General features: G+C 37.3%; 1 protein-coding gene and 2 long non-coding RNA genes across 6 annotated transcripts; 1 reads left to right on the forward strand and 2 right to left on the reverse strand.

The window, feature by feature from the left end:
• Window positions 1-10,909: 10,909 nt before the first annotated feature.
• Window positions 10,910-41,443, reverse strand: LOC111098337. Its single transcript, XR_005367960.1, has 7 exons — window positions 41,289-41,443; window positions 35,854-36,035; window positions 32,181-32,311; window positions 26,905-26,976; window positions 26,717-26,801; window positions 25,752-25,909; window positions 10,910-10,969 (listed from the first exon to the last, which is right to left on the reverse strand). It is a non-coding gene; the product is annotated as an uncharacterized LOC111098337 (long non-coding RNA).
• A 1,625-nt stretch (window positions 41,444-43,068) lies between these two features.
• LOC111098336 lies at window positions 43,069-49,671 on the forward strand. The gene is made up of 2 exons (XR_005367961.1): window positions 43,069-43,204; window positions 49,523-49,671. It is a non-coding gene; the product is annotated as an uncharacterized LOC111098336 (long non-coding RNA).
• Window positions 49,672-51,211: 1,540 nt separating this feature from the next.
• TENT5A (terminal nucleotidyltransferase 5A) lies at window positions 51,212-59,100 on the reverse strand. Of its 4 annotated transcripts, none has more exons than XM_038554613.1 (3): window positions 59,079-59,100; window positions 57,105-57,660; window positions 51,212-55,958 (listed from the first exon to the last, which is right to left on the reverse strand). In XM_038554613.1, the coding sequence occupies exons 2-3, from the start codon at window positions 57,621-57,623 to the stop codon at window positions 55,182-55,184; spliced, it is 1,296 nt and encodes a 431-aa protein (XP_038410541.1). In that variant the 5' UTR covers window positions 57,624-57,660; window positions 59,079-59,100; the 3' UTR covers window positions 51,212-55,181. The 4 variants fall into 4 exon arrangements, with proteins under 4 accessions (XP_038410541.1, XP_038410539.1, XP_038410540.1 ...); XM_038554611.1 differs by lacking the exon at window positions 59,079-59,100 and adding an exon at window positions 58,682-58,820; XM_038554612.1 differs by lacking the exon at window positions 59,079-59,100 and adding an exon at window positions 57,910-58,071.
• Window positions 59,101-72,089: the final 12,989 nt, after the last annotated feature.

The following is a 72,089-nucleotide window of genomic DNA, read 5'->3' on the forward strand; positions in this document are numbered from 1 at the left end:
TGCCATTAATCATCTTTTGAATAAATTAGCAAATGGAATGTATGCATGTACGTACATGTGTAAGTGTAAAATGCTCAAGGACATGTGGCTTGACATTTCACTGGAAAGGGGCCTATGGTGAGCTGAGCACATTTTGTACCTCCACTCTGATTTTCTGAACTGACACTGATGTATCATGAGTAAGCAGATGCACCAATGCTTTCTCAGGCCATAATCCTGACAGTCTTCAGAGGTTATTGATCCATATGTGATAACCGGAAACATTTCTTTAATAATTCAGGCTCTTTTTTTTCCTCCTGCTCATGCTGTTGATTTCAGTGACGTCAGAGTGTCTTGTCCTGGGACTGATAACTTTCCATGAGTCTCTGGTAGGGCTCAGAAAACAAAAGCCCTACTGAGGGGTCCCGGATATAATCAATTAGGCTTTCCTTAATTGTTTTCTAAAGCCCCATGAAGCTTTTTTCCTACAGATTTGTGTGAGATGTTCTTATTTTCTATAAGTCCTCTCACAAGGGAAAAGTGAATATTAATAATTAGGCTTTCCACCTGTATCTTGTTGTCACATCTTTAGTGGCACAGGAACTTAGTCAAAGGCCTTGGTCCAAATGCATATCTTCTCTGTAACAGAGTCATAAATTAATTACCTGTTATTCATTTTTTTAAACATAAATATCTTATTAAATTGAATCTATGGGAAAATTACACATGCATAGAAAAGTGCTCATTTTAAGTATATACAAAATGAACACACTACGTAACCAAACTCCCATTAATCACTATTCCTCCAAGTGTAGCCACCATCCTGATTATGCTAATAGATGAGTTTACATGACCTCTAAATTTTATATAAGTGGACTCATAAATTATGTACCTTAATGTGTCTTGCTTCTTTTGGTTAATATTCCATTTATGAAACATATTCTATGTTGCTGCATATTTGTATTTCTTTCATTCTCACTACTTTACAGTATCTTCTGCATAAATGGATCAGGATAAATGCATTTTTACTCTTTGATGAGCACTTGGGTTGTTTCCAGTTTTGTGTGCTTATAAATAATGCTGCTGTGAATATTCTTGTGCATGCCTTTTGGTGCATACCTTTAGGTTCACATGTGTATGTAGTTCTGTCGGGTATAAATCTGGAAGTAGAACTGCTAGTGATAGGCTATGCATATGATCAGTTTCAATACCAAATGGTTTTCCAACAGCCAGTAGGGCCTGACTGTTGATATTTTCACTGTTTCTCATTATTGCCATTTTTATGTATAGGTGGTAAAATCATATTATAGTTTTAATCTGATTTCCTTATGATTAATAAAGCTGAAACAGCTGTTCATATATAGGTAACATATTGAACATCCTCTTTTTGAAGTTCATATTTATAATTTTTGCCCATTTTTCTGTTGGGGTTTCTGCCTTTTATTAACTTGCAGTAGTTATATATTTCAGTTATAAATCCTTTGTCTATTGTATATTTTACAAATACCCTTTCCCATTCTGTGTCTTGCCTTCTCACTCTCTTCCTGATGTCTTGATGAACAGAAGTCCTTAATTTCAATGAAATATGATTTACCAATTTTTTCCCTTGAAAGTTAGAAATTTTTGCCTACCCCAAGTCACAAAGATATTCTTATATTTTCTTCCAAAATATCTATATTTTCTTTCATAATTATATTGGGTTTTTTTTTGCTGTGAGGTAATATTCAAATTATGACCTGTTATTCTTAACTCAGACTGACACTCTTTTTAAAAAATTTCTTCTGTATACCCTCTGAAATTTAAAAGGGGTCATCCAAGTAAAGTCTCAATACGTCATTGTTTGATAGTATTTCCATTAGAAAAGTGTCTCTCTGTAATATACAAACCATGATTAGTTAACACTTAATTCCAAAAAACTGGGAAAATATCATTATTCAGTTAGAGAACTACATTTTCCTTTCTAGTTCTGCAATATATTTTAAAGAAATGAAACAGAAAAAATTACAATTTTAAGATGGCAGAAAGAAATGCACTGGACAAATAACTTAGAGGTCATCTTGAAATTGTGCTGTCCCAGTGAGCTCTATGTTAGCTGTACTTCCCAAATGCTGCCCCTAGGCACAGCCTATAAAATATTAGCAAATTTCCCTAGAGAATGTTTTACTAGTCCATATAAAAGTTGTCTCATTTTACTATGAACCCACATATGCCACATTACACAAATGTAACTTTATGCCTTTAAAGTAACATTCATTTTATTATTCACTATTTGATTTGCTTACTATGTTAGTTACTTTTCATCATTTGAGAAATCAGGCAAGATGTAGGATTCTAATTAGAAAGGAGATATTTTATAAAATATTTAGTGTTGCTCAGCACTGTCCAACATGGCTCTCTGCCATGATGAAAATACCTTAGCACTCCAGAGTTGCACTGTCTTATACCGTAGCCACTGATTGTTTGTGGCTATTGGTAGCCCTTGAAATATAACTAGTGGGACTAAGCAACTGGATTTTCAATTTTATTTAATTTTAATTCATTTAAATTTAAATATAAATAGACAAGTGGCTACTTTATCGGAATATATCACACAGCATAGCACAGGTCTCACTAATCTCAAAAGTATAAATTTTTCAAAGAATTTTCCCCATAGTAAAATGGAGAATAAATATGGAGGGAAAAGGCAATATTAATCTTCCAAATGGTTAGTCATATTGGGATTTTTGCAACTAAGCAACTATCTCTAACCTGACAATGGGATAAGTAAGATTATATTCTCTGATATAGAAAGCACTGGAATATTTTGTTCAGGATATAAAAATTCAGTGGCAGATTAGGAGATACCTTGCCACCAATTACTATCTTCTTTCTTCTTGCCACCAATTACTATCTTCTTTCTCTACAGTCTATAGCTAGATTTGCAATATGTTTGGCAGTGTTCCTGCCACACATTCCACAGGCTAAAAATCAAATACTACCTTCATCCAAGTTCCATGAGTGAGAACAACCTATTTTTTTAAGAATATTAATCAAAAATCACTTGAAGAAGCTACTACCTGCAATTCCAAAAGAATTCCACAAAAAAAAAAGTGTATTCTGTATCACAGGTTGATTGTTAAAACATTCTATTCAAGTTTTGTAAATATACTTTAATACAGTAAAATTAAATATACTGCATAATTTAATATAATGTAATATATTGATATTCCTTTAGCATTATCATTTAATATTATCCTAAAATTTACTCTTGAAATTATAATCTATTTTCATCAATGTGACTACTTTTATATTGCTTAAAATGTCATATATGACAGATTTTGAGTGAATTTTAAGTATTAATATTTGGTTTAAAAATTACTTTTCTGGGCAGCTTGGGTGGCTCAGCAGTTTAGCGCCACCTTCAGCCCACGGCCTGATCCTGGAGACCCAAGATCGAGTCCCATGTCAGGCTCCCTGCATGGAGCCTGTTTCTCCCTCTGCCTGTGTCTCCGCCTCTCTCTCTCTCTCTCTCTCTCTCTCTCATGAATAAATAAATAAAACCTTTAAAAAAATTTACTTTTCTGATTATAAAATAAGTATTCTAAAACAGCAATGAGCCCAGATTTACACAACATGGATATTTTTTAGTACAAAGAAAATAATTATTACGTACATAAGTATATTCTGTTTAGGAACAGTAATTGGGAAGGGGAGTATTTATTTCACTTTATATTGTTTTATTTAGCAAACAAAAAAGTGAAAGTACTGTTTTTCTTTTCCAAAGAGTAGACTATATCCAATAGAAATTTTTAAATCCTCAAAATCAATAGTTTTAATATTGTAACTCCTCTTATACAATGAAATAATTATGTTTATTCAAGAGCTCAAAGGAAAAAAGACAAGTATAATGATTAAACTTCTCTGATTGGTTCCTTTAGATGTAGGAGATGTAACTTACAGTCACTTGAGTCAATCCCCTTTACCAGCCTAGCTTGCCCCTTTGGACATTATGAAGCGTCCTTCCTTTAAACAGACACCGGAGTCCCAGATAGAGGATTTACTGGGGCAAGGGAAGAAGGCTCCAACTAGCAAGGAGAATCAGTTTTGCAACTCCTTTTTTCTTTTTAATAAAGAAAAGCAATTATGTTTGCCAAGGATGTTATTCATTCATCCAGTCAGGCATCCAGTCAAGCATTATCAGAGTTAGGTATTTTCCCATTAGAGTTTGGCTATTCATTTAAATAGAAAACATCATTTCACTTATACCTTTATTGACCAAATAAGATTGGAGTACTTACTTTGAAATGAATCTTCACATTCCACGCACTTCTGAGTATTGGGGAAAGCAAGGAGAGAATATGAGCAACAAAACCATTCTTTTTCATAAATATATGATTGAAAATTCCTTCAGCTGTAAAAAAATACACTGAAAAACTTTTGATTTAAAAAAAACTGGAGCATGGATAAGTAGTGTCTTTGACTTAGTTCAATAAAAACATGAATGTTTCTTTCCTTTCTTTTTTTTTTTTTGTTTTGTTTCTTTCCTTTCTTAATTCAGCACTGTGTATTATAAAGATTTACTTAAAAATTTATAACATTTGATATCATCTTTATGAATCTCTCCCAAGGAATAGTCCAAAAGATAAAGTTCTTATAAAGTTGTACACTACAAAGTTATTTAAAATAGTGAAGATTTAGGGATCCCTGGGTGGCTCAGCAGTTTGGTGCCTACCTTCAGCCCAGGGCATGGTCCTGGGGTCCTGGGGTCAAGTCCCACATTGGGCTCCTGCATGGAGTCTGCTTCTCCCTCTGCCTATGTCTCTGTCTCTCTCTCTCTCTCTCTCTCATGAATAAATAAAAATAAAATAAAAATCTAAAAAAATAGTGAGGATTTGCAAACAACTTTCATACAACAATAGAGTACCAGGTGGGTACATTTTGGAATGTACTCCACATTTATATAAAGTATGTTTAACTGATGGTTATAAAGACCATGCACAAGCAAATATATTTATTAACACCATCTTCAGACCAAACTATATGAAAACTAAAGCAGTTAAAAGGTCATCAAATAAAAACTAGGAGGTAGAACTCAGGTAGTAAATTTCTAGAGAGATGGAAAGCTAAGCTCAGAGATTATTGATAGATAATAGGAAAAAACATTGATAATTAGATAAATGATAAATCACAGAGACAGAGATACATGTAAATATAGATACTATCATAAGTATTGTAAATGGAAATTGAAAAAGGAAGATGTGATATCATTTATATATTATAGTTATAATTGTATAAAATGAAATCAGCATACTGGGAAAACAGACTATAGGATAATAATGGTTGTAATAGGACAGATGGATTATTTTCATGCCATCAAAGTAATTTTTTTACAAAAGGGAAGAACTCTTTTCTCCCATTTACTTTGTCAGTTCAAGCCTTTTGGTTGCAACCTTTTTCTCATTGGCTATAAGTCCCAATAGAATCATAGGATAGACAAACTTTCCTTTGGAGAGGGGTTACTTACCTCCACTGGGTGATTAGAATCATGATCCTGATTTTTAAAATGAGAAAATGGATCCAGAGAAATTAAGTGCTTGTCTTAATTGCACTGAACCACCCCCCAGCACTTTCCCCATTTGTACCAAAATATTGGTGAGCAATGAAAAATTTTATAGGGGAAACTTGGGAAATTCTTGAAAATCATTTCAAAAATTAATCTAGGTTAGCCCTCCAGCTTTCTCAGTTTTGTTCTCCCCTTGACACCAATCACGGTTCTCTTCATTGCCTCACAAAGGGCCCCAACCCATTCTCGTCTGTTTAGCACAGAAATTCCTCTCTGCCCCTAAACCTCTAACCATAACTCTTTTTGATAAACAATAATCCATGCTCTTTAAATGTAGTTCAGTGACCAAGTACTCTACACAATTCTAGGCCTGCCAGCTAAGTAGCTTAATCAAAGTGCCTTTTTAAAAAATATATAATCCCCTTCCTAAATTGAATGATGATATAGTTCATGTGATTTAAACAAGGCTTAATGACAGCCCCAAAAGTGGGCATATCTGAATCAACAGGTGACTGTTCCAAGATTGCAATTCACCTGAATTGCTCTATTCCTACCCTACCCCTGCTCTATCCTGCCAAGAATCCCTACCCCTGCTCTATCCTGCCAAGAATCACCATGGTAGGCCCCTTAACTATTAAGAATATACTGCAGGTGAATTAAGGCTAAGAAAGAGCTAAGAACTGCTGACTACATTTCAATCACACTGCAGTCATCAGAAATATATCATTTGATGCTTTTCTAAAGATACTGGGACTTGCTTCTTTTGTAACTCCCTAAATATGGATGACCATCCTCCCCCTAAAAAGTATATTCAACAATCTGCTTCATACTAACTTAATTCCTTTCAATGATGAACCCCTTTGAAGCTTCCTCTTTGCTGGGGACATTCTTAATCTAGTAGCCTCCCAATGCTCATCCCCAGCTGTCACCTTCACCCCAATGCCTCTCCTCTTGGAGAGTTGCAACTCCTCTTGGAATTTCTTCTTTTTAAAGTTCCCTTTACAAATCAAATTGTAATGACAATTGAATCCATCATGTTTTTGACAAGAATGTTGAAACAACTTAATTTCGGGAATGTTAGATATAAAATTAAAAAAATCAGAAAAATGTAAAATATATTTCTCCCTCATATAAAAAAATATTATTTGTACTCTAGGGAAAAGCTATTTTTTTGCAACTCAGTGGGATTTCTTCTTCCCAGAATATGTGTTTCTCTCTAAAGATCAGCATGAGATGTGATCTGATGTGAGTTACAGCTAGCTAAAAACTAATTAAAGAAATACTCAGGTAATGAAACTCTGGTCCGTCCTATAAGTACCTTGTGACAATCAAAAAAACTTGTATGATTCTGGACCTCACAGGTCCTCAAGTTTTCACTTGAAAATTCCTTTTCCAGGATGCTTGGGTGGCTCAGTGGTTGAGTGTCTGTCTGCCTTAAGCTCAGGGCATGATCCTGGGGTCCTGGGATCAAGTCCTGAGTTAGGCTCCCCTAGGGAGCCTGCTTCTCCCTCTGCCTATGTCTCTGCCTCTCTCTCTGTGTCTCTCATGAATCAATAAATAAGATCTGTAGTAAAAAAAAAAAAAAAAAAAAAAAGATTTTTCCTGGAACAGCATTGAAGAGACCCCAGGTAAACAGGGTTTGTCAAAATCTACTAACCTCAGGATATTACATGGAGATTGTATTATTATACTTATTTTTAAATTTAAGTCCCTAATATTACCATTTTGTTCTGTCTTCATTCAAGTATTTTATAAGAAAAAAAGAAGTAACAATAAAAGAAAGGCAGGAATGAAGGGAGAGAGTGAGGAAGAAAGGGAAACAAACAGTAGGGAGGGAAATGGGGAATAAAGAAAAGGAAGGTGAGAGGAAGCATGAAATTAAAAGAGAAAGTTAACTGAAGGTTATGTTTATTTGAATTCTGGTTTAATTAAGGATTTTACTACACTGAAGAAGACCTAGTCTTCTGGTCCTTTTTCATATGATAACATCAGATTAATAATTTAATTATAAACTAATAGGATTTGCAGCCTGGGGCTTCCTTGGGCAGTAGAGAAACTTCCAGAATGCTATTATTTCTTTTTTACTTCAAATAATTCAAGTATAACTCATGGGCTCATGAGGACTAAATCCCACATTAAGTTTTACATTCTATTTGTGTATCTAATCATTGTTAAGCTCCCCCTTGTCTGTGAGGAAAGATGACATCAGCCCTGGTCACCAGGAACTACAGCAAGGAGATAATTGAATGTGTCAACTACAGATTTCCTAAGATTTATCTAACCTTCAAGAATGTTGAAAACCCTAATGAAAATTGTGTTTCAATGCAAATATCTGCCTGAATCACCTTATGTAATTGCATGAAAAACACTCTCATGGGGTAGCAGAGCCAGATGTTTAGAGAAAATCTTTAGTATGATTTTATTTTACATTGTTAGAATGGTTTTCATCAAATTAGTGTTCAGAAATAGATGTTTCTGAAGATGAAGTGGCTTAGCCAGAGAGGGCAAGGAATCTAACTTCTAAAGTCAGTGCCTAACAATATTTTTCAGTGGAAGAAAGGTTTTCAAAAATATTGGGGAACTTGTTCAAATGAAGAATATCTTACAAATTTCAGAAAAGGAATAATCTTACATCTTATATTTCAGATTCAATATTTTTCTCACTAATACCGATGGGTGAGGTAGGTATCAGCAGTTATAGAATGTACCACAGAACAGATTTAAATATTTTTAAAGAAAATAGACCTGATTTTTCAGAGACATTCAGGAGAACTTTTAGTAAGTTAGCCCCTCCTCCACCACTCCTATCCTACCTGCCCAGAATATAATTACAGGTTCTGACTGTAGCAGTTAGTGATTCCTTCAATCATTTCATTTACTACAGCAGTTTAACTTTTTGGTGACTTGCTGCTGCCTGCTCTCCTTACTTCAGTCCAGGTCAACCTGCTTATTTCTATAAGATAGCAGTGTCCAGGGTTATATGAACAGATCCAGCTAATTAGATTTGTGTGCTGTTTTGCCATAGTTTATTGGAGGTGGAGCAGGAATGTGGGCAGTTAGTAATAAGTGGACCAGCTGTTTAGATTCTGTGCATCTTGTTCCCTGTACATCACTGGCTGTACTTTTAGACATTTATGCTACTGTGGGCAAATAAACAAAACAAGGAGCATCATATCCCCATTCTGCAAATTTGATTATTTTTATTAGTATCATGGATGTGGTGTGGAGAATAGAAAGGTTCAGCCTTAGTAGCTTGCTGTGTGACTTCGAGAAAGTGAACCTCTTTGTAAAATTCCAGCACCATCCTTCAAAATATTGAAGACTTCTTTATCTACTAACAGTATTATTATTCTGTTTTTCCATTAAAAAATATGGTTTTAGAAGTTAGAACTCCAGAATAATTGTGCTTTTTTTATATCCCAAAACATTTTACAAAAAATTGATTTAATATTAAAATTGAAGGTAGAAATAGAATTCTATTTATAGAAAGTTGTTTTGCAATCAACTTAATAGAAATTACTCCCACATCTGAAGTGAAATATGCTTGAAACAGAAGCATTACAATTTCACTAAGTATTAGAAATTGCTCTCTTAGAATTTCATATAATTTTTAGAAAGAAATATTTAGTAGAAACTAAGTGTATTTTTTATTATATAATCAGCAGGTGTTTCATTATAGAAAACTAGAAAATATAAGTAAGCAGTAAATGTATTTATACCAAACCTCATTTTTATCATTTGTAAACTCAGGATAATAATATGTATAACCCCAGGTTCTTGGGATTAAATAAGATGGATAGCAAGATAGATGGTAGATAGAAAGATAGACAGACAGACATATAAAAAGCCCAGAATCCCACCACTGCTTATCTGGTGAAAGTCTGGAACAGGATCAGTCAATAATGATTTTTTTGATTTTACTAATCCTTTTTCTTTTGATCCAACTGCTTATCCAAGTTTATTTAAACAAGAAAAAAAATCAAGCACCAACTAAGCTTGTGGTTAAATAAATATTAGAGGATTGATTTTTAATTACTATTAATTAGAGGATTCTCTTCAATAAAAAAGGCATTTCTGAAATTCTTCTTCTCTTTATAACTCAAGTAAAAGTTACTTGAGAGCTTAATTAAGTTCAGGATTAAAAAGGACTGTGATTAATTAATGTTTCTTAAATCATAGCACCTCAATTTAAGGAAAGATCTCAATCTCAAAGGCCCTTCCTTTGCATCCCTTCCCTATTAGATCACTTCCTCATCTACCTGTCCTGCCCTACCTTTCCTGTCTGCTTGTCAAATATGAGAGGCAGCAGGTTGTTCAGGCCCTCAAAGTTTACATACTCCTCTGCAGGAGGAATGGGACTGATTTTTAAGGTTAGTTCATACTGTATAGTCCTCTGTTCTTTCTTCCAGAAATGAAGTATATTGTTACTTATAGCAATAAAAAAGAGAAAAGATGGTAGACTTAAGTTTCAAACCTTAATAACTATGAGAGTTGAGGCAATTTATTGATGATCCTAAGCAAGGATTTCTTTATTGCTAAAATGTAAATAAAATATACATTCTGGCTTATGGGAATTAAATTAAAGCATATGTGGAAAGACACACATTACTTTTCATTAATCCAAGAAAATTAGGTTAAAATTTAGTCAACTGCTCATAAGTCTTTTTTTCTTTTTGATATCCAATTTTATTGAGATATAATTTACATATATTTATTTTATATAGATAGACTGATGAGTTTTGATAAATGTATACATCTGTGTAGCAAATATTAACCACAGTCAAGATACAGAACATTTCCACCACATCCTAAAAGTTTCCTGGTGCCTCATTTACTGACAGTTGGTTTTACCAGTTCAAGTGTCAGGTCACCATTGCTCTGCTTCTCTTTAGATTAGGTTTGTTTCTTCTAGATTTTCAAATAAACTGAATATGTGCTCTTTTGTGTTTAGCTTCTTTTGCTTAGCATAATGCCTTTGAAATTCATCCATGATGTGTTTGTTAATCAATAGTTTCTTCCTTTTTATTGACAAATAATCTTCCATCATAGTATATACTGCAATTTCTTTATCCTTTCGCCAGTCTATGAAACATGTATGGGACATAAACGAGACACGTACACACACACACACACACACAATATGGGGATATTATGAGTAAGGGTGCTATTAACATTTATTTAAAGTTTTGTGTGAACATATAATTTCAATTTTCTAAGGGTAAATATGAGTAGCATTAGTGACTCATATGCTAAATGCACATTTTAAACTTATTAAAAACCGGGATCCCTGGGTGGCGCAGCAGTTTAGCGCCTGCCTTTGGCCCTGGGCGCGATCCTGGAGACCCGGGATCGAATCCCACGTCGGGCTCCCGGTGCATGGAGCCTGCTTCTCCCACTGCCTGTGCTCTGCCTCTCTCTCTCTCTTTCTCTCTCTCTCTCACTGTGTGCCTATCATAAATAAAAATAAAAAATAAAAAAAAAACTTATTAAAAACCTGCCAAACCATTTCCCAAAGTGGTTGTTCAATTTTATATTCCCACCAACAATGTATGAAACTTCTACTTGGTCTACACCCTTACCAACAGTTGATGGTGTCAGTCTTTTTGATTTTAGTCTTTTTAACTCTAGTGGGTATATAATGTTATCACAGTGTGATTTTAATTTGCATTTTCCGAATGGCTTTTCCAGTGTTAGTTCCTTTAATTTTTTTAAAGATTTATTTGTTTATTTATTCATGAGAGGCAGAGAGAAAGAGAGAGAGAGGCGCAGAGACACAAGCAGAGGGAGAAGCAGGCTCCACGCAGGGAGCCCAAGGAGGGACTCAATCCCTGGTCTCCAGGATCACACCCTGGACCGAAGGCAGCGTCAAACCGCTGAGCCACCCGGGCTGCCCTGTTAGCTCCTTTAATATATTTTCTTTACTGTAGCGCCTGTTCACATATTTTGCCACTTTTGATTAAGCAATTAGTTTTCTTATTACTGAGTTGTAATAATTCTTTATACATCCTGGATACAAGTTTTTGTCAAATACATATATAGTGAATATTTTCATCTAGTCTGTGATTTGGCCTTCTTATTTTCTTTATAAGAACAGAACTTAACAGTTTTGGTGAAGTCCAATTTATCAATTACTTTACAATTCACTGTTTTAAATGTTTGATGTAGGAAATCCTTACCTGTCCCAATTTTATTAGGACTTTTTCCCCTATGATTTTTTCTAGAAGTGTTATACCTTTAGGTCTATGATTCCCTTTTGGATTGATTTATATATATGATAAATACATATTTATATCAAGTACACGTGTTTTCATGTGGCTATTCAGTTATTCCACCATTTGTTGAATAGACTATTTTTTCCCTATCCTATTACCTTGGCACTTTGTCAAAAACAAATTAATCCTTTGTGTGTAAGTCTATTTCTAGATTCTCCATTCTGTTCTGTTGCCTTATATGCCTATCCTTTTGCCAATACTCATAACAAGGTAGCTTAGTACTAAGTCTTGGAATGAAGTATTGTAAATCCTTGATCTTTGTTCTTCTTCAAAATTGTGTTGGCTGATCCAGATTATTGGCATTCTCATATAAAGTTTAGAATCAGCTTGCCAATTTCTATGCAAGAAAAAGAGAGCCTATTTGAAATTTTAATGGGGACTATACTGAACTTGGAGGAGGAATGAGTCTTCTACTTCCCTATTAATTTTCTATCTTCCTTTTTATTAAAAACCAAGAAAAGTGTGCTGAAATCTCCAACTCTGATTGTGTTTTGTTTATTTTTCCTTTCAAGTTTTGCTCTGAATATCTTGAAGCTCTGTTTTGTGGTTCATAGATATTTATGAATTATATGTCTTGAACTTACTCCTTTATCATTATGAAATTTCCCCCTCTATTTCTGGTAATAGTCTTTGTTCTAAAGTCCATTTGTTGGATATTAATATAGTTATTTCATCTTTCTTAGGAGTAGGGCTTGAGTAGTGCTATCTTTTTCAATCCTTTTACTTTAAATCTATTTGTCTTTATATTTAAGTATATTCCTTATAGAGAAAGTATAGACTTTTGGTTTCAGATCTAACATGTAAAGTGCTTGGAAGCCATCACTTCTGTCCTTAAAATAAGAAAAAAACTGAATTGAAAATCAACAACTTTTCCTGGACCCAACAGAGGTTGCATGACAACTAATTACCACTCCCAAATCTCAAGAATTAGGTGAGTTTAGAGATTCATAGCTAAGATCTGCTTACCTAGAGCATAGCCACTACAGCCATAAACTAGATAAGTGCTTAACTTATAATTTTGAAGAAATGCTGGAAGCTGAATGTGAGTTAACTTGACAGAGAGTCTCAGGGACTGTAGTTTTAGGGGAGGCCTCCAGACTTTTGTGAGTTATACCTCCAGGAATCCCACCAGTTCTTCTAGTGAAGACTTGAGAAAGATGACCTCTTGGCTATAGCAGAGAATGGAAAAAGTAATCATTGTGAAATAAATTCAGAACATTCTTAATAAGAAAGACCTATTCTCCAAGGAAAAGGACTTTATCAGAGACTCATACAACATGGAGGAAGAGAAAATTCCCCCACTCCAGCCTTGTCAAGTCTTTAATCACCAAAGTGTATGTGGGAGAAGGGAAGAAACACTTGTGAGGGTTACAGCCCAAGGATATAGCCTCACTAAAAGACTAAGATTTAATCATAAGATTATAAATTATAGATGTGTCCCTCCCACACATCACTGCCTCAATATGGCTTCAATATAATTGGATTATAGCTAAAAGAGCTGGAAGACGCAGACTCTCTGAGGAGTAGAGAATTTAAAAGTCAATAGGGGAAACAAAAACAAGGACCCTAGAAGAATTTGAAGCCTCTGGCACCAAAAGATAAAGCAAACATTAAATACCACTCAACTCCTAGCCAGGTTAACATAAAATCTCACAATAAAAGTCTATTTACTTTAATTGCCATTCCTGACACATCACACGTTATTTCAACACAAAATTTTTAAGACATACTCAAAGCCAAGATAAAACACAGTATGAGAGACAAAGCAAGAAGCAGAATCAGACTCAGATATGATACCAGTATTAGAATGATTAGACAATGGATTTAAAATAACTATGATTAAAATGATAAGAACAAATGTAGTTTCTGTTTGTTTTTACCCATCTAATAATCTCTCTCTTTTAATCAGACCAGTTAAACCACTTATATTTAATGTAATTATTGTTATGGTTGAATTTAAATCCACCAACTTGGGGTGCCTGGGTGATTCAGTTGGTTAAGCATCTGCCTTCCATTCAGGTCATGATCCCAGGGTTCTGGGATGGAGTCCTACATAAGGCTCCCTGCTCACTGGGGAGTCTGCTGCTCCCTCTGCCCCTCCCACCCTCTGCTTGTGCACTCTTTCTCTCAAATGAATAAATAAAATCTTTTTTTAAAAATACACTGTCTTGCTATTTGTTTCTATTTTTGTTGTTGTTGTTGTTATTTGTTTCCCAGGATTTCTTTTTCCTTTAGTGGCTGTGGTTCTCGGTCATGTCCCTTTAAGGAATGAAGAGGTTAGACCAGAGAAAGAGTGGTGGGCAGCAAAGCAAAATTTTATTGAGTGATAGTGTAGAGCTCCTGAAGAGGGAGGGGACCTGAGAGGTTCCCTATTAGGGTTTCTAAATCTAGGAGGTTTTATGAGATTATTGGTAGACTGTTTTAATCTGATTATCCCTTCAGATTATCTGTCACCAATAACTTTTTTGTCATCTCATACTTATCTACCCATAAAATGGTTGTGTATCTGGGAAGGGGTGGAGGGATCCTTTCAGGGTGGTGTAGAATAACAGGGTGAAGTCTTTTTCCTTTTAAAGGTAGTTTGCTCTTAGGAAGGGACCTCTTGCCCTTGCCTTTCTTTTGGATTATCTTCCATTATTTTTCCTTTTTTTGGATTTATTAATTTTTCCATGCTATCTTCTGTATTACCTTACCAGTCACATCTTTTATTTTTTAATTACTTCATAGTTTATAATATGTACCTTTAACAGTATATTTTCAAGTAATATCATGTTGCTGATAAATGTAAGGACTATATAACATAGAATAGTATACTTCCATTTTCCTATCTTCTTTTATGCTATTGTTACATTTTACTTCTACATATGTTCGAAACCTCTCACCACATTACTATAAACTTTATTAAGCAGTCAATTATGTTCTAAACAAATGCTTTAAACTCGATAAAAATACTTTTCCTATTTACTTACATATTTAACATTTCTGGTACTCTTTACTCTTTTATGTAGATGCAAGTTTCCATGTGGGGGTCCTTTCCTTCCATCTGAAAAACTTCCTACAACACTTCTTGTAGTGCACATGCCCCAGCGATAAACTCCACCAGCTTCAGTGTCTTAGAAAACCCCTTCATCTCCATGTTTATTTATGTATTTTTAATGATTTTATTATTAAGTAATTTCTACACCTGACGTGGGGCTCAAATTTACAATTCTGAGATCAAGAGTCCCATGCTCTACTGACTGAGCCCAACCAGGTGCCCTCCATGTTTAAAAGATATCTTCATTGGATACTTTTTCTTTCAGCATACTAGAGATGTTTTTCTATTATCTTCTGAAAATACAGTTGAGATCATCCTTAATTATTTTTCTCCTGTTTTTTTTTTCTTTGATGGTTTTTAAAGTTTTCTCTTGATCACTAGTTTTCAGCAGTTTGATTATGATGTGCTCTGGTACGGTTTTCCTTGTGTTTATCTGGCTTCAGATTCTTCCCACTTTTCTTCAGATCCTACTGCCTGGGATCTAAATATTCTTTATTACTTTTTTCAGTCTTTTTATTTTTGTGCCCTTCATTTTGTATATAGTTTCTATTTTGGGGGGGTTTGATATCATTATCATCTGCAGTATCTAATGTTCTATGAATCTTAGCCAGTGAATCTCACTTCTGAATTTATTATTTTTTTCACAGGTGTTCCCATTCCATTTCTGTCTTTCTTATCTTTTCTATTTCTTTCCCATTATTAATTTGCATTAAATTCTTTTTTTTTAAAGATTTTATTTATTTATTCATGAGAGAGACAGAGAAAGACAGAGAGAGAGGCAGAGACACAGGCAGAGGGAGAAGCAGTTTCCATGCAGGGAACCTGAGGTGGGACTTGATCCCGTGTCTCCAGGATCATGCCCTGAGCTGAAGGCGGCGCTAAACCACTGAGCCACCCAGGCTGCCCTGCATTAAATTCTTAAACTACTTACAAGATCCATTTAAAAGTCTTTGGCTCCTAATTCCATTCTCTCTGTAAACTTTTTTTTTTTTTTCTTCCTTTTCCTGGTTACAGATCACCCTACTCTGGGTTACATATGGTAGTTTTTGATTGGATGATGGGCATCATGATAATGGCAATGCATATTTGGATTTTGTCATCCTTTTTTTTATTTTTAAGAAGATTGATATTTGCTCTAGAAAGCAGTTTAGTTATTTGTGCATTACTTGATCCTTTAAGACTTGTTTTTATTCTTTGTTAGGGTGAGTCAAGAGTAGTCCTTATTCTAGATGTAGTTTAACCTTTCTACTAATGGCATGACCTTTCAAAGTTGCCTATGATTTCACAGCGATCAATAAAGTCTGTTCTGGTTACCAGAGCTCAAAACTTCTCTATAATTATTCAGTTTATAGTTTTCTCGTTGTTCTTTGTCCCACCTTGTAGAGTTTCACCATATATGTGCACATTTTAGGATTCAGCAAAAGTTCAAGTGAACACCTAAATAGATTTAAGAGTTTGTTGTTGTTGTAGTTGTTGTTGTTGTTGTTTTTGCTTGGATTATTTCTTTTCAGAACTCTGCTTTACAACTTCCAGGTAATGCAGCCCCACTGAATTCTATTATTGGTCTCCTCAACTCAATAAGACTAATCTGTTGTGCTTGAGATTCCAAGCGCATATACCACATTCCAAAATGTGCCTCCAGGCAGAAGGCCAGGGTAAATGTAGGGTAGGATTTATTTCACTTGTTTCTTTTCTCTTAGAAATCACATTTTTACACTGCCTGTGGCTCAATGTTTAATGACAGTAGTTTCATATATTTTACCCTGTTTTTTAGCTGTTTATAGAAGAAGGAGAAGTCTGTTTTCTCTTAGCATATTCAGAAATAGGATCTAATAAGCTATTTTGCCTGATTTTTTTCACTGATGTAGTATAATGGTATAACAGTAGTAATAATTAATAATAATATACATACAATGAGTCAGGTACTATAAGAGCCTTTTAAAAATATCTCATTTGGTCATCATAAAAATACTACAAAGGAAACATTATCAACACTTTATGAATGTGGAAAAGGAACCTGAAGGATAGAAAGAAATATCTCAACTTGGGCATCTGGGTGGCTCAGTTAGTTAAGGTCCAACTCTTGATTTCAGCTCAGGTCATGGCCTTAGGGTTATGAGACTGAGCCCCATGGCAGGCTTCTCTCTCCCTCTCCCTCTCCTTCTGCTCCTCCCCCATTCGCTCGCTCTCTCTAATATAAATAAATATTTTTTAAAAAGAACTCAACATCACATAACAAAGTGACAAATTACAACTCAGACAAATCCATATTTGCCTTATTCCATAGTCTCAACTGTTACACACATCACCATCCTGCCCTTTAACTGACTTGGTGCTGTCATCTCTATAGGCTTTTCTTTTTTGTATCAACATGGAGATCACATGGCATGGTTTGTTTAATAGATTTCATGATTAACTTCCTGAAATAAGAACGGCTTAGAGTAGCAGGGGAGTGGGCTGAAGGGAGAGAAACAGGAATATCAATCACTCTTCTATTAAAGTCCTAGGGGGGAAGACAGGTCTTAAATTTGGACTGGGAGAAGCTATACAGTTCAATCATAAACTGTTTATGTGGCTTTTATAAAAATAAGTGTCTATGGAAAGAATCATGAAGCCTAAAAAGAATATTTAAACATCTGGAACAAAGCTCCATTTCTCTATCTTAAGAAAAGCTCTACCCCAAGACAACATTTCAATCTAAAATTGTGGGGACTTTGGGCATTGAAAGGAAATAGAATATCAGCAATTCCATGTCTGATTTTTTGAATAAATTATCTGCTATATGAAGATATTTAGTCATAGGAGGTCAGCTGGTGCTAAAGCAATCAATGCAATTGTCATTATCAATGGATAACTAGAATCTGACAACAGTAATATGACATCCTAGGAGCGTAAAAATCCATTTCCTAAGGAAGTAAGAGTCAACACATATACACAAAATGTGCTGTTTTTTAGATTATTCTATTCTCCCAACTGTATAAACATAATCACCTGAAATTGCAGACTCTAAACTTTTTGTCCTTGATAATAATGTTTGAAGCAGAAATGATGCAAACACATTTTCAGAGGGTACATTAGCATGGAGATGTAAAGCCAATGACAGCATAAGGAGAAGGTTTAACTCTCCAACTATTGAGCAGTAAATGCAATGAACCCTTACATTGCATACTTTTAAACAATTTTATTTATTTATTTATTATTTATTTATTTATTTATTTATTTATTTATTTATTTAATTTTGGGGCTGGATTTCCAACAAGATGAACTTTTTAAAGAAACCTCATTATTAGTACATGATAAGCTTAAAATTACATGCCACCCTTAATTAAAGTTGGAAGGAAAAGCAGCTTTTTGTTTTTTTCCAAAATTCTGTAGGATGAACTTATAACTTATTCTTTTCCCATCCAATTTTTCAGATGCATCTGAGGAAGAGGAGATGGTAATATAAATAACAAAAAAAGACATAGTTAAAATAGTAGGTGAGTACATTTTCCCTTAAAGTCATCTTCATAACTTTTGATACACTAATATGTCCATGATAAACTACTCCTGAAACTATTCTAGAGTATAATTCAAATACTACTTCTAAGTACAAGTTAGTACCTGCCTTCTAATTGTCATAATAGAGAATCTAGTTCATTCACTTTTATAGTATCTCAGATAAGTAACCAGAGGCACTAAATGATCAGTCTTATATAACCATATATAAATAAACCATGTAATTTTCTCATATGACTATTCTTAATGAGTTCATATTAATTCATGTACATTTTATGTTTAAAATATATATATTTTGCATACAGTAGAACACAAAGATTACCTCTATGCAATGACCTACTTGCTTAGGACCAAGTTTTAGAACAGAGGACTGATATTTCTCAGTGTTTAAAAATTTTCCATGTTTCTCTCTTACAACATTAGGTATCTCCATTAGGAAAAATAGCATTTTACAGGAATCACAGGACAGTAAGCAAAATTTCATCATCCTTAAAGTGACCCATGTACTAAGAAAAATGGATAAGAAAAAATTTCCCTGTTTCCATGACACACGAGGAAAGGAGTAAGTGTATTTGATGTCTGTTGCAGAATACAGGAGAACTTTTCCTTTAGAAACAGTGACATCTTTGACACCCAGAATTGATAACTGAGAGTGAGTCTTTCCCATCCATGCCACTGGCTCCCTCTGTTCTTTCAGGGCAGTCATCGTGGCTCTTCATTTCTCAAATTTAAATGAAAACACAACTGATGGTGACCTATTCTAGGCATGCTACTATTAAGTGTTTTCTGTTAAACAAAATTGGATGGCCTATGTAACAATTAAAAACTGCTCATAAAATACTATCAACTAGTTTTCAAAACCTGAAATAAGCAGACATGGTCGGGAAAAAGAACAACATTTAAACCAAAGTGGTGAGACAATAAAATTCCATTTTAAGTCAGCTTTTCATCATTTTTTAGAGATGTTCAATGTAATTTCCTTTGGGGATCAATTAAATTGATACTACCATATTCTCGTGGAGACAATTGTTTCTAGGATCTTAGGTGAGAACACCCACCATTAACTCCTACAACCTACTTTACAATCTAATAGCTGCCTTCAGATCTACTCAGTAAGTCCCATCAAAGAAGGTAATACTCAGAATGGGGCTGATTTAAAAGTCTGGCTCGCTGGAGACGTAGATACTCTGATACTCTGACCCTCCTAGTTTTTAAGAGGCTGTTCCAAAGGATTTTATTAACTACAAAGTCAGTGAAGAATAAATGGATAATTTGTAGGGAAAGGTAGGGAAAATAAGGTCATTTCCAACCCTAGCTAGGAGGAACTTCAGGATACTTTCATCCTGCCTCACATTTGACTAGTGGAGACCCTGAACTGAGGTCACTGAGTGAATCCCTAACTTTAGCGACAGGGCTGACCCATACAAATATTCTGACTCCCACTTATACATGCTCCCTGCTGATGTTCTTGGAAGCAATGAAAGAGTCCTCAACAACAACAAAAAGGAGTTGTTCAAAAAAAAGTCTTTTGTAATGACTTAAATTTCCAAAAATTCCATGTGAGCATTATAACCTTTCATTTAGCCCCACATTTCTGTTTAGCTCGTCTACTAAATGTATAATAGGAAAATAATTTAACTGAAAGAAAACAAAGATAAAGACTTGCTGCTATAATGGATTACCAACATGAATTTTCTGGAGACATGAACTTTTGCATTGTAGGAGTCTCACTTGCATCAAAAACAGGTATCAGATCAAATGCTTTAACAATATAACCAAGAGATTTTCCATTTTATCTTAATCATCTACTTAAGATCGTATCACACACACACACACACACACACACACACACACACACACACAAAGGTAATTATTTTTATGAAAGGTCCTTAATATAAAAATATATAATTTAATGTTTCACTGACCCAAAAGTATCAAAGCAAATAACTAAAGAAAAGATTTTTAAAAATTCTAAGTTAAGAATAAAGAAATCATGCCACTTGAGAAGCTGAAGTTAGTTTTAACTGCTAGGATTTAGTATTAGGAAACTTTTCATAAGAAAATTGATATCTCAACTGGTAATTTCCAATTGAAATTAAAATACTACAGCTGGAAAAATATACATATTGAATTCATAAAATTCCCAGGAAAACAAGAAAGGAAGTCCTCTTACTTGAAGTAAATGTGGAAAAGACATTAGGTACTGTCATAATCTAAACTGAAGCCTGATATCTTTGCCCTATTATTAATGTGGAAATAATGACTTAACAGGTAAAAACAATTACACAAGAGCAGTCTCCAGCTTATAAAACACTAGAAACTAAGCATCCAAAAGAAGCCTTAAAAAATAAAAATCAATAATAATATTAGTACTAAGTTGGCGACATTTGCTGTGTGTGCATATATATGTGTGTATGTGTATATACATATATGTATATATATTATTCCAGTATGAAAGTGGAAGTAACAGTTTATTTTTTAAAGTTTTTATTTAGGGGATCCCTGGATGGCTCAGCGGTTTAATGTCTGCCTTCGGCCAGGGCATGGTCCTGGAGTCCTGGGATCAAGTCCCACATCAGGCTCCCTGCATGGAGTCTCCCTCTCTCTCTGCCTATGCCTCTGTCTTTCTGTGTGTGTGTAAAAAAATACTAATAATAAATAAAATTAAGTTAAAAATAAATAAATAAATAAGTTTTTAATTTAAATTCTCATTAGTTAACATACCGTATAATATTAATTTCAGGTATATAATACAGTGATTCAAAATAGAAGTAACAGTTTAAAACAAGCATCAAGAGAAAGTAAATGTCTCTTTGAACAGTAAGAACTTCTTGATACCTAAGATAGAATGATCAGGCCAATGATTGCGTAACCATAAAATATGTGGAATATATTTTTCATTAATATATTATGGAAGCTTAGAAGCTTGGATGACAAAGTTATTTTTTTCTTAACTCCTATTTTTTATTATATATCTCTCAGGAGTCAGGAAAAGTAATTTTTTAATCTTTATAAAAAATATCTTGAATTCTCTGAAGTAGGAAGACATCAAAAAGGAAATATTAGTAGTTTACAAATATGTGAATATTATTTAATAAACCTAGTTTGCAAACGAGGAAAAAAATAGGAAAAGAAAACCACATATCTTGGATGATCTCCTTACCAAACCTCTGAGAGACAATGGAAGAAAAAAAATTGGGAAAAAAGAAAAATTTGCAGAACCTGAGTCATGAAGCTGAATTTCAGTTTTAAGGTTTTTTTTTTTTTCTTTTCCTCTAATAAAAAGAATTTGTTTGTATTTTACACAAATGTTTTATAAATAAGACTACCTAATTCAACTTTTACATAGTCTTCTCATGCTCTATTGTTATCCTCCCAGCCACCAAGCTATGGGTTAGCTATAATATAGTTTTCAGTTTTACATTTAATTTTGCTGAATTCTTTTAATCTGATTTTCATTTTTGTAAAACAAAGCATCAATATGATTCTGTAAAGATCTTTGTAAAACAAAGCATCAAATCATCAATATGATTGTCTCTTTTCTCCACGAAAGCATATCTCATCATGTTGGTAGTGGAACTGTTCAACAGGAGCATCCTTGACTTTGGGGGTGAGATTCTCCAGGAGGAGACAGTCATTTAGTAGTGTCTCATGGTAAGAATTATGGCCTTCATGTCATCACCCAAATATCAATCTCCTCCAACTAGGCTGGGAATTCTAAAAGGAAAATCATTTAACTTCTTTCTATTCTTTAGTTGGTAGGTATTCAAAAGATGTTTGTTGAGTAGTTATATCTTTATTTTTCTACCTAATATGGCTCTGATTACTTGACTATAAAAAAAAAATCCAAAGCACTTATCAGTTGCCTAATCTTTCCTAGCCATTCTTTTCTATCACACACCACCTGTGAAGAATTGATAGCTGACATATCCATTTGATTGTCAAGACTTACTATACTCCACCAACCTATTTGACCAAAAATTTTGGCTCATCTCATTTTTGTTACAAGCAGTATCCTAAAAGACTTCTCTACCCACAAAGAAGCTGGTAGAAATATTGTTGGGAGGATTCTTCCTGAGGAAGCTGGATCAGAATTTCTCCAAGAAGCTTAAGGTTTCAGGGGACCAAACAAAATTTAAAAATTCCCATGTCTAACAGTTCACAGATAGGTATGGAAAAACAAGTTATCCCAACAGGAAGGAGCCAAGAGATCCAGGGCTGAACTGTCTAAGAGGAGATCTGAGCAAAACAAAAGTAAACCCAGGTTTTATTGGTCCCAGAAGCCCCTTATCAGCATCTATCGTTACAGTTTCTGTCCCATGCATATTCAAAATGCCTGTGCAGAATGAGACCCTTCTGCTAATCTCATCTTAAGAACAAAATTATATGCCTCCTTCTGTGTCTTAGAAAATGGCTTATTTCTGGATGTATACAGTAAATGTTGGGTAACTTAAAGGCATTTACATAGGATTACTTTTTTTTTTTACTGAATAATTGGGATGATCGTCTTTATGACAAAATATTTTAAAAGGAATATCTTTAGTAAAAGGAACATGGCATACTTAATAAGCCCATATATTAAAGATGGATCTGCTATATAGGTGATGAGATCATGTAGGCAATTGAGTATGCACCAGAATCTATGTTTCTAAGGTTGCATCATAACACAGACTTATCATGAATTTCCTATTTCTGAGAAATTTGTGAAACTGATATTTTTGGGTCTGATAGACCTGAGTTTTTAAATTTATTCAGCCTCTTAATTATCTCTGAGATCTTGAACAGTATGAACTCACTTTACTGATCTGGAAAAAGAAAATAATACCCATCTGAGAGGGTTGTTATAAAAATTAAAGGAGGAAGGGGGTTAAAAAAAGCCATTTGCCAAAAATATATGTAGTATATTTAAACAAATATATATAGTATGATTTTTCTCCTTTTTCCTTCCTCCCTCCTTCCCTCTCTCTCTTCCTTTTGCCCTTCCCCCTTTATTGAAAGCAAGCAAAAATCAAAACAAAAGCCTATATGAAACTAGATACAATAAGGATTGTGAGGGCTTCAGTGAGTCGTAAGTGAGCTGGTTTGTCTAAGGACTTGGACCTTTGCTTTCTTGCCTGGGATATAGAAACAGAGACTGGAAAAGAATATGAATGTTTGGGTGTACATTGAACAGGAGGACATGGATAGTACTTTTGAGAATCTCTCCTATGTCATTAATTTTCTTGCCCCTGGATAACTCCCCTCAGTTTACAAATACCCTTCTCATGAATTGCAGATCTCTTATATCCAAATGTCTTCTTCTAGCATCCCCACTTGGATAGCTAATAGGTATTGATGACTTAACATGACTAAAATCTAACCCCTGGTGCACCCCTAAAATCTTGCTCCTCTACAGTTTATGTCATCTCAAGGAATGACAATTCCAACATTGATATGTTGATCAAGATGAGACCTTCTTGACTCCTCTCTTGCTCTCATTCCTTTCATCTAATCCATAAGTAAGTCTTGTTGGCTCCACCTTCCAAATATATCCAGAATCTGACCTCTTCTCACTGCCTCCATTGCTACCATACTGACCTACATTGTCATCATCTCTCTCTTACTTTGGTAACTTCCTTTCCAGTTCCCTAACTTCCTGGAAGGTATTGTCCAAAAGCCAGAGGGATCCTTTTTTTTTTAATATTTTGTTTATTTATTCACAAGAGACAGAGAGAGACAGACAGACAGACAGAAACATAGGCAGAGGGAGGAGAAGCAGGCTCCATGCAGGGAGCTCGAGGTGGGACTTGATCCTGGAACTCCAGGATCACACCTTGAGCCAAAGGCAGAAGCTCAACCACTTCGCCACCCAGGTGTCCCCAGAGGGATCCTTTTTAAATGTGGTTTCTTTGAAACCCTTTAGAAACTTCCCATAGCACTTAAAGTCAAAGTCTTTATCAAGGACCCACATTATATGGCCTCATTTTGCATACACACACACACACACACACACTCCATGTTTCCTATACTCCTTCCTTTGATTTTTCTCCCTATAATTATATAATTTTCATATTTACTCTGTTTAGTATCTCTCTCCCCCCCTTCCAAAATACACAAGAATATAAACTCTGCAGGGCCAGGAATGTTTATCTGCTCTATTCACCAATATACACTTTCTGTTTTTCTGCTTAAAATGGTGCCTGGCACACAGCAGATGCTCAACAATATGTGTCAAATTAATGAATAAATAAATCAATTTGATGTTATGAGAACTCTACTTATTTGCATATCTGAGAGACCTGGTCATACAAAGCAATAACACTTTCTTATCGCCACATCCCAGATGAAACTTTACAAAATGAAAGTATTGCTGACCAATTAAACTATATCATGTCTTAGTGCTTCCAAAAGTTTTTCTTATCAAGGACAATTAGCCAAGCATTTGATTCCTTCCTAGACTGGAGAAGACAAAGCAAATACTTGGAGTGTGGATATAAACAGAATTGGATGCCCTAGGTTGCCCTGGAACTCTTAGTCCACTCTCTCCATTGCCTCTAAGCTAGAATGCCTCAGCCCTCATCAGATGTGTTAGAGGTTCTTTCCCTTCACCTACTTTTCCCTCAATGATTCCTTATATCATTTATATGCACTTTATCTTCCAATTGGGTAGGCCCACAGCATCAGAGTTCACTGGATAAAATAACAGTAATGGGTCGCAGTAGTAGAAGCAACTTGATGCATATTCAGCATTTGTGCCAAGCACCAAGATATATATTTTGCCCACATTATGTCATTTGGTGTTCACAATAGCACTGAAAGGGAAGTACTGTCATCACCCTCATTTCGCAGAGGAGAAAACTGATGCTTAGGTTAGGTGAAATAACTCTTCATCTCAAACAGTAAATGACAGACTTGGAATTCTGTAAATTCTCTTAACTATCAGTGAATACAAATTACCTTCAGATATATTAAAAATATTAATTTCCAGGGCATATCCCTAGAGGCTGCCATTCATCAGGATCTGGGTGGAGCTGAGAATCTGTGTTTTTAACAAGTGCTCCAGGCAATTCTTTTTATAAGTCTGGGTAAGACTATATTAATTATTCTGCCTCTCAGTCAGGCAGTCTGATAATTACAAATTGAAAATGACAAACAGAACTGCTGATATATAGAGTACTCTCCACTGTACTCTCCCCTGCCAATCAAGATGGAAGCCCTTGTCAGCTGATACAACTGGCTGTCACAGATGCGTGCTTGTTGTATTTAAATTTCATTTGTTTTCTATATGAACAATAGCCAACAAGTTTTTCTAGTACATTTCACTCCCTCCTATTAGGTCTTTACTAATGTGATACTCAAAGCTGTAACTGAAAAGAAAGAAAAGGATTCTAAATTAGTTAAATTTTAAATATAAGTTGTTTACAGCATGTGTGTTTTTTCTTACCTTCTTTGTATATGCACCTTCTCCTCCCTCACTGAGCATCAGGCAGTGAGATGCCTGTAGGGCTGTAGCTCCCAGCACCAAGCTACAGAAGATGAAGCATCCAGAGAAAGGCTGATGAAAGGTTGGTGGCTTTCACACTGAGTCAGTTCCTTTCCTTACTGTGGAGACAAATAAAGAAATTGGCAAAATATACAACTAACTGTATGAACACATGGTACTAATTGTATACAAACATTTTCAAAATAATGGTCAAAGAAGAAAGCAATCTTGTGTGTTAAAAATACCACAAACTTTTAAGCCGGTGGGAGTGAAGAGCAAATCCCACTACTTCTTGTTTGATAAAACCTCAGAATCTTCAATGACAAGAAACACCATTGTAATAAAGTACATTCGTGGAAAATATTTTGAAACTAATTGTTGGATTAGACAGATTCTGGGGTTAAAATAGGGTTTATGACAAAGGATGAACTCATAGTTAATCAGCTTTCTCACTTAAGGCTCTTCTCATATGTTCTAATGACTTGTATTCTAATCTCTAAAAAAAGAAATCAATTTAACCTCATTTTGCTCTTTGTCTTCTAAGAGGTAAGATCTGTCTCCAGATAGCAATTACACATTAATGAGATGAATTATGAAATGTTTCTCCTATTAATAATCATGCAGATCCACTGTCAATTCTACAAACTAACCATATACCAACTTTTTAGTATGTTCTAATCAAAAATCTTCACATACACACACACACAATTCATGATTAACAGAAGTAGTATTTTTTTCCATATTATTCTTTCTTTACAAACCACATTATTTAGTCTCTTGAACAATGGGCTATAAAATGAGGTTCCTTTAGTTCTTATCTTGGCTACACAATCCCTTGGCCTTGATTTTATATTTGACAAGCTGCCTACCCACTCTGTATCTCAATTCCCATTGATAAAATAAGAAAAGCGTCGCATACAACTCACCAGGTAACTGAGAAGAGTTTCCAATAAAGAACTTCAAGGAGTTTCCAACACTCATATTTGCATGGGTTCTTATCAAGGCATAGCACTAGGTTGAGCCCAAGGATTCAATTTCAAAAGAGAAACAGAGCATTAGCAGGGTAGGGCTGTAAGCTCCATCTTTGTAAAGGCCTATGTGAGTTGAAAGTTACCTTAGTCTCAAAAGCCTTAATACACACACTCGAAACACTATGTGTCTAGATCAAGAGAGTCATAATACAATACTATAAAAGAAAAAGAATTCAAAATTAGCAAAGAATTTCTTGAAAATCTGGAGATAGTATTATGGTATCACATGTAAACTTATACATATGTAAATTGTAACAAGCATAATAAGGAAAGGAAATGCTACTGAATAAACAAAAATGCAGATAATTACTTTGATAAATGGAGTATAATATTATTATAATCTACTTGATGAAATCAATGATTAAAAATGTTTACTAACAATTCTTAATATTTTGGTTTCCTTCATTCTTCCATTTAATTCATACTATTGAACACGTACCATTTGCTAACTGTAGGGAAACAACTGTAATGTGGAGTTGATGTCCCTACCTTAATGGAATGTACTTGCTAGTAAAAGGAAGAGCTCACTTGGGGTGTCTGGGTGGCTCAGTGGTTGAGTATCTGCCTTCAGCTCAAGTCCTGATCCTGGGGTCCTCCCCACAGGGAGCCTGCTTCTCCCTCTGCCTATGTCTCTGCCTCTCTCCATGTCTCTCATGAATGAATAAATAAAATCTTAGGAAAAAAAAAAAAGAACTCATTTTAGAATCTGCTAAAAAATATATTAAATAAAACCATAAATAAACAGTTTCTACCCTTATTTATAGGTATTCTAAAAGATGACACATTAACATACAATACTTTCCTAATACCTACTTTAAAAAGACCTTATGATTTTTCTCTCTGAGATAAAAGACCAGAGGAAAGAAGTGTTATGTATTACGGGCTTTTGGTTGGGGGTTGGGAGTTGGTGTGGAATGGATGGTGCCATGAAAATCACAAGTCCTTTATGTGAAAGAAGGCAGTAAGCATGATTCCTGTGATCCATGACATGTGCAGCAGTGACATCTAAGAAACACACATATAAAATAAATATATAGCACATGGGTTAAGAACATAGATTCTGGAGTCATACTCCTGAATGTTGACTTGGACACTTAGAATCTACATAACCTTGTGTCATATAAACTCTATATCTCAGTTCTCTCACCCGTCAAATGGAAAGAGCTGTGTCCACCTGGAAAAATGGACACAGTCCTTTACTCCTCATCGACAACCCTTATGGCTCCACCTATCAAAAAGAAAAGTCTAGTTCCCTTCTACTTTGACTACAGACAGGCCTCTGGCTACCTGGGCCAACAGAATTCACTGGAAGTGACACTGCATATGTACCAAGGGCGGACCTCAAGAGACTTTCCTCTCCAGTACTCTTTTCCAAGCCCCTGTATCCCCCTTGTGAACACAACGCTGCCATCATTGTGAACATGCTCCTGGATAACGAGCAATCACATGGGTCAGAATGAGTGAGTTAGCCCAGTGGTCCTAGCTGAGACTGCAGAGATATAGAGAACTCAACAGAAAGTATCAAAGCCCTCTACCTGACCCACAGCTGACAGAAAACACACTAACCCAGCCTACATCAGCAGAACTGCCCAGCTGACCCACAAAATAGTGAATAATATTAAATGGTTACAGCTTGAAGCTACTAGGTTTTAGGGTGTTTTCAAACACTTCAAAAGTTAACTGAAACACTTCAGATAAGGTCAATTAAATAAATCCAAATAGTGCCTGGCATATGATAGCATTATGTACTTGCTATTGTTATTAAAAGAGATAGATTTTGAAATTGAGACAATTTGCCAAAAAACCTCTAAATCAAAGTCAGCTGGACTCCTTGTTGGCTTTGCATGCTGGTATGGATGGTGACATGGTGGCTGTGAACATGACATCTAGCAGTCAGGCTCAGATCTCTGGGGTCTCCTAACTTTCTGTACAAGTGATTTACATCAGAGAATAGTATTTGTCTAAATAGCTTCAAATCCACTCACTAATTGGCTAAGTGGAAGGAAATTAAAAATGTATAAAGTAAAGGATTTGGAAAGCCAACTATTTGATCATTGCTTTTAGTCTTCCCAATAGTTTGGTAATAATCTTTACTCCAATTAATTAGATATAAGCAACTTCTCAAAGCAAACAATTCAGAAGGAAATCTGGGACAAATAATTTATGGATATGTTTATAATATGCAATAGTCCTAGATTCCTGATAGTCTCAGACCAGCAGCATAAAGACAGTAGACAGTAACTGCTTTTGGCCAGGAGTCCCTGGTACTCTGTAGTGTTTAATAAACAATATTATTTTTAAAAGTTCCTATAGCTATGCTACAATTAGTTTGTACTTTGTCTCAAACCATAATACTAACTTACATGTTGTTTTCAATCCATTAGGATGCAGGGAAACTGTCTTATGCATGTGCATGAGATGAACTCTGAATATCATGCCAAGTCAATTCTATGAATTTCAATATGACATTCTTATCTTTCCTTTATTAAACTTAGCTCTAGGGAATTTCAAGGCCTTTTACACAGAATCCAAATGGCCTTTGGTGGTTGCCACACATATCTTCTTTTATGATGTTGGTACTTTTGGTTAATGTTTTCTTTTTTAAGCATAAAAATTCACTGTAGAGAACATTAGTTCTCTCTCCATTTCTCTCTCTCTCTCTCAGAGAATGTAAGTCAATTTGAAGCCTAATTTTGAATTTCTCTACCCAACTTAATGTACTTGCCAAATACAGAAATTTTACATTCAAATAAGGAAGCTTTGATTTAATTATAATGTTTCTTTTTTAAAAAAAGGCAAAATTATCTTATTCTTTTTTTTTTTTTTAATTTTTATTTATTTATGATAGTCACACAGAGAGAGACATAGAGAGAGGCAGAGACATAGGCAGAGGGAGAAGCAGGCTCCATGCACCGGGAGCCCGACGTGGGATTTGATCCCGGGTCTCCAGGATCACGCCCTGGGCCAAAGGCAGGCGCCAAACCGCTGCGCCACCCAGGGATCCCAAAATTATCTTATTCTTTTTAAAAAAATCAATATCATCAGCAGTTATCTGATTGTACAGAACAACAGGTATTTCACTTCATACTAGATTCTATTCTTCTAAAAGTTTGGTGTACATCACACACATAAAATATTTACTGCCCAAATAACAATGTGTTGGGGAATTTATAGAGTTAGCATGTAAAAATAAATTTATAAAACTAGCATTGCAAATAATTTTAGCTCTAGAATACAATGTCTTTTTAAAACATTTTTGATGAATGTGTAAGTCTTATGGGACTTATTAACCAGCACGTTCCTCACTTTGGAATTCCATGTGATTATACCTGATTGAGACACATTTTTCACCTATTAGTAGGGCACTCAGCTCATGTGAAAATCCAGAGGGAAGCCTTTTGTGGCTTTGTGAAGAACTGGAAAGACATACTAGCGAATCTTCCAATAGGTTCATAAGTTTCTTTGCACTAGGCTTCTCATTTGCACTGAAGTAAAAAATACATAATAGACCCACACACCATGGTCTTTTATATATATCATCATCATCATTTCTTTAGTACTTCCAAAACATTATGACTTCTCTTAAATTATTTTTAGAAAACCATGGGAAAGTGAAGGTTGAACTGGCCACATTGACCCCACATTTATGGACAACTAATTCCTATGGTCTGCCAAACAGCTGGTCCCAGTAGTGGGCCAAGAGACTGAACAAGATTTTATTCTTCCTGGAATAATAGTAGGCAAATTGAGAGAGAAACTGTCAAATATCACAGGATCTTGGACCCAGACTGTGAGAGATTTTAAAGGATAAAGACTGACCCCTGTATTTACATTCTCCAGCCAAAAGACAGGGTTAAAACCTAAATTATACAAAATCTTCCAATATTGTCTTTTCTCACTCAGAACATGGCCTGCAAGACCCCATGCTATCTGTCCTCCCCACCTCAAACTTTGGCTTCATCTTCTGTTACTTTCTCACATTGACTTGCTTCCAATTACATGGGCCTCTGCCAAGACATACTTCTACTGTGAGATGTTTGCATTTGCAGTTCTCTCTACCTGAAATTCCCTGTCCCCACACATTTCCACATGGTACATGCCCTTATCTTTGAAGATCTTTCTTCAAAAATTACCAGTGAGGCCTTTCTTTGACCACCTTAATTAAAACCAAAAAACAAAAGTCTACGCTCCATATTTTCTGTCTCCTTTGTGTTTTATTTTTTACAGACCACTTACCACCTTCTAACATACTCTATTATATATTTATTTCATTTGATGCTTGCCTTTTCCCATCAGAATGCCTACTTCATAAACTCTATTTCTATCTTTCACTGATGTATTCTGAGTCAACAGTACTGTCTGGCATTCTATAGGTACTCGATACATACTGCATGAATAAAGGAATGAGCAACTCAAGTTCAAAGTAGTTAATAACTTTCATGAAGTTATACCTTGGAATTTAATGACCAAGCAAGACTAGACACCAATTTTCTGATATCTCCTTCACAAAAATGTAGTAATATGACAATAGCATGTTAAAAAGACATTGAGATAATACAGGTGCCAGTCTGAAACATAAGCCTACTAATATTTATATAGACCTTTTTAAATCAAAAAGCAAACTCACATTAGTTCTGAATTAGTTCTTAATTTTCTTGACCATTCTCTCAGGCATAAATTAATATCTCTATTTACAGATTATAAACTTGATGCTCAGAGATTAAAAGAAAGGCTAAGTTGGAAAGAGATCTATTAAAAATGGTCTCCTTCTCTCTAAAACACTTCTTCATCTCACAAAAAGATGCACTGCATATTTCCATTCAATGATAGTTCTCCTAGTACCAAAATTTAAAAATGCAATTCAATGTGCCCATAACACGTCAGGTATAATTCTTAAAGCATAAAGCAAGTATTCCATTAGTATCACTTCATCTGGATTCTCTCTCTCATTTTGCCATAAGCTTTTATGAACATAATTCTAAGGTCCAAATATAGTTGTATAAAAGAATAGTTTTCTTTCTACATATTTTGATTTTATGTGAGTATAAATTGTGTGTGTGTATTGTGTGTGTGTGTGTGTGAGAGAGAAATTTGTTTTGTTTCAGTTTGAGAGAATCTACCAGTCTTTTAAAGGTTTTGGGCCTACTTTGAACAAATCCAATCACCCAAAAAGGGCAGTATAATATTTAAAACAACAAAACAAAACAAAACACTCAGGAAAAATAAAAAGAAACAGGAAGGAGAAAGGGCATATAATTTAAAACATAATTAGCTGGAGAAAATGCAAAAGTTATCCCATTAAATTCTAACAATTTTCAAGGAATAATATGCCTGCAGGTTGCAGGCAGATGGATCTTACGAGCAACCTGTACTGTCAATCTTCTGTCCTAGGAGAGAAAACCTTAGTAGCTTCTCATCTTACAAGTCTGCAGTCAAAAGGGTCAGGTGGAGAATTTCATTTCATTACATGGGTCCCAGTGGAAGCAGAGCCTGAAAAGGAGTGATAAGCTTTGCTGAATCGCAGAGAAAACCTATGGCAATTGCAGGTGTTATGACTTTACCCTTTCTGGTAGTTGAGTATCCTAATGGCTTGCTCTTCACAAGACTGAAGAATGGAGGAAAGAAGGATCCCACAAAGTCTTGTATAGAGCATTGCCAAAGGATTCTCCCATTCTTTTAAGTGTTTGTCACTGTTGTTTTACTTGACATCTTTAGACTTTTATTAAACTTAGTGCACAAGATGATTGCCTGGAGGTTTCCTAAATGCTATAGGAAAAGAGGAAAATTATCATTAATGAATTCAATCCAAATAATTTTAAAAGTAATTGATATGGAAAAAGCCCTGATGTCCATTAACAGATGAATGGATGAAGAAGATGTGAGATATATATATATATATAGATATATATATAGATATATATAATGGAATATATTGGATATATTGGATATAATGGATTATATATATAATATAATGGATTATATATATAATGGAATACTACTTAGCCATCAAAAATGAAATCTTGCCATTTGCATCAGTGTGAATGGAACTAGAGGGTACTATGCTTAAGCAAAATAAGTCAATCAGAGAAAGAAAATTATCATATGATCTCACTCATAGAATTTAAGAAACAAAACAGAGGATCATAGGGGAAGAGAGGAAAAAATAAAACAACATGAAATCAGAGAGGGAGACAAACCATAGGAGACTCCTAATCCTACGAAACAAATTGAGGGTTGCTGGAGGGGAGGTGGGAGGGGGAATGGGATAACTGGGTGATGGACATTAAGGAGTGCACATGATGTAACTAACACTGGGTATTTTATAATGCTGATGAATCAATGACTTCTATTTCTGAAACTAATGATCCATTTTTGTTAATTGAATTTAAATAAAAAATAAATATATACTGCCATTTGTGCAAAAAAGTAATTGAAATAAAAGTTAACAAGTTATGATGGTGAACTAAATACCCCCCCCACACACACACAAAATTCCTAGAGAATTATCAAAGAGAAATATCTCTTTGTTAAACATTCCAGGAATGTGATTTGTGTTCATGATTTGTGACATCTCCACATTTTTTCGAGTGGTTTATAAACCATTAATGTGCCTGGGTTTAGATACTGGCATTTTTCCTCTTAAATGCACTCCAGTGAAACAGATTCAAACATCCAACATCTTTGGTGAATATAGTCCTTATGTCTATTTGTGGGCCATTCTTTGGCATGGGAAGATATGAAATTTATCAGATTTGGTGACTAATAATTAGAAAATCTGGGCCTACAAGATATACTCAGGATACCTTACATGAATGCCTTTACATCACAGCTAGATGGAATACTCTTGAAATGCAACCAAATAAAAATATATCCCATTGCCAAATTACAAGGCAACCTGTGTTGCCTTGAACAACACAGGTTTTGAACTGCATGAGTCCACTTATAGATACATTTTTACAGTACTGTAAATGATTCTTCAATATGATTTTCTTAACAACACTGTTCTCTAGCTTATTGTAAGAACCAAGTATATAATACATATAGCATACAAAACAGGTTTATGTTATTGGTAGGCTGGTCAACAGTAGGCTATTAGTTAAGTTTTGGGAGAGTCAAAAGTTATACATTGATTTTAAATTCTGTGGGGAGTCAGCACACTGAGCTATTCAAGTGTCAACTGTACAATAAGATCACGGTTAGAATCTCACAAAAGCAAACTGATTTATAAAAAGGTGTAGGATCTAAGGTCTTTTCTAGGAATAATGCATTTACCATAGAGGCATTTGGTTTCAAGAAAGTTTATCTGGGACAAAAATGTATATTACACAACACAGGTTAAGTATTTATGTGACAGCTATCTTTATGGGACACCTGGGTGACTTAGCAGTTTAGTGCCTGTCTTTGGCCCAGGATGTGATCCTGGAGTCCCAGGATCGAGTCCCACATCAGGCTCCCTACATGGAGCCTGCTTCTCCCTCTGCCTATGTCTCTGCCTCTCTCTCTCTCTCTCTCTCTCTCTCTCTGTGTGTCTCTCATAAATAAGCAAACAAAATCTTAAAAAAAAATAGTAAGCTAATCAATTACTAGAAAAAGTCCCAAAGACAATGTTCCCTAATGCAGCAATTAGGAAACTAAGTATGCAACAAATTCTCTGAAAATATAACAGTACCAAATGTATCTTTTATGGACTTAAACCATGTATGTGCATTGTGGTATATTTTACAGGCAATATATATAATTGTAAATAGGCATTTTTAAAATTAGAATATTGAAAAGTCCTTAACATAAATGGAAAAGAAAGACTAAAAAACCCACTAAATTCATAGGATCTTAGACTCCAAAGAAATATGTATATCACTTCTATCTTTAGCGTCTTAAGGCATTATGATATTTAAGTCATTCTAGGAAAGAAAAAAAATCATATGGATGATCATGACAGAAAATTATTTAACAATCAGCCTTGAAACTCTACTTTAATTATTAATTACAGATTTTTTTACTATACTTTCTTTACTAAAACTATAGATTTTTTACTTACTTTCTTTACTAAAACTAACCAAAATTTAAGCTCCTGACTCAGCTAGATGAAGATGAATAATTGTAAAGTGCATTCCCATGTAAGAGTTATGAACATAAAACCTCTATTTTCTGGCTTGGTTTGAGAATAAGGGTCTCATGGATTACCCATTTACAAACTATGAGAAGGCACTAAATTTACATTTAGTGAAATTTAAACTTGGTGGCAAAGGATAGAGATTAATGAAAACCATTATAGAAATTTTCATTACTCCAGAATCCCAATCATGGACATCTCTTGGCATAGTGTTTATAGTCTTGTAGTGTATAGTGTAGCATAGGAGAGAGTTCTGATCAACAGAAGTTGAAATGAGTCATCTTTTCAGACTCCGCCCTGTCAAAATTAAATAATCTCAATACATTACACTTTCTTGAGTCTTATTTCTCTGTCCTTTAATCACCTTTAAGGCTCACTTCTGAACAACTTCTAAATGTTCATCACTCTTCTCTGGCTTTTTTGTTTTAAGTTACTTGATCAAATGTCAAAGGAGGCTGTTATTAGTCTTTATACTAGAATTTAATATCATTTCAGGAGTAGATATACTCTTAGAAATCTTGACTTGTATGAAAGCTACATATATGAAAGTATTTAGCTATATCACCTCAGTGGAATATGTCTAAGGGGAAATTCTTTTACCAGTGTTTTATTATTTGTAGGAAAGAGTTTTTACTCAAATATATATATCATAAATTTACTTTGTTTATCTGAAATGTTGGGGAGGAGCAAAGGATAAAGTGATTTTAAAGATCTATTGGCTACACTCTTGTTTTAGAAAAATCAATTAACTTATGAGTAGGAAAATGCTTATAGCAAAACTACATATTTTTATGAGAACACATGTCATCAATGATATTGGCAGTTTGGTGGGAAGTATACATATTTTCTACTAGCACATATACCTTTATTGACATGATCTTTTGATGAGAGGTGCACATTTTTTTATTAACACACATACCTATGATGACGTTTTGACATACATGATATTTTGGTCAGAGGATCCTTAATCCCTTCCTCTTAGGCCTATCAGAATAGAAAAAGGCATCCAATTGCCCTCCCTTCTCCTGTGGAGTGTCATTTAGTCCATCAAATACTCATGAGCCAGGCTAGAAGAGGAGTCTCCCAGTGCCTATGAAGGTCCTGGAAGCAAGAGATGAAGTCAGGAATGGAAGAAAAGTTCAGTTTTTCCAGTTCATATCCAGCCTACAGCTTAATTCTTAAATTCATTTTTTTTGTTGATAGCTTTTATTTTATTTTTTTTAATTTATTTTTTATTGGTGTTCAATTTACTAACATACAGAATAACCCCCAGTGCCCGTCACCCATTCACTCCCACCCCCCGCCCTCCTCCCCTTCTACCACCCCTAGTTTGTTTCCCAGAGTTAGCAGTCTTTACGTTCTGTCTCCCTTTCTGATATTTCCCGTACCCCCAACCACATCATTGGCCTTTCATTGTCCCTAGTCAGGACACTTGTGGAGGTGAACATTTACTATGTTCATAAATTTTTTTACACTCCTCCCATCAAAAAGTGGGATCTTATTCCCAAAGTGATTTACTTCTAAAAATTAAAATGTGACAAAAATGACCCTATTCAACTTTGAAAGCTGGATTAGAAAAGGTCATTAGCCTTCTACCTGGCTTTATCCCTTGGTACATGCACCTCAGGAGCCCTGAGCTGCTCTGTAATAAGTTTGGCTAAGCTGAAATTGGCATGCTGGAGAGATAGAGTGGAAAGACTACAGAGAGGAAGAGCGGTGCAAAGGAGTCCCAGCTATTTTTGCCTCCAAGCATTTGAGTCTTCCCAGATAACAGCCATCATCAACTGCCAGACTTGTGAGTGAACAGCATTCAGATGGCTCCAGTCTACCATTCAACCACTCTGGTAGAGCAGAGACAAACAGTTCCTGCTGAGTCCCACCCAAACGCTTTGTGAGAAATTTAAATATTCATATTGTTCTACAGTATACCAATTTTGGGGGTGATTTGTTACATTGCAATAGATAAGTGGAACACAGACCTTACTTCTACCCGTAATGAAAATCAGCTTCAGGTACAAAAATGGCTAAATCGGTAGTCTTCAAACTTTTTTGATCACTCACAATAAATTCTGGCTTACTTATTTATTGATTTAACACACGTATGACTACACTAATGTATTATACACAAATATAAACCTTTAGAAGGATCAGCTAAAATTAGAAATTCTAATGTTTTCTCCCTGCTCCAAAAGGATTATCATGTTCACCCAACTTTGAAAACTTCTGGAGTTAGTATGTGAATTGTTTAGATAATAGCACTGAAGCTCCAGGTGATTAGACAACCCACTAGTCAGAAACAGATTAAGAGTGCTAAGGTTTGAGACTCCTGGGTAGCTCAGCGGTTAAGCATCTGCCTTCAGCTCAGGGCCTGATTCCAGGATTGAGTCCCACATAGGGCTCCCTGCATGGAGCCTACTTCTCCCTCTGCTATGTCTCTGCCTCTATCTTTCTGTATCTCTCATGAATGAATAAATAAAATCTTAGAAAAAAATAGAAGTGCTAAGGTTTGAGGAAGCATGTTATTTATATAAACTTTTTTTTTTTTTAAATAAACCCCTTTAGCAAACAATGGAGACTTTTAGAATAGGAGACCTTGGAAATTTTAAGTAAAATTTCTCAACTCTGGTATCAGCTATGAAAGTTATTTGTTACAAATATCAGTCAAAATATAGTAATTCATGAGGCATTCACTTTTTAATAAGTTCATTTGGTCCCAGAAAGTTTCCATGATAAGATCTACTCAGTTGTTCCCATTCAGTGGTGATTCCTGGAAGCAAACAGCATTGTGCAATGGTCACAATCACTACCTTGCAAACACAGTGTAGCTTGATGGTTCGATGCTCTGGAGTAAGCCCACTGCTCCCCACTTAAAGATTGGGCAACTACATAACTTCTTTGTGCATTTTCTACTTCTGCAAATGGGGATAATAATGACATCTAACTTGCAAAGTTGTTATGAGGATTCAGTGAAAGATGTAAAGCTCTATGCACCAGGCCTAAACTGGAAGTAGTGCTCAGTAATTGTTAACCGCAGATTTTTGTTATTATGTTGTTATGGAAAGAGAAAGAATTAAAATTTAAATTTGAGAAACTAGTTGAAAATATATGTCCTGCCTGTAAATATTATTATTTAAGTCAAGATCAAGACAGAAAACTACCCCAATCTTCTTTTTAAAGGATTTATTTATTTATTTATTTTTAGTGAGAGAGAAAGCAAACACAAGGAGGGGAGGGGCATTGGGAGAGGGAGGGAGAATCTCCAGTAGACTCCTCACTGAGTGTAGAGCATGACATAAGGTTTGATCTCATGACCCTGAGATCATGATCTGAGCCAAAACTTAGAGTCAGATGCTCAACTGACAGAGCCACCCATATTCCCCACAAACTAGCCCATTCTTATGCTCACACACTCTCCCACTCCTCCACCTTAGCCTACCTTTAAATTATTTATAAATAAGCCAACTGAGGTAGAGAGCAGAAAAATGTCTTGTCTCAAATACTAAAGCTAATTAATGACAAAAGCTGTGCCAGAGCTACAGAACTAAATGTATGATAGAAATACCAGTGTATTTTAGAGTATGAAGATGTCATACAGAAGTTATAACATACACGTTGATGCTCTTGTGTAAAGCAAAGTAAAAATATATGTACCATATTGTTTCTTACACAAATGTAAGGTAAATACACTATTAGAAGCCATAGTTCTTAAAGAAAATTTAATATGTATTGTCCTCAAACTATTTTAAAAAACAGTAAAAGGAAAGATTCCAAGTTTATTCTATGAGGCCAGCATTACCCTGATACCAAAAACCACACAAAGACACTATAAAAAAAAGAAAGCTAGCTAATATGACTAATGAACATGAATGTAAAAATCTGCAACAAAATATTAGCAAGCCAAATTCAACAATACATTACAAGTATCATTTACTGCAATCAAGTGGGATTTATTTCAAGGATTCAAGAATGGTTCAATATCTGTAAGTCAATCAGCATGATACATTACATTAACAAAATGAAGGATAAAAACTATATGATCATCTCAATAGTTACAGAAAATGCATTTGGCAGAATTCATCATCTGTTTATGATAAAAACTCTCAACAAAGTGGGTTTACAGGAGACAACCTCAACATAATAAAGGCCATATATGAAAAACCCACGGCTAACATAATAGTAAATGGGGAAAAGCTAAACGCCTTTCCTCTAAGATAAGGAACAAGACAAAAATGCCCACTCTTGCCACTTTTATGCTACATAGTATTGTAAGTCCTAGCTATAGGAACCAGATAAGAAAAAGATATAAAAGACATCCAAATTGGTAATGAAGAAGCAAAACTCACTATCTGCAGATGACACAATACTATATAGAAAACCCTAGGGACTCCATCAAAAATCTGTTAGAATAAATGAGTTCAGTAATTTTGCAGGATACAAAATTAATATGCAAAAATCTGTTGCATTTCTATACTGATAATGAAGTAACAGAAAGAAAAATAAGAAAACAACCCCAATTACAATTGTACCAAAAGATTAAAACTCCTAAGAATAGACATAATCAAGGAGGTGAAAAACTTGTACTTTGAAAACTATGAGACACTGCTGAAAGAAGCTGAAGATGACACAAATAGATATGCCATACTCACGGACTGGAAAAATTAATATTGGCCAAAACGTCCACACTACCTAAAGTAATCTGTAGATTCATTGTAATTCCTATCAAAATACCAATAGTATTTTTCACAGAACTAAAATAAATAACCCTAAAATTTGTATGGAACCACAAAGACCTTGAATAGGCAAAGCAATCTTGAAAAGGAAGAACAAAGCTGGGGATATCACAATCCCAGATTTCATGATATACTACAAAGCTATAGTAATCAAAATAGTATGGCATAGGCATAAAAACAGCACACATATCAAGGAACGGGAACAAGCTAGAGAGCCCAGAAGTAAACCCATACTTATATAGTCAATCAATCTATGATAAAGGAGGCAAAAATGCATAATGAGGAAAAGGCAGTCTCTTCAATAAATGGTGATTGGAAAACTGGACAGCTACATGCAAAAGAATGAAACTGGACTATTTTTTTTATACCATGCACAGAAATACACTAAAAACAGATTAAAGATCTAAACATGAGACCTGAAGCCATGAAATTCCTAAAAGAAAACATAGGCAGTAACCTCTTGGACATTGGCCTTAGCAAATTTTTCAGGCAAGGGAAACAAAGCGAAAATAACCTACTAAAACTATGCCACAATAAAAAGCTTTTGCACAGTGAAGAAAACCATCAGCAAAACAAAAAGTCAACCTGCTGAATGGGAGAAGACATTTGCAAATGACAGATCTGATAAGGGTTTAACATCTGAAATATATAAAGAACTCATACAACTTAACACCAAAATACAATCCATTTTTTAAAAAGATTTTATTTATTCATGAGAAACACACAGAAGGAGACAGAGACATAGGCAGAAGGAAAAGTAGGCTTCCCATGGGGAGCCCAATGTGGAACTCAATCCCCAGACCCAAGACCACGACCTGAGCCAAAGGCAGACACCCCTAGAATCCAATTAAACATGGAAAGAAATCCATGGGAGATCTTGATATATGGAAAATTGAGACTCTGCACAGTACCACTTAATGAGACAGACAAGTGAGAAAGAGGTATATATTCATACATTCTCCACTTGTTCCTAACAACTGGATTTCCATTATATTGATAAGATTTGGTAAGAAAATTTTATATATTGAGGAGTACTTCAAGCAACTTTCGAAAAAAATGCACTTAAAAGTCCCAAATACTTTATTAGCTTATCAATCAAAATGGGGAAGAAGTTGATCAATCAGTTCCTTAAATGCTTTGTACCAACCTTACAGTGTGCAATGGTGGCAAGTCATGAGTGAGATCAAACATTGATCTACTCTTACTTTCCCACCTTCAAATTATGGTCTGGATATAAACTGTCAGGTATCTGTCGTTCATTCATTCCATAAACATATATCAAGTACCTGCTGTATGTCAAGCTCTCTATTAGTAACTGGGGATATAATGGTGAGCAATCTACTCTTACCTCTGTGACTGGGCAGGTTTATTCCAGTCCCAATGACAATAAGCAACATGCATTACTTGAAGTACTGATCCTTACAAGTTTTCAGATTTAAAACATAGCATAGCTGTTAAAAGAACTTGTATACGTATTGTCTTATTAAGTCTGTACAGTAATGGTCTAAATTATTACATTATTTAGTATTTATCCATTTTTACATTGAGGAAACAAAAATCCAAAGGGGTTAAATGCCATGCCTAAAGTTAGATAAGTTGTAAGTGGTGGGACCAGAATTCAAACCTGAAAGCTTGACCACATATTCTGTGTTCTTTCAACCAGGCAGTCTTGCTGCGGGGACCCTTCCCATTCCTGGGAGGACCCTTCCCATTCCTGGGTGTGGACAGATGCAGATAAGGAGAAGAAAAGGAGGCTCAGTGCCTCCGGGTCGCACAGAGCCTATTTTGTTCACAATGCTTCTAACTGCATTACAGGAAATGGAAACGCTTTCAGATATTTCCATCATAAAGGGTTTAAATGCTGAAAGGGGGTGCTTACAAAATCTTTGGAAGGGCTAAAGGAAAAGTCAGAAGACCCTACCAGACTCTTCCTTTTAAAATCATGCAACTATACCTGCAATCTAGAGCAAAAAAAAAAAAACCCTACTGCTGCTAGCAGTACACACATCTACAGGAACTTCCTTGGCAGCACAGTGACATCAGAAAGGCCTCTCTACCATGTCTCATGCAAGTGCCTCCTACTGGCAAAACCCATAATGCAGCCAGACCCCTACCTGCAAGAGATTCTGGGAAGTGGAGTTTTTTGTTTTCCAATTCCTGGAATACAGGGGGAAATGCAGAAAGACAGGAAGAGATGTCCAGTGCCAATCAACAATATTCAACACCCGGATGCCTAGGTAGCTCAGAGGTTGAACGTCTGCCTTGGGCTCAGGGCATAATCCCGGACCAGGGATCAAATCCCACATTGGTCTCCCTGCAAGGAGTCCACTTCTCCCTCTATGTCTCTGCCTCTCTCTGTGTGTCTCTCATGAATAAACAAAATCTTTAAAAAAAAGATAATATTCAACACTAATTTTCCTTTTCTCAATATCTTCTGTGTGGCTACCATCTTTCACTCCCTCTTTAAATCCAACTCTGTCTTCTTGACATACTGAAGTAACCCCTCTGGTCTCTTCCCTACTCCAGGGATAACAGTGCATTGTAAGATGCAAACTTTGACCACCTTCTTCCTCTCTTTCTGAGTCAGCACCCTACTAATTGCCAGGCCCACTCCATCCCTGGAATTGAATGAAGCATCACCCTGAAGGACATGAGACCTGTTCTTCTGTACAGCCACTTAGGAGCCACATAAGGCAACTGGAAATGTAGAAGAGGTAGTTCCCCAAGGAGTGAAACTTGACTAGTAGGAAAAGGGAGACAGTTCTGGAGAAACCAAGCGATAAATTTCTCTTCCTTTCTCCCTCCTGTGTACTACTCAAAAGTATAGTGCTTCCTTGTAAACCTTCTAGAGAATTCTCCCGTTCATTGAACATGCCTGCTGATTCACCTTTTGTGTTGCTTTGTGGCACCCTGTGATGCCAACATGGTGGTCAACATGGTGACATGCTGTGTTTCAATGAATTACACTTGTTCATTACCTCAACATCCTGTGATCATATCTGGCAAATAAACCATTAGGATTATAATCACCACTTCAGACTCTGCTTTCTAGAGGGCCTAGGTTAAATGACATAGATTTGGCACTATTAACATCTGCAAAGCAGGGGTTCTGGGCAGAGTTGTGCTTCAGAAACACTTCATAAAAATTATATATGTTCTTGCCTCACTTGAGGCTGACTAAATAAAAATTGCTAGGAATGGGACTAGGTATGCATGTGTTTCCTTAAGAATCATTTTAGAAGTCCATCGATTAGTATTAGCACAGAACTAGGATTAGGTCCACAAATCTGATCTCCCCTCAACCCCTGCCACCCCCATAATGAGCCTGAAGTATTTTTACCAAGTGACAAAGATTCTTGATATTGTATATTGAGAAAGGCTTATGACATCATAAAGCAGAAGTCCCAAACTAGGAGAAAGATGTGAAGGAACATGCTTGGGATGGCATAACTAAACAGGTGTGATAAGCCTACAGAGCACAAGAAGACTAATGAACATTTCAGTAATTACAGAAATTTGATATTCAGAGTTTTGTAAGAGGTTAGCATGTCTCATTACACTCTTTACCTTTTCTCTCAGACATTCTTTAAAAAAAAAAAAAAAGATTAAAAAGCAGCCAGCTGGTAGCATGCATTGTCAGTAAGAAGTGATGTAAGCCACGCTAATTGATCACTTTTTAAAGATTAAGTGGCCTATTCTCTGTAATAGGACATACAGAAAACAGCTTTGACAGGACTGAAGTAGTTTACTGAGTTCTGACTGTCAACTGAAAATTTAAATCATGCTTATATCCACTCACAATAAGCAATTTACATGATCTCATCCTATAAGAAAAGCTCTGATGCTCTTCCTGAACCTTCTACCTGCTGTGTTGCTATGATGCACCTGCATTTTGGATAGATATTGAAAGGAGAGGGTTGTAGAAGGGCCTGGAGACCAATTTGCCTTGTATGTCTCAGGCAGAAATAGACTCTCCCTCTGTGTAATCACTGAATGAGTTCTAAAAGCCTTTATGTCTTACATGCAAGCTCCATCTCTCTCAGTCTCATTTTCTTAGCTAAATATGAGATAATCATAATACCCTTTTCACCTAATTGTGATGATTAAATGGAAAATAAAATTACTTTATCAAATAGAACATGTACTACTGATATTACACAGTATAAGGAAGGCCTGCTATAGGGAACTATTCACTGTCACAGTATTGTAGCTGGACTGCCATTGCTTATCCTTCCCTCCTGCTCTTAAGTATAGAGGATTGAGAGAAACAGTTGCACTGACAATTCATAGCTAAGGGTGAGAAGTGGAGAGTTTAGGAAGATTACAAGAATAAAACAAAAAACGTGAAGTTCAAGATTTACCTTGAATCTTCCCTCTTCTCCTTTCTAGTTGGATAGCTAGGACTTCATCCATCCTAGATTCCATTTCCTACTCGGTAAAGTGGGGAAAATAATAGTTATCATTATGGTGTTTGGTGATTAAGGAGGATGATGTATGAAAAGTATCAAGCATCCTGACCCAAAGTAAGAACTCAACAATATCTTGTCCCTTCTTCTAGATGGCCTGAAAAGATCACACAGTGTGTGTGTGGGGGGGGGGGAGGGGCGGGGGGGTGGCGGGGAATGAGGACTTCTTATATGAACACACTCTGGTCCTTTTTCAGAAATGAGCAAAAGCTATTTGTTTCTATGCTTCTATTTTATACATTTCTTCAAAGGGCTCCTAAAACTATAAGCTCTATCAGAAGCCTCCAAACTACCTTTTTATAATGAGAGATTTTTATGAATTGCTCAGTACTTTTTATGAAATTAATCATACTGTTTCTTTTCTTGATCAACCTCCTTCCCAACCTCCTTTTTCATGAGAATAACCATGGATTAAAGTAGGTTGGTACTTAGGACAGGATCCAGAAAATTCAAGTCAGTTTTAATGTTTACAAGTGGCAATAATTAAAGTTTGAAATTAACTTTTAAATGATTTTTTGAAGTCTGAGATCCTTATTACACCAGATATCTAACTTGTTCAGTATTTATAAAATGATACCTATGATCAGAAGGCTTATTGTGACCATCTGCAACAATGGAGCAGCGCTCTGAAATTGGGACAGTCCTGAAAAATTAACAAATGATCACAGCAGGTATCATGCCCCAGGGCAAGACTGTTTGTTCTGTGAGGCTTGACCAGCTAAGGATGCCAGTAGAAATGCTGATTGTCTGTTTTTAGAAAAGGCTGGTGAACAGACTGCCTTTAATACCTTTGCCATCTTCAAATAGCAAATTTCCCACCTAATGGCTCCCTACCCTTACTTAAAATATCATATGGACCTCAGTATTTGTGCCCACGGTCCTGAAAACTACTCTCAGGGATTCCCTAGCTCGGAAATGTAGCAGATGATGAAAAAAAGTGCAGTCATTACCTAGAACAACTGTAGTCCTCAATTTACAATGTGGCTAGGTTTGGTTTGGAACAGAGAGAACAGACACTTGGCGCTAGAAGATGACCTTCCTGTTTCTCTTGTCCCTGAGGGTCTGTGCCACGAAAATGCCATTGGCACCAGCTGGCCTATTGTTCTCAACTGCCTCAAACTCAACAACCATGCAGAGGTTTGAACACTTCTGCCCTAAGCATCCCCATGAAACCATGGCTCTCCTATTGTTTAGTACTCCCAATTTACTTCAAGATGTGAATTTCTCCACCTGGATACTCATCTGGCTTTTTCAAGAAGCAGGCAAACTTTGAGATCCTATTTTTATTTTCACAGTGTTCCTGCTTACTCTTCACTCTTTCTACAACTTCTTTAACCTTCTCCCAATTAGATATTTTGCCTAATCTCTCATCTTGAACCAAAAGTGACTCATTAATTCAATCATCAACGTTAAAAAGTGCTTCCTATATAGCACTATTTCAGATAAAAGAACACAGTAGTAGACAAAGTCTTTGCCTTCATGGAATTTCTTTCTATTGTGAGACTATAAATAAATTATAAATAATAATTAGTTTATTTATTTTTTATTTTTTTAAAGGACAATCCTTGTCTTTTTTTTTTTTTTTTTTAAGATTTATTTATTTATTCATTCAGAGAGAGCGAGAGAGGCAGAGACACAGGCAGAGGGAGAAGCAGGCTCCATGCAGGAAGCCCCATGTGGGACTCGATCCCGGATCTCCAGGATCACACCCCAGGCTGCAGGCGGCGCCAAACCGCTGCACCACCAGGGCTGCCCCAATAATTAGTTTATAATACAGTTTCAGATAATGACAAGTGTAATGGTAATATACATCCAAAATTAGTTTAAAGGCTCTAGAGAATAACTTGGTAAAAATGTTGAGAGGAAATTCTATTTTTAAGTAGAGGATCAGGGAAAACCTGAGGTAGTAACATTTCAACAACCACAACAACAACAAAGTAGGGGAGCAAGAGAAACAAAAGTCTGGAGGAAGAGATTTCCAAGGAGATGGAACAATCAGCAGATGCTCTAAAGTGGAAATGAGCTTGGCCACTCATACTTTGGCAAATTTCTTAATTTCACTGCTGCTTTGTGTTTTGTTTGTTTGTTCATATCCCTGTGTCGCTTTTCAATTAAATCTGCCCGTGAAAAGAAGCCAGTTTTGTATAACTCCTTGTAAATCTTCAGTGAGTATCAAGCCAAAGGCATGAGAAAGTATTTATTAAATGTTTTGATGGTAGCAAAAGCTACAGATTTCTCCTAACCCATGCAGTCCAAGGGAGCGCATTAACAATCAGTGACCCTTATAAATGCTCTTTAAATAAGATCTCTACCCTGGCTAAATAAGTACTCAGAGTGACAACACAACTGGTTTTACACAAATGCAAAAAGGGTAAGGGTATGGGGTGCAAGGTGCATTTAGTGCATTTCAAGCTTTGGAGAAAGGGACTGTCACTGCTCTGGAAAAAGCTGGAAAAACTAAATTGCAAATAACTTCAAGATGACAGTTAACCAGAAGTGGTTACATAAGAAACATTCAAGGGAATTTTAATGTGCTGCAGCAAACAGGATTATAGGGCAATAAAATTTCAAGGTACATTCTAGTTAAGTCCTAAAGATTTTTGCAGTATTTTTGAAAAGAGAATGCAAGGGACCAGAACTTCAAGGAGAATTTGTGCTTCCCTCAGCAGAAACTGCAAAACACCTACACTTACCCTTTGCTGCAAAACAAGCAAATAGCCAGTGCTGTCTATACAGGGACTACCTATGGGGAGTTCAGCTTCTGATACCTCATGAGAAGGCACTTTTCAAGGACTATTACCTTCATCTAGACTTTTCACTAGTCCACAGGGCTCCTTATGGTGACCCATGCGGAGCTAAACCTTGTGAGTAATTAACGTCAGGGTAGCTGAAAAATTAATTTTCAGCAAGTAAGTTCTACTTGCGAGCGGAATCTAGATTTCTAAAGGGCAATACACCAGATCTTTCACTTCCTTTTGGGTCTCAGAATCCAGTACAAGGCTAAACACACAAAGTGTATTAGGCAAATACTTAATGAATGAGCCATGTCTTAAAGGGTTTGCTGCTATGGGTACTCTGAGAATGCAGTGTACAACAGTACCAAAAGTTAGATATTAAGTTACAAAGTGTCCTTGACTCAAACTGTAGTAGAAAACTTATTCAGCCTGATTTTTAAATCCTATATAGATGATAGGGTTGCCTGATAAAATATAGGACTCCCACTTAAATTTGAACTTCAGATAAGCATGGGTTTTAGTATAAGTATGTCCAAAATACTGCATGGAATACACTTAAAAACTTTACTGTTTACCTGAATTTCAAATTTAACTACGCATCCTATATTTTTATTTACAAAATCTGACAACTGTATTTTCAGCTGTTAGGCCTCGAACCTGGTTGAATTTGTTTCTCTTCTTTTCTCTGATGATTGAACTTTAAAATGCAGATATTTTAATAGCTTTTAATTATTCCCTTTTAAATTGAAAAGCATATGAACTATGTTCTTCTTGACCTTACTTAAAGAGATACGGAAGAAGAAACTCCAGAGAATATGCAATTTGGGATTAATGCATAGAATGGCATTATCCACGGTGCCTAGTATAGTTTGCTTTGTTGAATTTTGCTAAAAGAAGAAGAAAAAATAAATAAAAGAATAGGGTTTCAGCCGTTTTCTAATGACATGGCCAGATGATGCCACAAAATCTTGGCATTACTGATAAGTACACACTGTGCTGGAAAATCAATAGTTTCAGAAGGGGATCCTGAAGGGAACTTTCCATTATGGAGGTTAGAAGTAACTTAGCCCCATACTCATAAATTCCTATTCAGGGTGCTCCATGTCCCTAAGCAAGAAAGCACAGGCCTTGTCCTAATATCATAAACTACTAAGCTGGAATCATTAATGTTTTTAATTACTAAAGGTATCTACTTTTAAAAACTGTACTTTTAACTATTTCTAATGCCAATGATTGAGTTGAGAAAGTAAATTAAAAACAAACAAACAAACAAACAAACAAAAACAGGTGTCCCTGTAGTTGAAGAAAACCTCTTAGGCTGAAAGAGAAGCTTAGGTAAGCAGATAAACTTTGAAAGTGGTTATTTACATTGAATAATAATTCATTTCAACACTCCCCTAAATATTAGCCTCCCCTAACATTTAACAAAATTTATCATTTACTCCATTGCAAAGAGTGGCTAAACAATTTTCCAGGGTCTTCTATATTTTTGAATTGTGAAAGTTTAGCCCCTTGTTCATTTAGAACTCCATGTTTATTAATATCTACACAATGGTTTGTAGTTATATTTATTATTCCTCTTCCTTAAAACTCTAGGGTAATATGGATTTCTCCTACTATTCTATAGGAAAACACAGCCTGAACTAAGCTCTCTTGAACTTCTTCCTTTTCTCTAAAACTTGTAGGTAAAGCTTCTCTCAAACTCTAAAGTAAAACACATAATTTTATTTTTACCCCTTCACATACTCTCCTAACACTCTTAAGTGCAGAAGACATTAAAAAAATAAAATTCACTATTCACAACTGTTATTTCCAAATGAAGTCACTTCCCTAGAAATAGCAAGGAAGGGTCCATTCCATCCTCATTTTTAAATAAACTTTTGAAAACAGTTTTAGATTCACAGATTATCTGTGAAGATAGTATGGAGAGTTCCCCATATCCAACATCCACTTTCCCATTGTTAATGTCCCATGATACATTTGTCATAATAAGCTGATATTGAAACACTATTATTTCAATGTTTTATTAAAATTTCCTTAGGTTTTACCTAATGTCCTTCTCTTTTCCAGGATCCCCTCCAGAATACCACATTACATTTAGTTGCCATGTCTCCTTAGTCTCCTCCTGGCTGTGGGAGTTTTCAGTTTTTGTGTTGACGATTTAAGAAGTACTAGTCTGATATTTCATGGAATATCTCTCAATTTCTATTTGTCTGATGCTTTTCTCATGATTAGACAGAGGTTATGGGTTTTGGGTCCGATGAAGTGCCATTTTCACCACATAGCAAAGCACAGTTACTTTTTTCATCTTTTTCCATACTGTTCACTTTGAAAGGAAGTCACTATGCACAGCCCTCACTTAAGAGATAGGGATTTAAGCTCCATCTCCTTGAGGGGGCAGTATCTACATAGATTATTTGGAATTCTGCACAGGATATTTGTTTCTTTGCTCCATTTATCCATTCAATCATCTATTTCTGTGTGAACTCATGGATATTTTATACTTTGGATTATAATCCAATACTACTTATTTATTTTGTTGCTCAAATTGTTCCAGCTTTGGCCACTGAAACTCCTTCAGTTGGCTCTTGTGCTGTTTTGACATACCCTGCATCATTGTGGTTTTTAATTTTTTTTTTCTTTTTTTTTTTTTTTAGCACATCATTGCTTTCTGGAACTACGAGATGAATTCTCCAGCTTCCTTCAGTATCTTCTTTGCTCCAGCCCCAGATTTGTCCAAGAAGACTTGGTTCTTTTTTTGAAGCAAGGCATTAAAAGGCAAAAACTGGGCCTTGATAAGTGAAAACCACTGTCATTTTAAAATCATTTCTCTTCTTCATGTCCTACCTGAATGTATTTGCCACTAGACTGAAGGACATTCATATCATTTATTTCAAACTTGGTTCTAAAAAGGAAATTAGTTAAATTTCTGAAGTATTTGATGATTTTAACAGTTTTTATTTTATTTTATATTTAAGGATTGATTTTAAATTGTTTTTAGCTTTTTTGGGGTATTAATTTTTTGTTTTTCTTCTGAAAGGACCAGAATGGTTGGGAATGTGCTTCCTAAGGAAAGAAAGGGTGGGTTACTTCTACTCAGGCTTAGCTAGGTACAGCCTGGTAATTCCACTAGAAATAGCAGGGTGTATCTAAGTCTAGGAGGAGCTTAATATACACTGTCCTTATTCAACCCTTGCTTAGGAAAAAATTATATGATGACTACAGACATGTGAGGGACTAGTTATAGAAGGATGAAGGGGTTGAAACATAGAAGAATACAAATACCATTATCCAACCATCTTGTATTTTTTTTATGATGCGTATGTGAGGGAAGCTGCATTTTAATACCAGGAGTGGCTCTTTCATAGATGCAGTGTTAAGCATGCATTCTCTCCAACATCAGGACTTTTTTTTTTTAAGATTTTATTTATTTATTCATGAGAGAGAGGCAAAGACACAGGCAGAGGGAGAAGCAGGCTCCGTGCAGGGAGCCTGATGTGGGACTCAATTCCGGGACTCAATCCCGGGACTCCAGGATCACGCCCTAGGCCAAAGGCAGGCGCTACACCGCTGAGCCACCCGGGGATCCCAACAACATAAGGGCTTTAAAAACCACAAGTGTGTCCTATAATAGACTAGGCTTACCAAATTCACATACTACTAGTACTGAGAAAGTCTCCAAAGTTACACAAAGAAAGAAGTTTAATAAATAAATGTATGCCCCTGGTAATCTCAGTAGGTGAGATTGTGTTGTATGCTAGTCAGAAGGGCAGTTCCTTTGCACCCAACACTTACACATACACAAAGAGTAACTTATTAGATCCTATGACTGCTCTTCCTTCCACTTCCCTTTCAATCACCAGCTTCCAATACTTATTCCCCTTCTCCCAACTCAGAACGTAAAAACTGCTGGATAATACTCTAGAGCCTCCAACTATAAACAACCACTGATGATTGAATCACATCACTTGAGCTACTCATGAAAACCAAGGCCCACTTAAGGCTACTGGAGCCCTGCAATCCAGAGCCATGAGTCTCTACTGATGATGGAAAATTGGTCTGACTTCTGGGTTGCTTAACACTGCTAAGTTCATACCCAGATTTAAAAAAAAAAAAAAAAAAAAAAATTGGCACCCATTAGCTAAACTCTTTTGGAGCTAATTGAGCCATGAGCCAGTGAGAGGCTGGCTGAAAGCTGAACATTTTAATGTATTGTACTTGAATAAAAAATTTGCTGATGGCTATTTTTTCCCCAAATACTGCTTTGTCTTTTCTCATGGACTCGAGTTGGGTTTCAGAGGACACAGTCTTTAGCCAGCACAGACACTGAAGATAAAAGACACAAATCAATAGAAAAAAATAACTTCTTTTTATTTACAAGAAAAAAAATCCAAATATTGGATGCTGTAAACAAAATTCACAATCTGTTCCCTCTAGCACTGATTCAAACATGTCAGTTTTTAAGAGTCCATTCTCATCAACTCCTTTTCTGCCTGTGACACAGTCTAAAGTCAAAATATCCCAACAGAGTGACCCCAGGTGCAGCTTGCTGCAATAGGACATCTCAGAGCAGGCAATGGTTGTAGAGAGGTTGAGAGACACCCGGGGGGCAGAGCCTCCTCCATTCTGCAAGGCTTTGCAGCAAGTTTTGCCAAGTTACCTTGACATCTTCCAACTTTGTACTTTTACCATGTATTTTGTTAGCAAGCCATTATTACAACAAAATATTACACAGAGATTCTTCCTTGGCACTGAAAAGGCTATAAGAAATCTTAAAGAAAGATTATATTCAAATAGGTGCTATATATGATTTTTTTTTTTTACTTTTCAGTTTCATCTAATACACTTTGTCTTCAAACAAAAAAGAAAGCTTATTTTTGAACTGCTGACAGCTTTCAACATAATACATTTCATTCACAAAATAGTTCACGATATTTATTTGACAAGCACTGCATTGAAAACAACTTTATGCACAGTAAAGCAGCCGACGATAAGCTAACAGAAAGGGGTGGCAGAAACGGTGTTCACTTTTCTTTGTGTTTCTTCCATGGCTTGGCTTACAAATATTCTTCCATCCTTGCATTGTTTGGAGCCCCGTTAAAATAGTCCACCCACTACTAAAGTGAGCAGATACTTCAGGAAGGGAAAAGTCCATCTCACTGTAGGACTTCTTGAGACAATCGGATTTACTGAAAATCAACTTTTTAGAAGGGCACGGTCACAGGTCAAATGTTCTCTGACATGCCAAACTGGACAGGTGAGAAGAGCCTCCAGAAGATAAAACTTCTTCCTGTTTTAAAGTTAACAGCACACTAGGCCAGATAAGCACAAAAGCAAGCAAATCACAGGCACCGATCAGGAGTTGAGAGCTGTTCTTTTTCTCTGACCTATACACACGGCTCTCTCTCTCCAGACATTCAGACTTTTAGGTTACACATCCACAAAGAGAGACACATATTCCACTGTCTGTTCAACTACATATGCACAAGACTATAGTACATACAAAAAAGAAATAAATTATAGAAGTTTTAAAGCAACGGCTGAAGGTTGTCTTGAGCATAGCCTGTTCTATCTGAATGCCAGGTGTTGGCGATTCCAACTATGCGACCAAAGTTGGAATAAGAAAAGAACATAAACATTTCAGAAAATAAGTGAAGAGTATATTTTCAAATAAGGCTCCTCCAAACAAAAATTCGTGTTATCAATTAACAGCAGATTTTTGCTGTGGCAGAGCCAGCGTTCTCCAAATTCTTTGTAATATAATGGACAACTCACTTGTCAATAGTTAGGATGAGAAGGAAGAAGGCAGATCACTGTCTGCGTCTATGTTCCCAAGTGTTCCCTTAGTTTTCTCTTAGAAAACTCCAAACAGGTAAGCAAGCAGGCAGAGCTCTGGCTTCTGGACAGTTAAGTATCAGGCTTAATCTGAAAATGGAATAATATTGCCTGGAAATTCACAATTCATTTTCAAACCCAGGGCTGGAGTGAGGGAGAATGAGCCAACGTGGGAGAAGAAAGAGTTCCCTAGGAAACAGTGAGTGGCAGTGCAGTAGCTGTGACAGCTCAGAGAGAATTCACAGGGAAGCTGCTACAGCAAACCCATCAAGTTCCTGTTAAGGCTTCAAAGAAAGGTGTGCAAAAGGTAGTTTCAGATGGATTAGCCTACAACTGAGCATCTGAGTGATGCCCCAATAGCAAACAAATGACACTGCCAATAGGATGATGCTATTTTCTTCCCCAATCCCTCTTGAACTTGATGACAGAAATCTGGTAGGTTCTTCAGAGGAACTGTCACAGTAAGCAGTCATCCACTAGAGCTGGTAGGAATTATGTGGCTGTTTCACAATACAAAGGAAAGGTTTGCATGTGTTAGTTTTGTTTTTAACAAATGCATTTTCAGAGACCAGTGTCCAAAGGAATAAAAAGCTGGGAGAAGGAATGGTTTTAGGATTAGCTGTCACTGAACTGAAATGATAATGCCAGTTCATTTCACAAAGGTTTAACTGGTCTCTTGGTAAAGAGATGATAAAGTTGGATCTGATCCAATGCAAAGTGACTGAATTTAAAGTACAGTACTAAATATTTAAATGCAGTGTGACAATCAGATCAAAGGTGTTTCATATCGACGTGAATTTATAAAATTTTATATATATATCTCATATATAAATTTTAAGCAATTGTGCAAATACTCTTTAAAAAGGGTCATTTCACATTTACTAAATTCTAGTGGTCCTGGAATGCAGAATGCATTCATTAAAAAATTCATTTAAATATTAATAAGTAGTGTTCAGATCACCAGAAATTTTATTAGCAGTTAGGGATTTAAATGAACTATCGCTGATCCATGATCCACTGGATTGTACACCATGGAGGCATGCAAATATAACACAAAATAAAAGGGTTCCTACTGTCAAAATGGCAGTTCAGTACAAAAAGAGTGCTCTGCCAAACAAATATTCTCCCATTTGTAGAATTCTATGGCTCACAAAAAAAAAAAAAAAAAGAAAAAAAATCACTAAAAATGTATAATCTCTGCTCTTCCTAACAAATATATTACTTGTTTTCCTCCTTCATTGGTTTTAATTTTTTAGATGTGGGTTTTAACTCATCACTGCAATATGCCCACGTCTCATGTCATCCTGTTGAAAACATAAAAGCACACAGTATTTAAACATTTTCTATTTGCTACATTATTCTAGACCTTAGTCAATGTATTGTGTGTATATATACATATCTCAAATACGTATATATATACACATAATGTACACACACATACACATGTACCTATGATAATATCACACCAACAATGTTAACTTTATACAAGTATTTGCCAAGAAAAAATAGGGCATTTCTTCCACCATTCACAAGCTTATACGTTGTTTTATTTTCTTCTTGAGTCCCTGATAAAATAATCATTAAATCATAAAATTTTTCCACTTCAAATTTTCAGAAGGCAACAGGCACTTTGATGTTTATTGGTGTGTAACAAATATAGTTAACTCTTTATATATTCTACTATATCTCTTCTACTTGGGTATTTTTATCTGTTAAATCTTTGGTCCTTGAGCATACTTTCTTTGCTAGAGCTGCTTTCGCTTGCATTTTCATATTTAAAAAATGCAAGCTATGCACACAGCTGGAAATAATGGATTGTGTCATCATTAAGTTCTGCTGTTTGTTATGAGAACTGCACCAACCTACTACTGTTCATTCGGAGCAAGCTGTCTCTGTTAGCGTAATAGGATAGTTCCACAGAAAGCACTTGCTACAGGTTTCAGATAGTAATCCCAATGTTGGAGTCCCTTTTTTTCTATTATCGCTACTATCTGAACTTCTGAATTGATACTTAGGTTGGGGTAAGATCTTTTTTCCTTTGTATTTTCCCTTTTGTAAATTCCACCTTATAAGAAACTCTCCTTTTTTTTTTTTTTTTTTCCTATGGCAAAGCTATGGGAGCAGGTACTGCAAACCCATATTGTCATCAAGCATTTTTTTTTTTTCCCTTGTTATTTTAGGAGAACCTGGTTGCTTTTAATGACAGGTCTCTTTTGTTTCAGAATAGAATCCAACTGAGTAGGAGGAACAGGTGAGAAGGTTGGTGGGTGAGGAGGGTTGTTTTGAGATCGTGCTCCCATACCTATGAAAAGATCCATGAGCTTTGCCAAGTTTAAAACCAGGAGCAGATCATCATTGCACAAAACACATCTTTATTCAGGGCTGGGTCACTCAGCCTTTTTACTTAATCTTTTATTCATTTTATTTATTTTCCCTATCTTGTCTGAAATGGCTTCCCCACAGGACATTTGTAAATCATTCTTAATTGCAGGGTAGCCAAGTGGAGTATGTCTGTTGCTGGCATGTGAATACTGGCTGGACCTGTGCAATGTAGTAATTGCTAAAGTTGGCATCTGCTACATAGGGAGCCGGCTGGTAATAGCAAGTGACATTAGCCACGTTAGGTATGACATTTTGGTCAGCTAGCACCCGGATAGCCAGCATTGTGATAAGGTTTAAAGTCTGTCTTCTTTCATGTCCCATCAGGCACACTGTACTCTCATTCACCACTCCATGAAGGGTCATGAGATAGTCATACTTGCGGTCTTCCAATCCCACGAAGTGGTTCTGCAAATAAGACTCCAGTTTTCTCTGCTGCTCTCCGATGTCTGAGAAGTCGATGAAAAACCTGGAACACATATACCTCTGAAGGGTCTTGATTTCATCAGAGGCGGGCCTAAAGCCCCTCACTAATAGGTTGCAGTATTTAAGCAGGCCGCCCCCTCTGATTTCCTCTGGGTTCCTGGTGGCAATGATCTTGTTACAAAGGTGATCAAAGGCTTCGTGGAAATCACCATAGACGCTCTCACCAATTATCGTGGGGTGAAATGTTTCAGTCATTGGGTTCTCTGAACATTCATAAAAGAGGAGAAGAGAGTCTAATTTGATTTGAAAAGAATCTACACTAAATTCAAACTGCCTCCGGAGGGAATCCACAAATTTCAGTTCCACATTTTTGCCACTGTTGTTTGACAAGGATATAAGACTCCATCGGTCAGAGTCATTGCACACTTTAACCATTTTCTGCACATAAGCTTCCTACAATTTAAAAGATAAAACAAGAAGATGAGCAAACCTAGAAGAAATAATAAATGAATAAATGCATCTTCTTCACAGTAGAGAATTATCTTGCTCCTTCCCTTTTGTTTTGTCAAATTTCAGCAAACACTACCTACAGGCTTAAACAGTCCTCTGAAAACAACAACAACAAAAATGCATTTAACGAGTGGTTTTACCGTCTGGAAAAGAGACTAGAAGTAATAGTTTGAGGCTTTTGGCAGACGTATCACGGTACTAAGAGGTTCTGTTGTCATGTCTGACTTTTGAAATGTTATTTTTTGAAAATGGTCTTACAGGTAGAACATTCACACGATATCCACACAATACTCAAAAGACAGAAGTGCATACAGTGGAAAGTTGGTCTGTCTCTCACCCTTGTCCCTAGTCACCTAGTTCCACTTCCCCAGAGGCTACTGTTGAGATTAGAATCTTGTCCCTCCAGTGGTACTGTGCAATTACAATCAAGTATGAACTAAATTAGGACATTCTGGGAGACTGATTCCTCAGACAACTTTAATTGTTTAAAACATGCTTTGAGCCAGTGTGTGTGTGTGTCTGTCTGTGTGTGTGTGTGTGGGGGGGGGGTACCCACAATATCCGTCACACGTGAGCCGACCCGGAGAAGCATCCCACATATCCTTCACACACGGAGTCAGCTGCACGCAGCTGAGAAATCTAATCACATTTTCCAATACAGTAATAATAAGCCCATTGACTGGATCCTGCTTCAGGCTGCTCTTTCCCCAAAAACTAGATTATAAAATGACTCAAAAATTGGTTTACGTCATTTCATTCTTCCACTTAATCAGAAACCACTCTGGACAAGCCTCAAGCAAGGAAATCCAAAGAGTTAAAAGAAAAAAGAGAGAGAGAGAGAGAAGAGAGAAGGGAGAACAGAGGAGGAAGTAGAAGAGTAGTGGCGCGTCAGAACCAAGTGAACTTAAAACACCCAACACCGTCCGCGCACCTCCGTTGACTCATTAAAACAATCAAAACCCAAATATAATAGGAGCACGCCCAAACCCGTCACGGCCGCAGGTCTGTGGCATCAAACGGGCGCCCCTCTGCCCGCCGCACCCCAGCCCGGCCCGGGCACGGCCCCAGGCCCATGTCGGGGGGCTTTACCTTGAGCGTGAGTGGCGTGATTTTCTCTTTGTTCACCCCTTCGGGCAAGAAGTCCAAGAGGCAGTCCAGCACGACGTCCTTCACAGTCTGAAACTCCTCTTCCCCGCGCAGGTCGGCGCAGAAGATGAGGTCCAGGTCCTTGTAACCCAGGCCGCTGTCCTGGTGCAGAACGTGGCTGGCGGCCGAGCCGTTGAGGCGCACGTCGCGGACGCCGATACGCTTCTCGGCCAGGCGCCGCCGCACCACCTTCACGATCAGGCTCGGCTGCAGCTCGAGCGTGGGGAAGTTGCCGCGCCCGTGGATCGGGATGGTCTCGCTCAGGATGCCGTCCAGCCGCTGCACTTGCTCCCAGTTCAGCACGTTGCAGTGCGCCGTGGGGCTTCCGCAATAGTCCAAGCAGTGCCCGCCGAAGTCGTCGTCGCCGCCGCCGCCGCCGCCGAAGTCGCCGCCCAGGGGGATGTAAGCGCCGCCGGCCAGCTCGTCTTCGGCCATGGCAAAGTACCCTTCGCCTTCCGCCATGAAGTGCCCTCCGAACACCAGCTGGCCCTGGTCAGTCCTAAAAGGCCAAAAGGGGGAAGGGGCGCGTTGAGGACGCGCGCGGCGGCTGACGGGGGCCCGCAGAGGGAAGAGCGCGCCCCCTCCCCGGCTCGGCCGCAGGCTCCAGGGCTCCCCGGGAGACCCTCCCGCCCCGGCCCCCCGCTGTGCCCAGCCGCGCCCCGCGCCCCGCGCCCCGCAGAGAAGCCCCCGCACCAAAAGTATCTCTGATGCATCTGGAAAGCGCAAGCGGGAATCCCGTCTGTGTCACCTGGAGGCGGCCGCCCCTTCGAGGAGCGCAGCGAGCGAGGAACCGCGAGGCGGCAACACTTCGAGGAGCCGCGAGTGCGCTCTCGGCAGCGGCGAGCGACTCAGTCCTTCCCAGACCTCGCCGCCTGCGCTGGCCGCTCCCGCCCCTCGCCCTCGCCCTCGCCCCCGCCCGCGCCCGCGCCCGCGCCGCTATCGCCTCAGCTGCGGTGGTCCCGGAGGTGGCGGCCCCAGGTGACGCCGCCGCCGCCGCCGCCGCACACGCTACTGTCTCTGGAGCTTTAGCAGTTGTGCGGGGGGAAATGTCTTCAGTACTTTTTTTATACCGGGCCTTTCGGCGCTTCCGGGGCCCGGGCGCCGCGCACTCGCCACACCCTCCTCATCTGCATAGGGCGCCGCCCCCGCCCGCCCGCCCGCCCGCCCCGCAGGCCGAGCCCCGCCGAGCGGTCCGAGCTGGGGGACGTCGGCCGCCGAGTGTGTGCGTGTGCGCGCGTGTGTTGGGACCAACGCTTGGTTTAGGGACGGTCTTCCGCGCGCCCAAGCCTCTTTTTTTTCCTTCCCCCCCGACCCCAACCAAAAGACACTTAAAATGCCTCAAGAGCCCTGAAAACTGAATCACGGCTGAAATCGCGCAACTGCAGAAAGTCGCCAGACATAAAATTCTCTCCGGGTGCCGCGCGTCGCTGCAGCTGGATGGGGCTCCGGGGGTTCCTGGGGAGCCCCTGCGTGAGACGGCCGTGTGGAGCGGGGCCGTTTTCTTAGGCAATCAAACCGACCTAAAGGTCCGCGAGTCCATGCAAATAAGTCTCCGCGACCGAGGGGGAAGAGCTTGCTGACTGTGTGTTTCGATTCTCGAAACGTCGGGAAGCGCCGGGGAGCTCCGGGGCGAGCCTGGGGAGACGCGGGGGCGGAGCCGCGAGCCTGCGTCCAACTCGTGCGCACGAGCGGCTCCGGGCGGCCGGGGAGCGCGGCGTCGGCCAGCGCGCGTCACCGAGCGGGCGCCCCCCCGCCCCCCCCCGCAGGTCGGGCGGGCGGGCGGGCGGCCAATGGGGGAGGACGGCGCGGCCCGGACTCACCGCGGCGCGTTCTCTCGCGGACTGAGGCAGCGAAGCGCGCGCGTCCCACACCAAGGTTTGCCTTTCCCAAGTGACTACAAATGCCGTGTGAAATTACCTAGCTTTCCGCGGCACGTGAAAGGACGAGGCTAAAGGATCAGCGTTTCTCCCCCACGTCCCCCAGCTTCAGTCACTTGGGCCGGGCGACAGGGGTGTCATGGGTACCCCGCACGCGCGCACGCGCTGCCGCTCGCCCCGCCGTGTTTCCCGGCCGTCCGTTCCGGCCTCACGCTGCTCTTCCCAGACCAACTCCCCTGAGGTAGGGCTGAGGGGAGCGCGCCGGGGAAGCTGAAGACGCTCCCCCAGGGCCTTTGCACAGCCCCCGCCGTCCAGCTCGGGAGGAAGAACAGTCCGCCCCGTGCGAATCGACGGAGCCGCGTCCTAGTTACCAGAGCGGCGAGCCCTCCGGGGGTGGAGGGTGGAGGGGCGAGTAGGGGGCGGGGAGAGGACGGTTACCCACGGAGCGTCCAGCTGTGTGGCAACGCCGCCCCCTGCCGGTGCCCTGCGGAGCCGCGTACCGAAGTGGAGAAACCGACCCGACCTTGGAGGGAAGCCCTTGCCCCTCAGCGCCCGGCCTAGCACGGGTGGGGGTGGGGCGACCACACAGTTCTCACAGGCCCGCCGCCCCGCCAGAAGCGCGTATTCCTCCCTGTCCCCACAGGAGTCCCGCATTCTGTCCAGGCATTCAGGATAATTACGTACGTGTATATGTACGGTTTGACCACCTCTTACGTTCCAGGCACCCAGGCTAAGTGCTGAGGATATAAGGACGGCTGCATCTCACACAGTTTAAGCGGGCATGAGAAGCAAGTACGCACTTACGGTTCAGCCTTACCTGTGTGATGAAAGGAGTATCTGTGGTGAGCTAACTAGGATCAGGGAAACTGGGAGGAAAAAAAAACATCATAAACTAGAAGGGAGGTGTCGTTTGAATTGAATCTTTTTTTTTTTCAATATTTTTTTCTTTATTTATTTATGATGGTCACACAGAGAGAGAGGCAGAGACACAAGCAGGCTCCATGCACCGGGAGCCCGACGTGGGATTCGATCCCGGGTCTCCAGGATCGCGCCCTGGGCCAAAGGCAGGCACTAAACCGCTGTGTCACCCAGGGACCCCTGAATTGAATCTTTAAAAGTGGACTTTACTTTCGTAGTTGAGTAAGAAGGAGGCAGGCATTGTCAACATAGGGAATAGAGAATGTTTGAGAAAGGATGTCTAGACTGCCATGGAAAGAAATAAGACTGGTAGTGCATTGGGATAAGGTTTGTGGGGGTTGGAGAAACTTGCTGAGCACCTCTGGGCTCTCCTCAGTGCTTTACACTTAAAACTTCATTTAATGATCTTCTGCTTAAGAAGTAGGTATTCTAGGTCAGAGGAATTCACAGAAAAAAACTGCTAGGTAGAGACTTGCCCAAGGTTCATGGCCAGTAAGAAATGGGGCCAGACCTTGAACTTAGCCCATTTGACTGCTGTTTAGCCATCATTTTTAGGAACGGGATTATCCGCAGTTTACGGATAAATAAAGACAAGTACAAATGGCAAAAAATATTTAAAAGAAGAAAAGACCTGTTAAAAATGTTTCTTTCAAAGGCCAGTGTGAATTCTGACCTTTCTAAAAATAAGGTCAAAGAGGTAAATAGGTGATGCATTAGGTACACTACACCAAAGAGAGCAAGGGTTTAGCTCTGCTGCTATTGTTTTGAACTTTATTTTAACCCTTCCTCTAAAACGTGAAGGGCGGGAAAAGGAAGTTTCAGAGCTGAGAGCACCTGTACTTCATGCATGCCCAGGATTTTGTTCTGTGGGGCTAAGGGAATCTGCATTTTACCAAGTTGCCCATGTAGTTCTGACGCAAGGGCTCAGCACTTTGCACTGCATTGACAAAAGCCGCATTGGCCCAGTCCTCTAGGCGGGGACCCTATTCCCAAGCAGAGGCTGCTCATCACTGCTGGCAGCTCCCATGGCCTCTCCCAAAAGTAGAGGTAATGGCTGAGAGGCAGAAGTAGAGCATGAGGCCAGACATGAAAGACATGTTATGCATAAGACCCTGCACCAGGAATTCTAGCAGCAGTGGGCAAGAGCCCTTCTCTTAAACTGCCAGGGCTTTGTGGCTGACACTTCCTTAAACCTTTATCAAAGCGTTTCCCCCTCCCCAACTGGGTTCCGCCCATCACAGCAAATTTCCATATCTCCATAATCCAGACCCTGCTACCTCCTGCACTAGGACATCTGGGCTGTCTTGCTTTTGGCAGTACCTTGGTGATGCTTTGACTGGATTCATATGTGTCTGATTCATAGTGGCCATTTGATATGTACTGTTGAACGAAAGCATCTGTTGGTCTTTGTTTCTCTTCACCCTGTCCTCAAACTGAGATAATATTTACATTCTGAGGGGAAAATGTTCATCCTTCCATGAAATTGCAAATTTTGCAATTGCAAGCATTTATTTTTTTCTAGATAGCCAAAATAATTATCAAATGAGAAAATCTATACTTTCACAACCTAGATATCTTTCGACATAGTTACTCTTAGTTTAAATTTAGGTTCAAATTTGTTTTTTTTTTCTCTCTCTTCAGCTTCTGAACTTATTTGGTACATAATTTACTTTTCTCCATTTAAAAAGAAAAAGAAGACACCTGGGTGACTCAATTAAGTGGCTGACTCTTGATTTTGGCTCAGGTCATGATCTCAGGGTCCTGGATCGGCTCTGTGCTCAGTGTGGAGTCTGCTTGAAGATTCTCTCTCTCTCTCTTCCTCTGTCTCTCTCCCTATACGTGCTCTTTCTCAAACAAATAAGTCTTTAAGAAAAATAAAAGGAAAAATAGATCTATGTATATAAGGGTGAGTCTCTACCTGAAATTCTTAAAAGAATGTTTTACATATACTTTTGAGGAAAAAAAAAAAAAAAAACACCATTAGTTGATCCTGACTTAAAAGTTATGGTAATCAATGCAATGAAAATAAGAAATAAGAAGGCAAGATTCAATTTTGGTCTTAATAATTATTAACATTATTTAGTTTGTTATAATGTGCCAGGCAGTGTGTTCAGTATTTTATATACCATATTTTCTTTTAAACTTCCTGCAAATCTCAAAGCTTCACATACTGCATACCCATTTTCCAGGTAGAGAAAAGAAAGTAGAGAAAGGTTAAATAGCTGAGAGAAGTAGTAGAGCCTTGGTTCAGACTGACATGTATACTTCCTCTCCTTAGTCTCTTTCATTCTATGAGTCTGTCTTCTCATTTACCTTTTAGACTTAAACTGAACTGGAAGTGCACTCTTTTCCTTCTTTCTTTCAAAGTATTGGACATTCAGATTGGACACAACGTTGAGGACCAAGATGTTTTATCCTGAAACACCTGCTGAAGGCCAGAATGCACTGCAGCCTAACTGGCCTGTTGAGCATTTCTTCCTCAGTGACAAGTGACCTGCTGCTGCGGCAGTGGAAACCTAGCAACCTGGCAGCCTTACAGCACTTACAACTAATACCATACACGCTGAAACACAGTGTGAGGTGTGAAGTCCGCCCCAGGTCCACGTAGCAGTGATAATACCTTTCCCATTTTGCCTTGTCTGCTTCCTCTTTTCTCAAAAATGGTTTTAGAAGGTAGGAAGCAAACAAATATAAAATGATCCTCCAAGTTCATACCAGAGGGAGAGAGAGAAGAGCCTAGAAAACTACTGTTTTCTATTACTATTACTATTACTTCTTAAGACTATTAAGACTATTACTTCTCGGGACGCCTGGGTGGCTCAGTGGTTGAGCGTCTGCCTTTGGCTCAGGGTGTGATTCCGGGATCAAGTCCCACATCAGGCTTCTGCAGTGAGCCTGCTTCTCCCTCTGCCTATGTCTCTCTGTGTCTCTCATGAATAAATAAATAAAATCTTTAAAAAAAAGACTGTTGTTTCTGTTCTCCAGCAATCTAGCCAGTCTCTCCCCATATTCTTGTCTCATTCTTGATATTTCTAAATCAGCCCTCTCCACTATTTCCAGTGCCTTTTCTTCCTTCCGCTGTTTATGCTCTTTGATCCCTTCCACAACATGTGGCACAATCCTATGGAAGACCCTTGTAGTCTAGGCAAAGCAGTGACAATATGAAGAATCTGAACTCCGACCCTCAACCCCCTTGTGATACACTGCCTTAGGGCAGATCCCAGTAATTCCTGAAGCCATTGAGGGACAGGCAGGCATCCTTTCTCAAGCATGTACATGCAGCTGTCTACATTATAGGGTAAACTGGAGATATCCCTGTTGTCAAATTAGTGTTAGTAGAGCAGGAGCTAATCAAAGTGCTTCATGTCAAAATTAAATCTCACTTGGGAACCTAAACCACCTGTTTTCATAGGGAAATGGTGCTGTGAATGACTTTCCCCATGCTTCTTTAGGGAAATAATTTCTTTTTCAGGGCCTTTTTGAAGGCCAGAAATATCCCAAGCCGTACAACTTGTACATTAGTTTGGGAATAATAGTCAAACTTTTTATTACTTGTATACTTCTTAGCAAGCAACAGGCTTTTATAGTTTTTAACTTTTCAACCCTTTTTATTCTATAACATTTAATTTTATTTTCAAGATAATTCTGGTCAATGTGCAGTCCTAATTTTAAAGAAAGGCTAGATGATTTTCCCCAAGTTTATATAGCTAGTTATGGAAAAATTAAAGTTAGACTCAGTTACTGTAACCCGGGGGTCAGCATCTCTTTTTCTTGGCCACACTGTTTAATCTTACCTTTGTGTGAATGGATTTAAATGATCAATAACAAATAGTTCAGTTTGAAGGCATCCTCTAGCCACACAGAGGGTCATTTGTGTAGACTACATTCACACTTGTAAATGTCTTATGAAAGCATCACTATTCTACTGTTAAGCATCTTATAAATGTAATTTCCTAAGGTGTTATTTTTAAGAATATTTATTTGAAGTCAATGACCTCATAAAAATAATTTTATTTACTGTCACAGATCAGTGAGCTTAGGAAATTCAGTATACAAACAACAAATATGATAAATAGATGTACATCATTACTCCTGAAATCACAATTGATCTAGATTGTTTTTTAATAGTTCTTCATCAGAAAGATTAGCCAGTATTTTCTCGTGCTGCTCTCAGTGCTGATTATGCCATAAGTTCTTCCTGTTTTGACATCTTGGTGAAATGCTTGCCGTTTCATTCAATGTTGTAAGTCCATGGACCAGATATTTTCCTTACTCCAAACAAAAGAGACATTCAGAAGTTGCATTAGTTTGGCAAAATGTAAACTAGAAATATACATATATTTTCAAAAACTAGAAAATATGAATAAATAAACCTATTTTCCCTAAAGTAATATTTGTATTATGAGTTTTTCCTTCTGTAAGCTTGTACTAGAAGAATGTTTAACTTCTCTGAAGAAAATCTTGATGTTTACTTGTGGTACCTGTAAAGCTTTGAGAAGGGTCCAACGGGGGTGGATATAATAAATTATCTCTCTTTTCTAAAAGGAATTTGGTCAAAAATATTCATGTACCTTGTGTGAAAAAGGAAAAAAAAAAAAAGACTATCTTTTATGGGTAGGTATAGCCAGCTCATTCTGATATTTTTTTCAGCCAGTTCTTAACTTGTACCTATGTTGGTACATCTGACAGTTGATTGGTAGTTAATTTCTCTTTTCCACTGATTGTTGGTTTCTTTTATATGAGCTTTGAGATTTTAGAGATATTTAGAAATAGTATTACCCATTTTGCTAACACTATTTTGATATGCCCAAATCAGAAAGAGCATGAACAGGGGGAAGGGCAGACAGAAAGGGAGGACCAGACTCCCCGCTAAGCAGGGAGCCCCACTAAGACTAAGCTAGCTGGATCACAGGACCCTGAGATTGTTACCTGAGCTGAAGGCAAGATGTTTAACTGGCTGAGCCACCTAAGCATCCCAAAAATGTTTTCTTTTTTAACTATTACAATGATGAACATTTTTAAAAGACAATTTTTAAAAAATTGTGCAAACTGACTCTTTTGAACTCTGACTTGAAAATCCTGGGTTCCTTAAATAAAATAGGAGTGAGGAAACTAGCTTCAGAGTTTCTGCAGGAGGTGGGGAGACGCCAGGACACCTGAACTTATTCTAGCAATGTAGGATAAAGGAAATTCAAGTTTAATTTCCAAGTAAAAAGAAAAGCTTCAGGATGCTATGAATTGGGCATTGCTTGAGAAAGTGTAGGGGGGGGGGGGAAAGAGCAATCAGAGTTATTGATATCTGAAACATGGGAGCTTCTGACTGGAGAAGGTTTCTAATAAGCTACAACTCCAGCAGGGGTGCTAGGTATTAAAACAGAGTTTGGACTAACACATGATTAACTAGCCACAGTTTAGATAAGTAAGATATCTTTAAAGGGCAACAGAAAAACTGCCCTCCAGATTTTGAAATTTGTTATTACTCAATGAAGTGAGTAAGTGTTTAGCATAAAGCAAGTGACGTTCTTAATTTTTCTTAGCAGAAAGCCAGAATGGAATATTAAAAGAGTAAAAAACAGAACAAAACAAAACAAAGCATGGTGGCTGAGATTCTTTGACCCTGTATCATCCCTGGCTTCCATTAAAATTCTGAAAACATTTATTTTTTCCTTCACTGGCATTAATTTGGCCACCACTTCCCACTCCCATCTATTTAACATGAGATCTATATAAATGGTAGTTCAGCTTCCTCATACTGACTAAGAATGTATGGCTTTGGTATGTGTTAAAAAATAAATGCTTTAAGCAAGTACTTTTGACTTGTCTGGTTGTCTTCTACTCTTCTCCTTATATGTCTTTGAACATCATCAATGTCCTTTTGTGGGTTACAGGACTTGTTGAGGAGGTCAGCATACTCAGAAGTGACACAGTCGCCTTGCATACTGCTGAGCACTGGAAATACCTGCAAGGTGAGTCCATTTCATACTCAGAGTAGTATATCCATATTTTATATTTATTATTTGAAAAGTAAAATCAATAATCATAAGATCATGTTAAGAATAACTTCAATTTTATTTTAAAATTTGTAAAAACTGTATTTTTATGTAGTACATTGCAATGTATTCTATTTTGTATGTTACAACTCTAGACCACATGAACAGATAACTTTATTTCTGACACCAAAGTAATTACCCTTTGCATATTGAATAGGTCATTATTTTGCATCACATTTTCTTCATAAATCAAAGAAATTGAGTTATCATGACTAATTCTTAATCTACTTTCTGTCTAAAGATAGCAAACATTTGGACTAGAAAAATTGAAAAACAAGGTCATTATTTAGATGTTTTATCTACAAGATAATAAACAGCCAGATGTCTAGTTAAAGTTTTTGTTTTTAAATAGGGCAAAATGGAAATTTCAGTTGTCTTCTAAATTTAATTAAAGATCAGTGTGATCAAAACATTTACTCTGGAACTTGCATTTTCAATTTTGAATGCCTGTATTGATCAAATTAACCAGAGGCTTTACAACTTGCACCTTATGCTACACTCAAACATGGGTAGCCAGAGCATTCAGCAACCCTCAGTCCTAATCTAGTCCACTGCTCCCCTTATGTCTGAATTAAAAGGGACGGGGATGGGGGAGATTGAACATAGTTGTGCTGGAAGGTGAGGGTATGTGTGTACACATGTATTTTATATCTCCCCTAAATTTTCCACTAGATGTTTGTTCTTTCACTCATCCTTTCTCATCTCCCATTTGTTAATACAAATGCATGGCTACTGAGTCAGACTAATGCTGTCAGCCAATATATTAGCCTACTTTTTTATGAATCTTTAGTTTGATCACTGGCGCCTGAAAATCAACTGACAAATAATCTAGATTAAATAGCCTAAATATGTTGTGTGTGTCTGTAGTAAAAATTCTCTATTTAGGATGATGTTTTCAGTTGAAAAATGGCAACTTTAAAGTTTTAATAAATATCCTCAATGCTGTTATGAACTAAGCTTCTAATTTTACAGATCATTTGATGACTCATTTTTCTGAAGCCCCAGTTACATATGATTAATGGGGTTTTATTTGGGATTTAACTTTTCTCTCTTTTATTTGTTTTTCAACACTTATGGGAATCTTTCAGAAACTTCCACCACTGTTCTGTTTTTTAATCAAGTGGAGTATGAAGGCTAATCAATTTTAGATTTCAAATTGTGCCTTCATACATGTGATACAAAATTAAAAATATACCATTTACTTTTATGAGGATGTTATGTTACTACTTACTGAAATTCTTTTTTTCTTTTTTTTTTTTTTTTTTTTTTTTTTTTTTTTTTTAGTATGCTCCATACCCAACGTGGGGCTTGAGTTCATGAACCTGAGATTAAGAGTCACATGCTCTATTGACTGAGCCAGCCAGGCACTTCCTTAAATTCCACACTAATGAATGTTTTGATCAAAATTTATATTTCTATGTTTAGGTCTGTTTAGTTCTTCAGCAATCTGAGATATATGGTGGTCATACATATACTGTAGAAGATTTTAAATCTGTTTAGTTCTTCAGAAATCTAAGGTATATGATGGCCTTAAATCTACTGTAGAGCATTTGGATTCCTTCTTTAGCTTATTTCTCTCTGACTGAAATTTCATATTGGTCATTGTTAAGTTATGACAGAAATGAAATACATGGGATTTAATTCAATATTCACAAACCCACAGAGATATCACCTTACTCTCCCACTTAAAATTAAGGCTTTTGCACACTTAGTTAAAAGCACTGACCATAGATAATCAGTTTTATAAAATTGAAACATAAGTTAATCTCCCAAAGTCTAAACACAAATGTGATGTCTCACTGAAGAGCATTATAGTCTTAAACAGTTTTAAGTCTCTTGCCATGACTTCTTATCTGTCTGTATGGTTTCTTTTATCTTTGGCCTCAGTCCAGGTTACTTTCATTTGGAGCTGATGCCACTTTATTTTTTTTTAATTAATTTTGGCTAATAAATGCCTACAATATATTTTACTATACTTAATTACACTAGGAAATTGGACTTTGATTACAATTAAGTAGAACATTTCAAATATAATATCATTATAGCATAAGTTGGCCCAGCATCTGTGTTAGATTACATTATCCAAACACATGAAACAGTCAAATTTCTGACTTGGTCAACCCCTGCAGGCAGGGATCTGCTGTTTTTTGCCAGTTGAAGTCTGTTTCCTGATTATTGCTCTCACTGTCAGTGGGTCATCCTCACAATTCCATAAATGCTGTTGAACTCCCAGCAGTTTCCTATAGTTCTTATCTGTCAACATTATTCAAGAATATTACTTTAAACAACAACAAAAAAAAAAAAGAAAGAAAGAAAAAAAAAGGAAAAGAAGAAAAGGCTGTTCTTACAGAACTTTACAAACTATTTTCAATCAGGATTTAGGTAATAGCTCAAACTGTAGCCCCAAAGTATCCAGTTCATTTTTTTTTTAGATTTTATTTATTTATTCATGAGAGACAGAGAGAGAGAGGGGGGCAGAGACACAGGCAGAGGGAGAAGCAGGCTCCATGCAGGGAGCCTGATGTGGGACTCGATCCCGGGTCTCCAGGATCAGGCCCTGGGCCAAAGGTAGGGCTAAACCGCTAAGCCACCCGGGCTGCCCCATTTTTTTTTTTTTTTTTTTAATAAATTGTACTTCAAAGACACTTGGTCCAGTAAGAAACTGGGTTTGTTCCCAAGGTCTGAAAGTGCTAGAGATCAGCTGTCCATGTTTCTTTAACCTTATGGCAAGGCTGCCTCAGTTAATGCCACGTCTTCCTTTTATTCATTTCTTGGGAAAGTCAATGGCTGACGTGGAAATAACTGAGCATGTATAAGATTATACTATAAAGTGGGCTTATCACTCTGCATTGTGATCAAAGAACCCACTGACCTGTGGGTGACTAAGGTGGCAACAGTGGAGACAAAAAGAAGAGGGAATTCACCAACATAAATTTGTCTTCAGATACATGGAGATGGAAGAGGTCACCTTAGAAAGCATATAGAGAGAAGAGACAGAGTTCTGTGATGTATTTTATTTCAAGTATTATATTCCTGTATTTGTATCCTGACCTTTAAAAATTATTTGCAACTTATGCAGAGCAAAAATATAAAAAGATTGTACCATTAACATAGGAAAATGACAGATAAGCAGCAATTTTTTTGAAGTATACATATAAAAAGAATTGGAACATAAACTGAGGGTCACTAGTAGTTATTTCTCTCACCTTTTGTCTGGATGTTACTTTTTGAGATCATTGATGTATCTGTAGCAGAGATTATAAACAAATTAACAATATTTATAAAAAAAGCTGTATGCAGGGGAGGAAATAGTAAACTTTATTCAGTCTTCATTCCTTCTAAGAGAGAAAGTTCCTTGGTCAATTCTGAGGTAACATTCTAGCTTTGCTGAACTTTTTCACAACAATTTGATCTCTGCTCAGTTTAATGTATTAAAGTCAGCACCATACAACTAACTGTTCAAAAAACTTACAATATCACCACAGTGAGTAATAATAATGTATAGTGTCTTAAGTAAAATGTTTTATTTTGTCTAATATGGGATATAATGACCTATCTTACAGGAGGTTATCTTAATAAGAATCACTGTCCATACCTACTTAAGCAGCTTGGATTTAAACTATTTGGAAGAAGTCTTTAACCTGATGAGAAATAGATTTATATTAAGTCACTGAAACTCAGAAACTTGCCTTGGAAAGAAAGGGTGCATGTCGTAGGCTATTAGCAGATGCAGAAATCCTTTAATTATAAATAACTCCCTTACCTGGGGAACTTTATACTATGCTGATGAAAGGCTGAATCTAATAATGCTTTTTATTTTACAAACACATAGGCACACACACACAATCTATGAACGTGTTAAGAGCCATAGGTATAAACAACCCATTTACAAATTGCTAGATGAGACTAGCATTTACTTCCTACTCCCTCTGCCATTTGAAGAAAGCCAATTTACTATTTCATCACCTTTCTTCTTCCTGGGATTCTTTGTCTCAGTTGGAAAAATACATCTCTCTCCCCTCCTTCTGACAGACACCTGTCTTGCTTTGTGGTAGGTGACAACCAAAGACCACAATTGTATTTTAATAGTAAATCCTTAAAGATTTACTGAGTCAAAGGAATGAGTCTTTAATTATAGAAAATTAACTTCTAGTAGGAGCTACTATAGTTGCTACTTGAAATGCCTTCCCCATTGGTTCTCAGACCAGACTACCCAGGTACCTTAACTGCATGTGCTGAATATCCATACATTTTGGTAAAGCCACCCAGAGAGCCACGCCTGACCCAACTAGTTGTGCTGCTGACTCTACTGTAAAGTCATTCCTGTGCCAGGTGAACTATAAAATTTCAGCAGGTAAGGAGCCGAAGAAAGTGTAGCACCACGATTTTCAATCTGTTTCTTCATTCTCAAACCTCACAAGGTCGAACCTTTCTGCAGAATTTCAGTTTGGCTTTTATTCACTGAGGAAGTCTGGTACACATAAAAGCTTCCTCTTAGTGTACAGATAAGATTAACAGGCTAACAGTTCTTTGGGTAAGTAGAATTAATTATCAGGAAGCTGTTGATAGTTCATTGTTGACCTGTAAAAACCTAGTAAGAATGAGGTAAACTAAAATAATAGGTCCATTTAAAGTTTGGGTCATATAAGACGTCATTAAAGATCAGATTATTTCAGCAAAGAAAATATTATAGAGAGCTCTCCTTTTAAAGGAAAATAGTTTTTCTGCTGGAGAACTTCCAAACCACACCATTTCAAAACCTAAACACTTCAAACCATTGAAAGCTAATGTTTAACTGTCTGGTTCTTGTCTTAAAAACCTTTTCCCTCTCAGTAATTGGTTTTTGTTGAAATCCAGGTGTCATCTGGCTTTTAATCCCAATTATGTTACTTTTGCTAGGCCAACATACTTTCATTGCCCAGGGGTTACTTTTTTATACCCCACATAGCTTAGAGTGAATTCTACCCTAGTCTGTGTGATTAGGAGAAGTAGTAATCAGCATTTTACTAGAGTTGAGGAAAACAGTAAAGAGCAGGGCTAGTCCAAGACATGATTGTGAAATGTCTGAAATTGTTAAAGCCCATGCCTCCTAATTTGTCATTTAACTCTTTTGTGCCCTAATCTTTGTGAAATCTTGGTCAGCCAAGAGCTATATGATCCCTCTGAGCATCAATTTCCTCTTTTGGAGGATGGACTGAGACTATGTGTGATACAGTACACAACATATGGCCTAATACATAGTACATGTTAAAAAATTATTAGGTCATCATTCTCATCTTCATTAACATCTCTTAAGCTCAAGACTAAGGGATATTTAATACTAATAAATATTTATTTATTATTTTTATTTATGATAAAATATAAGAATTTTTTCTGTTAATAATTTCATTCTTGAGGACCGGAAAGCTTTCCAAACCTGGAAGAATGTGTCTTTAGTTCTGACATTGTAGGGCCCATAGAAGAAGAAATGTATTAGCTTGGGGGAAGCTTCACTGCTCTACAGTGATGCTACCTGCTTGTTTGTTAGACTGCATTAGGCTGGCCTTGCTGGGGGAGAGGGAGAAGATTGTGCAAGTTGGGCATGGAGGCCAGCATATGGGACCTGAATGCTCATACCAGAGCCAGAGAGCCCATGTCCCAGTTAGTTCCAAAACCATTCCCCTGGCAGCCCACAGATCTGGATCCTCCTACCTCCCTCCCACCATCAGCCATTCACTAAAGAGTCTAATCAGTGCATTTTTAAATGCTATGGTGGCAGAAGCAGGTACCAAATTTGAGAGATACAAAGCTTATACAATTATCGGGGCCTTCTTTAGTAGACAGGATGCAAGGTAATAAATAATAAATACAAGGGTGAATAGTTAGAATAAAACAAATCACAAAGTAGACTTGGAGTGTATTTAAAAAGATGGTAAATATCACAAAACATCACAAAATCCATAAAAACAATGTTAATCATCTTCCTGACACACCCTGTAGTGGGTCCCCCCCCCCCTTTTTTTTTAATTTTTAGGTTGCTTACTCTGATTGTTCCCTTATGTACTTCCTGATAGAAGAGAACTTGTGAGTTAACATGGCATCAG

The sequence above is a fragment of the Canis lupus genome, chromosome 12 (genome assembly GCF_011100685.1).
Source record: "Canis lupus familiaris isolate Mischka breed German Shepherd chromosome 12, alternate assembly UU_Cfam_GSD_1.0, whole genome shotgun sequence".
Taxonomy (NCBI): domain Eukaryota; kingdom Metazoa; phylum Chordata; class Mammalia; order Carnivora; family Canidae; genus Canis; species Canis lupus.

Coding starts and splice junctions, on each gene's coding strand:
- TENT5A (XM_038554611.1), bottom strand. CDS start 58,701: ATGGACTCGCGGACCTTTAG. Junction 57,661..58,681: donor ATGGACTCGCGGACCTTTAG/GTCGGTTTGATT, acceptor TTGGCCTTTTAG/GACTGACCAGGGCCAGCTGG. Junction 55,959..57,104: donor TCACGCCACTCACGCTCAAG/GTAAAGCCCCCC, acceptor TTTAAATTGTAG/GAAGCTTATGTGCAGAAAAT.